Below are 61,428 nucleotides of genomic sequence, written 5' to 3'. Positions count from 1 at the left end.
ACTATAAATAAAAGCTATAGTAGAAGGTAACTGGCAGTTCTTACATTTGTTTAGTCCTTATGGTGATGTGGCAAGACGCAAAGGACAGAAAAATTACATGATTTATTTTTTTTCACCCCCCTCAGTTATTTTCGGCTTTGCTGCTGCAAAACACAGTGGAAGCACAACCACAGTTAGTAAAAGTACTTAAAAGTAGATGTTTCGATTCTTCTGGCAGTATCTGAGGCATCCTTTTCAGCCTGTTTTTCTCTCTTCCCCCTCCCAATTTTACTGAATAACCCTATTCTTTCTCATAGTGGCATAAGGACAAAATCCTCACTTTTTTACAGAAGGAGGCTTAGCCTGTATACGTTTATCTTATAGAAGAGGACTCCAGTGTTCCTTTAAAGCAGCAGACTGATGTGAAGTCATATGCCTTTCAATTAAATGTTAAACCTACCCCTTGCAAAGTGTGTTTTAAAACAATGGTAGAAACTGTAATGCCAAAACCTGTTCCACAGTGCTGTTTAGTAACATGAAATATATCATGTTCAAGTCAAGACTTGAGAGACTTGAAGAGTTGCATTGCACCACGAAGTGGGGAGGAAGGAGAGAGAAGATTGATTCATGTGCCATGTCTGGACCTTTTTTACAGCACTTCTCTGTCTGTGAGGTGAAGTTATGTTTGCTGCTTTAGACATCTGCGTTGCTACTTGTAGTTCAGACTTGAGATCAACAAAAAGATGGCACAACTCTAGTTTTGTGGTCTTGAAAAGAATTCCACAAAAGTCTAGGCATCCGACTTTAAGCCAAAATCTGTTTTTATTCATACTGATCATATAAATTACAGATGTTACCAAACTATATACACAATTGCTCTTGTTCTGGAAAATTATTTATACATGATGCTTTCTGGGAGAAGATGGCTTACTGTCTGCAGCTTGGTTTGTATCACTCAGATTAATGAACAGAGATTTGTTCGTTCATTTAAAATCTACTCCTATGTATCACAGAAGTATCTCATTATCCTCTTACTATTCACTTGCTTTCAACTAATGTCAGCAGTGAGTGGAGTGAGTAAAAAGGGAGAAATGAAAGTAAAATCCAGGTCTTACTGATTGAAAGAGGCTATGTTTTCATTCTAGATGTCTAATTTGTACCTGCTCAAGAGTATAAGAGTGTAAATCCTCAAGTGTTCATATGTATTTTAAGAACTTTGCATGCTTTAACCATACATTCTGCAGACAATAATTAGATCTTGAATGAGCCTGCATACATGAAAGGCAGTGGCCTTGGAATTGCCTGTTTATTATTCTATTAACAGAGTTTTTAGGGATAACACTGAGGGGAAAAAAACACAACAAAACCAAACAACCCAAACACAGCACGAAACTGTGCCTGAAAGAAAAAAAAGATTATTTTAAAAAGGTAATTTACCACTTATATAAAAAACTAGTTATTCTGCTTATTAAGTGAGTCTCTGACAGGCATGTAATATTTTGCCATGTAGCACAAATTTCCCAGTGGTCAGCAAGTGCTGCAGCTCTTCAGTAGCTGTTTTTAAAAACTGTGCTTCCCAGTTCACATTTACCAGGATAGTATCCAAACTGTGTCAGATCAGGATTTTTTTTCTTTGTAGACTTTCTGATAGTACTTGCTGTAGTATCTGAGTGCTTCATGCACGAATAGATTTATTTCTGCAACTATTTTATGAGAGGGGTAAGTTTTACTAACCTTTTCTTACGGTGGCAAAGTGGATACAGCCTTTTTGGCACCACAAATTTTGTGTCTGTTTCTTTTCTGGAGCTCCCTTTTCCCACAAATTCTTCATAATTCTGCCTTCCTTCCACAGATTGTGGTGTGGCGGCAGATAAAAATCTATGCTGAAGGTAGTTCATCTTTGGAAAACAAGTAAACCCTTAACACTTATGGCACATTCGAACTTAGAAGGATGTGAATCTTCGCTCTAAAATAGAAGCTAAACCACTAGTATACAAGGTGATGATTAAACAGAAAAATCTTTAATACAATAAATCCTAATTTCCCCAAACACGTTAATGTCTTCATCCTTATATGCTGTTCTCAGAAGCAAAACACTGTGTTATACTTTCATATTTACAGTAATTCTGTGGATGTTAATTCTGCAAGTAAAATTTATCCCTGCTGGGTCCCACTGAAGTGAAATGACCTCCAAGCCAGAAAGGATTTGGCCTTTTATCAGTGAGGACAGCAATTCTGACTTGCAGGAGGCTATTTTTAATCCCTAGGGAGAAGATTCCTGGTTTACATGGTATCAATAACAGAAAGAGGCCCAAGAATAACATCATAATGGTTCCCAGGAAATGCTGATTTACAAAGATGGCAGAAAAAAATTTACTTCATCTTTAACCCATGCAGTGTTCACATGATTACTGATTTTTCCAGTATGTGAACTTCAGTCAGTTGAGTAAGGAGAACTCAGCTAGAAGAAAAGAAGGAAAAGATCAGTCTTATAGCAGTTACTGCTGTTCATTCAGAAATAACTGCAGATGAAACCTTCTCTGGCTCAGAGTAACTGTAGCATCATTCTGACAAGAAACACAAACTGGTAAGGATCTGAGGATCCTGTTTCTAGTTCTTGAATGTTCATTAGAAAGTACTGTGTGGGAAACAGTTGCAATAAAAATGACATATATTTTTATATGAACTTTTGTGGTTCTTGCAGCCTATGGATACGTATAGTGGGGTTGTTACTGGAGCCCTTATTTTCCCAATGGGTCGGGGAATCTGGAGAGGGGGGACATAGAAGGGAATTCAGCAAGACTGCAGAAAGTACATCTTGCTAAGACTGACTTGTAGGATACTTTGTTTTGCTGCAGATTTCACTCTTGTTCTCAGTATCTCACATGGTGGTTTTTATTGGCATCTCATGGAGTAAAGCATTGCTTTAACAATGCAGATTGTCTGCTTGCTGTACTTAGCAGCTCTTCCCCAGGGTACATTACAATGTGTGAATTTGGGGTGATAAAGGAAAAAAAACCTCTGTATTTTCCTCATTCCCATTTAGCAAGATAAATAGAATGGAAAAAGGAAGGAAGGAATTCTTTAAAGATCTTCCGTACAAAACTATTTTCTTCCCTAATTTCTCGTAGGATTTGAAACCATTTGTAGAAAAAGCCTCCAGAAATCCACCTACCATCTAGCAGCAGTGAACCACTTCTCTAGTACCTTTTAAAACTGCAGCATGATTGTACTTAACCCTCCTAACTCATCACCAAACACATTCTTTTTGCGTGGTTGCAACCCCAAAAGATGGTGATGGTTGCAGCTGCTTTGGAAGCTCTGGACTGAGCTGGTTTGCGAATTACTGTGCATGCTAGAAGAAACTGAAAAGTTTTGGAGCCTGATTATAAACAAAAGTGAAGCCAATTATTCTTTTTTGCTGCTGAAACTTCAGGAAGTGCAAATGCCTGTGTAGTTCACAAATGCAGTTCAGAAGGTCAGAACAGTTTTCATATGTATAAACCAAACAACAAATGAGTGGGGACATGCCTCAGATCAGGTATGGGAGGTTTTAACACAGAATTTTTGTTCAGGCTAGTATTTCAATTTTAGCTGGAGAACTAGTTTGTCGTGAGCACCATCAGAGAAAAAGGTAAAGAAGCAAAAAAATATCTTTTGCTCTTGAACAGATCTTCAGCTTGGTGTGTATTAAAGAACTCCTCTGGTTTTATAGAACGTTTAACTGTGCTTCCAGTCATCGACAGTCAGGATTCTTATTTAGTTTTGTTCTGTTTCTGGGTGAGGAGGAGTGTTTACAGAGAGGCATTGGAAGGGGAGTTCCCAGGCTTTTAAATACATAACTATTTTAAGATCATAAGTCATTGAACATACAGAAAACTAAGGGCTAGGATTAAAAAGGAAGTTTTCTTTTAAAGCTGTTAAAGCCAAACCACTGCCATGTTTCCTAACAGAAATCAGCTGGACAAATCCCCAGCGGGTATACATCAGTGGTCTAAGTACTCTAAGCCACGATAATTCAGAACACAATTTATAGTCAGTAAGTAAAAGAGGAAAATATGTTTAATAGGATGTTGGTACAGGATGTTCCCAGTCTTTCTATATACTTAGTGAATATTAGTTTTATTTGCTAAAAATGTTTTAGTTGACTTTTAATTTCTCACTTTGGTACCCCTTATAGAAACTTGCCGCACCAAAAAGTTGTGCAAGTTTGCTGAATCGGAAATTTTTACGTTCCTTTTGCATCTTCCCTGAGCAAACCCAGAATCTCCAGAATTAGGGTAATCATTATGTATTTGTCAGTGTGAAGGCTTCATTTGTGCAAGGACTCTAAGATCTTTTGATTATGAAAGATTATTGATTATCTTTCGATTTGTGGCTCACTGGCCAGCGTGTCAGATGATTTCACAGTGCTTCCAAGTACGCTTGCATCATCCTGTCCCATTTAGAAGACAAAATGTCTGCACTATCGTTTCAGAATGTAATACGGCAAGTGATGAAAGCTCTAATTTTTTTCATAATTTTACAAGCAGCCTTTTTATATCCAGCTTAGTATTAACTTATGAATCAAAAAGTTTACAACATACGGCAGTTTCGATCACTGTGGGGCTCAGGTGTTCTCTCAGCACAGCATAAACACTTGGAGACATTGGAAGAAGATCTGATGGAGAATGTGGATCTCTAGAATCATTTAAGCTTTAAAAAAACAAAAACAAAAACCACAAAAATAATCTTAAAAGCAACCTAAATCCCTCTAACCTGATGCATAGCAGTGGATGTGGTGAAAGCTTAAGTTAGTTAAGCCTGTACTCAGGCTTGCTGGTGGCCCTGTAAGCACATGCCGACAACCTGGTATATGTTTAAAAATGTAGGAGATAGGACCAAGGGAAAAGAGGATAAGTCTCACTCTGTAATATCAGCTACTGGAGAGAAAAAGGAGACAGTGAAAGATAAGTAGATCAGTGTCGTAAAGTGTATTCAATTTTTGCAAATGTTTTGCCACATGGATGGGAAAGCACCGTAGAAGTGATGTTCTTTACTTCCCTTTCTTGTCTTCAGCAGTCCTTGGCCAAATAAAAACACACAATGTATTGCTATCCCAAACTATTTACATAGGGGAAGGGGGGCAGGGAAAACTTTGAAACAGTATGCATGTTTAATAAATATAACATTTGGAGTGTAATACATCTGGGAGGATACTTACATTTTGGAGACTGGGATAAATACAGAAGGAACGTAGCCTTTGCCACCTCCATCTGAGGGCTTTGAGACTAAAAGTAAATATTGGAAAAATTAAATAATGCATAGTAATTTTATTATTTGTTTGAAACTGATTATCTGCTCTAAGTGCTGCACACCATAATATATTAAAAAAGAAATGTTCCTGTTTACGCTTAAATAAGCGGCCATAAAAATGAGGGGAATTCCTGAGATTAGTCTTTGAGTTCAGGTCTTAGTCACATAATTGACTGTGCTCCCTTGATATGAATTGCCATCTCAGAATTTAATAGGGTAGCTGATAAAAGAGCCCTCAATAGGGCATCAAAACCGAACACACTGTAACTCCACAAGCTTGGTGCTTCTGAGCCTCTAGATTACAGTCTGTGTGGAGCTCTGTCTCTACAGATACAGCTTCAGCAATGTCTTTTGCATGAAATTAAGCATATACATACATTTTTAGAGGATTGGAGCATTAGGCAGAGTCCACTGAATTAAAATGAGGAAAAATATTGCTAGCCTCCAAATATTTTTGAGTAATGTAGGAATTTGAATTCAAATGGAATTGTAACCTTTTATACTGAAAGTCTGGAAGAATGTGTATTATTGATTTAAAAAATTGAGGCTTTGAGGGCGTTTTCAAGAGAGAGCAAGTTTGATCTAAAAATGGCCTGATTTGTAAGTTGGACAGGAAGGAGCATGGGCCTGAGCATGTCTGGACCCACTCTTGTCTAGCCTGTTTGTATTTTCCAGTGCAGTTGCCAGGGTTTATACTGCTGGAATAAAGCAGGTCTTCCAAGCTGTTTGGAAAATACAGAATTCCTTGAAATTAAAGAAATGGCATGTTACAATATTAAACAATTATGAAGCCAATTAGCAGGATGACTTTTCAATTTCATCTCTTCTGAACACCTGAGCGCTGAATTTTGACATGCATCAGTCAGGAAAAAAAAAAAAATCCTGTTTTTTGACTCTTTCTACCCTAAGATCTATTTTTTAGCTTCTTCTAGATATTGTTGTCATTACTTCTAATGTGACCTCTAAGACCAGGGATATATTTGCAAAATGAAGGTGTCTAAATAATAGACACATGTTGAAACAGTTCTTTTAATGATGCCAATTAAAGGAGGCATCTTAATCTGTTCCCTTTCTCCTTTCCCCACATTCTTCAAATTGCCTCTTGCCTTTGCAGCTGCTTTGCAGAAAGGGTTAATACAGAAATGGAGCCCAACCTTCGTTTGGCTGACAGCTGTAGTGTTTGCCAAAGGCCTTATCTTTGGGAATGTCTGGATACAGATACTTCAGAGGGTTTTCAGGAACGTTGTCTGCCATAATAACTTTGTAATCGCGCAGTATGTCAGCAAAAGGCAGTGCAGATAAGCGGCCTTTGTTATAGGGTTCCACTGAATGAAATGTTACATCTCCTGTAAAAATACAAAGGCACTGTCACCGCTGATAACTGGTAGATCAGCATCTGCAGATGGAATGAATTTTTGCCTTTCTTTTGCAGTTTACACTGGTGTGAGTTTTAGCTGTTTACACCAATGTTAGTATCTTTCAAGTTACACTTTCTGCACAAGTGGAAACAAATGTAAAGCCTGCAGTAAGGAGGTAGTGAACTTACATAGTTAATATAAAGGACCGACAGGTAAACTTTCAGAGCTTTGTTTGTGTTTCAGTAAATATGATACTTGTATCTTGCCCCAAACCATACGAAGATATGGTACATGTGAATTTTACTTTCAAACCAAAGAAACTGTGGCTTTTGTATTACAGGTGTATTGCAGAGTTTGAGGTTTATGTTGTGGTTTTTGTTTAGCTTTTTTTTTTTTAATTATACTTACCATTTTCTAACTGATCCACCCAAGTAAAGGTAATTCCACCCAGATTGCTTTCACTAAACCTCAATAAAAATGTTCCTGGTGTCTTGTCTTTGAGCAAAATTCGTTCCTTCTCTTTGCTTACAAATCCCATTACGTACCTAAGTGTAACAGGAAATCGTGGGTTTGCTTTTGGAAAAAAATACAGAATTCAATCTGTGCAATGCATCTGACAAACTTCATATAGGTATTCAAAGCCTGGTTACAAAAGCTTTATAAGTTCTTGAAACTATGACAAAAGCTTCATGTGATTTACATGTGGAATATATCATTGAGCTCAAAGTGAAGCAGGATGAAATTTATCACAGTACTTGACTATACACTGACAGGACTGATAAACAGATCTAAACCTGCATTTCTGAGAGATTCAACAGTGTTTCCTTCTGGCAAAAATTTCAAAAAGTTATAAATGGGAAGAGTGAGACAGAAGTATTAAACTCTTTGCAAATTCTTGTCTGCATAGCTAAAACTGAGATTAGTAAAGAAAAAAGACAAAGCAGAGAGAGATCAATATACAGGTGTTGCCTTGTTGCTCACCCATCAATCCAAAGAGGAAGAATGTGTTTTTTAATTAAGTCCAGGATAGCTTCAAGCCAAACCCAAAAGGTAAAAGACTTTCCAGGCAAATGTTCCTAATGGTTAAAAAAAAAAACCAAACGGACCATAAAACACAAACAAAAACAAAACACACAAGAGAGTTAAGAGTGTTGTTACCCAATATCCACATGACATGGCTATCTCAGTTTCTTAAGAATAATCTAGTTTGTTCAAGCGTGAATGACAAATATGAACTGCTATTTTGAGTAATGTCTCTCTTTCAGCCTGACATAACAACAGTTGATTTTTAAGATATGCATTTGAAGCGCCTCATTTTTCAAGAAAAAAAAATCACATTTGTTGTTTCTTCCTGGTTATGAAATTACATTTTGAGGGAAATGATGATGAGAAAGTTGATGTTCCTTCCAAGATTCTCTATGTCTTCAAATAATGTAGTTAACATGAATGAAATGAGTTTACCCTTCTTTCTAGTAACTTTTCTATTCCTCATCAGAGTTATTGAATTATCAACTGACTTGAAATAATTTAGGTCACAACTGAGCATATGAAAAAAATACTGTATGCTTTATGAAAACATATTGTGCTATCAAAGCTTATAATCTATTGATCATTTACAGGAAAACACAGGGCACACTATAATGACAGTTTCTGATATCTGTAGCAATATAACTAAGTAGATCTCTTAGCCCAAGCTTTAAACTTCTGCATATATTATTTTCCTAGTTAAATTTTTACAGTAAATGTGATTGCGCTGGGCTACAAGTCCCACATATGATAATTGGGAATCTTCTCAGTAGCATCAGTGAGACGGTTAGGCTCACACGTGGGAATTAAGAGAAAGGAGTCTAGTTTTACTTTTGGAACTGTACCTTGCAGAACTTTGCCCAGGATAGTTGATATTCATTGTAACTGACTTGTTGCCCTGAGAGAGGGGGGAGAAAAAAGAAAAGTGAGTCTCTTTTTCTGAAGTTTTGAAATAGATACAGCTTAACGTCTGTATAGCTGGGGGGGAAGGGGGGAGTACAGTACCTCCAGACTTGGGGAGGGATTGAGAGGGGCATGCTAAGGGGCTGCAGATCAGTTTTTCTGTATCCATTTGAAGCAGCTGATACTGGTAGTTTTGGGACTATTTGTCTAAAGTAGTCTAGGACTCTTTCTGCAACACTGTGTGCTCAGTTTCAGTTTTTAGCCCGAGTGTTAATTCTCTGGCCTTCATTCTATCTCAAGCTTCCATGTTTAAAGACAATTTATTTTTTATTTTTTATGATTTTTGCTGATTTACAATGGCACCTCTCAACTCTGCTACCTCCACTAAGAAAGAAATCTCCAAGAAACCATCAGAAAAAGTGACTGTTACCCAGGGAAACCAGTCTTTGCTTCCCAGCTTTGAAAGCAATAAAAGATTCCCCCCAGTCTTTGACAAATGCTTTTATTCTTGCCTGTCAGTAGAGGTATCGTTACACCCTCAGCTTGGAGTTTCTTACAGATCACAATATGTTTTATAATTCTTTCTTCTCCAGAAACAGATAAAGCTTTATTTTCTTCTGCCAGCTTTCCCTAGGGCCTCTCCCTTCTGGGGGACAGTCAGATCGGTGTGTTCAACAGTATATCTCGCAGAAGTTACAGGGCCTCTTTGCTATGCTGTCACCAGTGAAGGATGGGTCCCAGAACTACACAGATTCAAAAGGACGGGTACTTAAAATGAAACAGAACCCAAACCAAATCTCATAAGCAAGCAAAAAGGCTTCCTTTTGGTTTCAGATGCATGAGATAATTACTTGCTAAGGAAACAAAATAACATCGCAGTTCAGTGTGACTCTGATGCCCTCTTTCTTCAGTTTAGGAGCCTGGAAGTTCGGAAGTTGAATCACTTTGGTAAGAACAAGCTGCCGCATGCTTTTCTTTAAAGAAAAATATGTCATTGTGGCATTTTTGAAGTCAGCTCTGGAAGTGGAGGTCGTGCTTAAAGCCATTACCGGTAACTATCAAATATAAGAGCCCAGGAGCAAATAAAATCTGTATATTTCTACAATCTTACCCGTAAGTTTCTCTGCCAGCATGTTGAGCTGCTCAGAATTGAGTCCACGGCCAACATATGATGAAAATTGCCAGCTTAGTACTTCTAAGAGCTGACTTAAAGTGGCAGCAGGAGGATTGTTGAAGAAAGACAAATTCTGCAACAGAATTAGTGCTTTGTTTAGCAGTTAGCAATCATGAAATACACTACAGGCTGTAAAAGCAGGCTGCAAGTACTTGAGCAGGGTCTGGAAGTGTTAAAAATGAGGTGTGCAGGGGGGATATATTGGGGTAAACGAGTGCTGGCCTTCCCACCTGCAGCCACCTGCCAAGGTCCACGTGGGTGCCTGAGCAGAGTTGTAGGGGGAGACTCCTTAGAGAGAGCAAGAGTCCATGGGTGCATCTTGGATGATAAAATGCCTCACTATGCTTCTGCTAGCATTGTTTGTTAAAAGAGTGAAAATATGCTTAAATCCTGTCCAATAAATGCAGATATTCCCACTATGTTTTGTGCATGGAAATCTTAAACCGTTACATACTCCTATAGCAATATGTTGTCGAATTGTTTGGCTCTTTAGTTTTCATTCGGTTTCTAGACTGTACATGTAATGAACATACTGGAGACTGCAGAAACTCTTTGGAGTATTACTGTGTGATAATGAAGTCCAGGCTGCTGGTCAGCTGGCCTGCCATTGTTCTCAGGGGCACTCTGTGGTAAACTGACTTACCCTTTCACTCCTCCGAACATCTGTGTGATCACCACTAATCCCTGTCTGAAAGCTTGAGAGCTATTCTGCAATCTGCAAATGCAGTTAACAGTGAATTGAATCTAAAATACGTGCTGAGCCAGCAGGAGCCCGAGAAAGAATGGTTCTGCTTTTGCTCACAGTTAGAGCCACTAGAAGGTGCTACCTGACACGTAGGATCTTCTCCATAGAAAGCGCTAGCTCCTATAAAATGCATGAGGGAAAGCAGCACTTCAGTACCTTACAGACCCACCTGTACCCCTACTATGACAGTGTTGAATTGTACTAGTAGAATTATTTTGTACCATGTACAGTTTTGGTCAACTGCATCCAAAAAAGACAAATTCAAACTGGAAAAGTTGTGGAGAAGGGCTATAGTCTTTCCTTCATTTAAGAACTACTATTTTAGCCTACAAAGAGGAAGGCTGTGCATGCCTATGGTTTTATATCTGGGCAGGGAACAAAAGATAAAACGAACAACATTAAAGTATGATGTATGTGAAGAAAATAAGGCCCGTTTAAGAGGGAAACACAGCCGGCTTAGAATGAATATATTTGGTAACCAAATAATAGAAAAGTGAAAGTGCAGAAAGTCAGTACTTATATACTGAAGACCTACCTGAGGATCGTTGGTTGACAGATTGTACCAGATAATAGAAGCCCACGCATTGGGTAATTGGCTAACGTTGGAAATCATCACCACAGGCAAAGAGCTGGTCTGGTGGAAAGATGAATGCAGTATGTAAGTGCTGCCAAGGAAGTTGTTAGCCTGTGTTATGCTCTGTTTTTTTAGCCCCATCTTCCTTCCTGAAGCGGACACTTCTGTCCAGAAGTTCTGGGAGTCTTGCATCTGCTTACAGTTACTGCTCAAGGTGGCATCTAGGACAGATGGACCTGTGGTCTGGCCCAATGTAGTTGCTCTTCTATAAGCTGCTGGAAAACACCTTTTATTCTTGCCCCAGAAAATCTGTCTAGAATACTCACTTCCAAATTTATAGTCAATCCATACAGGCAGACCTGTGTTTCAAAGCTGATGGAGTGCAGTTCCTCGGTCACCATGTGAGGGCCCTGTGGGAGTAAGTGGGTTATAAACCTGTGAATGAATGGCTGGGATCTAACGCTGTTTTAGTGATCAGGCTGTTGAGATTACACAACTTTGAAAGAAAAAACATATCAAATATGTAAGTAGAACAGGGAAAGAAGGAAGTGAAGGAAATTGTTTGTTAAGCTCTGACATTAAATAAGTCCAGAAGTGTGGTGGGTTTTTTTCTGATTAATCTTTAAAAAAAAAAACAACAACGAAACAAAAACAAACCCCTTAACATTGTTTTAACAATACTTTTAAACTTTTAACTTTTGCTTTTAACTTGTTCTAAAATGGTGCTTTTAAGCACAGGTGTGCACACAAAAAATTTAAGGATTTTTTGTGTGTGTCTGTATCTGATAAAGATTGTCTCCAGTTTTTCTTTTCCTAAAGTTTCTTTAGTGATTGCCAATTCCAATTTAAACAGATGTTAAACTTCAAGGAGAAACAAACTAGAAACCAAAAAGCCACAGCTTTAACAAGTTCCTTCATCTGGGAACACAGGTTTGTTTTAAGTGTACTTAGATGGTACTAGTTGAAGAAGTAGAGGTCTGAATCAGTAATCCAAAGTACATCTGGTATTAAAAACTCAAGCTTTTCTTGGATGGAAAAAAAAATAAATCTCTTTGTCATAGTAGATTGAAGATTGTAGTACAAGAGTTTTGTTTTGATTACAAACCAGCATAGCTCTGTAAAGATCCAAATCTCTGCCCCTTGGGAAACAGATCTTTCAAAATACGTTTCCATCTCCAGGAGTCAAAATATAAAAATCTATTTGTCCTTTTCCTGGTGGTGATTGTTGTTGTTTTCCCCCTCCCCAACACATATTCGTTTTGTCAGACTTTAAAAAAGAAACAAAATAAAAAATCCCAAATCAAAATGCTTCCATTTAATGAAATGCTCTGCTTTCAGTCAAAGTAAAATAAAACTATTCCTTGGGAAAGTGCCTCGTGGCCTTATCTTTCCCATGGAGCACCTCCTCCATGATATGTACAGGCCACTGCAACAAAAAATACTGTATAAATGGGGGATTGAGACCACAGGAGATCCTCAGGCATCTGAATAATAAATCTGTCTTGCAAAGGGAAAATCCAGCTTGGAGCTGAAGGCTTTTACATTAAATACTCATCCATCAAATGAGCTCTTAATACAGTTTGAGTCAATCCAGCTCAACCTGTACTGCTGACACAAAGTTGAAAAGGGTTGGTGAAACTCCCCTTCTCCCTCACCCCTGTTAGGATTTTGCAAAAGCTTAAATTTTTTCTCATGGAGAAATCTAGGCAAAAAGGCGTATCTACATGAAAGGACAAATCTCAAATACAGAGAGATTCCACTTTTTTTACAAGGCAAGTCACACTTAACAACTACACTCTCGGCTTATTAAACATCCTGTAACAAACGAAGTTTTTAAATTTCAGTTGTTAATGAAAAGCCCGGCTTGTTCATGCTAATAATGACTTCACAGACTGTGATTTGACCAAGGAGAAGCTCTGTTTGAGGAAATCAGTTAGCAGTGAACCACAGCTCAGCTGTCTTAATTCTCCCCAGCCCTATTTATTATATAGTTATAAAGGTACAATGTGTGAAAGTGGGAGTAAAATGCTACAAAAAGTAGAGCACCAATATTTTTACACCTACATTTTTGCATTTGTTTGTCTTGATGCAAAAGACTTTGTAAGTAGCAAAGTAATTGGGAGGCGAACCTTGAGTTTCAGTCTTGCTAATCAGGATGCAAGTTACTACATTCAGAAGCACCGTGTGAAGCATGCACAGGTATCTTCTGGTTTAGGTTTTTGGCTAAAATTCTTGATGCTGATCATACCTTTGCTTTGTACTTAAAGACTACTTGTAATAACTTTTGTGCCTATACAACTACACCTATGTGGGCTGTGATGTGACTTCATTATTTTTTTTTATTTTGTTTTTGAAACTTGCCAATACAACTTTTTCCTTAGCACTTCTACTGTGCCAAAAAGTTACACTGATATGGAGATACTTTAAATCAGTATAGGCTATTTCCTTTCCTAGGTAAGTAGGTGACATTCATAGAAGCATCTTACGACTTCAGTTATCTTAGCAGACACTAGTTGTTCTGGTAGCATTGGCAGAGGCTGTATCATTAGCTGCAAGCTTCTGACTCTTGCTTCAGTCAGAGGTTTATCTGCAGATTTTTGCTGTTAAATAGCAATGCTAAATTTACGGTGATGGTCCGTGGCCACCCTAGAGTTTGTGTGTACTTGTGCCTTTCCCCTCTCTGCCTCCAGTTGCTGGATAAGGACATCCTGCCTTCTCCCCTGCCAGGGCAGTTCTCCTTTCCCCTCCTGCCAGCGATGCAGAAAGTGAATGAATGAAGGCAGTAGCCTTCTTGCCTGTGATTGTGATTTTGTTTGTGACACCTGGGGCACTCAGGGGAATCGCGCTTTGTAGGAAGCCAGAGCTGAGAAGAAGGAGGTAGGGTAGAGCAGCTGGGCAGGGAAAGAAGTACTGGTGGTCTGGACATGAGGGGTGCTGGAGGGTCACACAGGAATGGAAGGAGCGCTCTACAGTACAGGTGAACGCAGGAGCATGGTGTTCTGGGTGTGGATTAGCACCGTTGTTAAGATTTCTGACTTCTGTTCTGCACAAAGCAAAAATGTGGTGGGCGAGGGCGACAGAGCAGTGGCACAGGCTGCCCAGGGAGGTTGTGGAGTCTCCTTCCCTGGAGACATTCAAAACCTGCCCGGACGCATTCCTGTGCCCCCTGCTGTAGAAGGGGGGCTGGACCAGATGATCTCCAGAGGTCCCTTCCAACCCCTACCAGTCTGTGATTCTGTGAATGTACAGATTTTAAGCTCCTCTGCTAGGAAGCAAGCACTTGCAATACCTTTTCACCTTATGTGCCAGATGGCATATGCATGTCTCTGAAATCTGGGTACTGCAAAGTACCTGCTGGTTTGTTAGGTCGAACATGTCATAGTATGGTGTCACCACAAGAGGGGAACCTACGACCGGATTTGGATAAGTATTGGTAAACTAAGGACGCTTTTGGTCCTGGTTGAGGCAAGCAAAGTTCTTTGATGCAAATATTATTATACCCTTACTTCAGCTGTAAACTTGTCTAACAATATATATTTAAAGAACCATTCATATAGGAAAAATTGTTTCAGCAAAAAACTCAAAAAGCTTATTTGTTTCAAAATGTAAACGACAACAAAGGCAGCCTTAAAGAGGAATGCGTACATTCAGATGGCTGCTTCCTACTTTCTATTGTGTAACTTTTTTATACACAAATTTGAGGCGTGTAATTAAAATTCCTGAGTACTTCTCATTATACTATACTGTCATGTGATAATTGGTCCTATCTTAATATAAGGATAATATATTTCAAAAATCTAACAGCGTATGGTTGCTCTTGGATATAAATAAAATCTGATCTGAAATACTTTTGAGAGTAATCAAAAATAATATGTAAGATAAATGCACAAACCTCATTTCCTTTGCTTCCAGCACTTGATTTCATTTCTTTAGGTTGCTGTGTAAAGCAAAACAGTATTTATTTGGCAAAGAAACTACAGATAAAAGTACATATAAAGACTGTCACTTATAACCATGATGTTCTTAGTATAATAAGGTTTTGTTTACAATATACAAATGTACTCTAATGAAGGCTCTGATGCTATGCCTTGAAAAGTCTATTCAGTGAACAGTTTTTTGATATTTTAAAATAATTTTTAAAGGAACTAAGTTAATGAAAAAAAATCTTCATTAGGGTGCCTGCGAAGGACATGGCACAAAAAAAGCACTAAAGACTGTCAATCTCCATCTCGGTTTGCAAAACTGCACTGATGCACTGCATCTGTGGTTAAGCAAAAAAAAAAAAAGGCATAGGTGAGGGAATCTAGTCAGAAAGCATGATTCACTGGGATACTAGAGAAGCTACAGAAGCAGTACTATAGTCTCTCAAAAGACTAAACTTCACAGAGTAAACTTTCTGTATAAGGAAAAAGAAAATAAGCAGAGACTTGACAGTAATACAGTTCTCCCTGCATAGATTTTAATGACACTTCTATTTCTTTATGAGAGGTGCACGACAAGAAAAAAGCAAACTTACCAAATGTCGAAATTCTACTGACAGGCTTCCATTTGCGGATTCATCCATGTTCATTGCTTTCACATGTGTTCCACACAGAACGAATCTACGATTACTACAGAGGACATTACACTTACGTACTCAAATAATATTGTATTGGATAAGCTAAGAAATCTGATATTTTGTTTTCTTACCTTACAGTTGAAACATTCCTAAAATAGAAGAGGGGCAAGGGGAGGAAACAGACTGTGAATCAGTAAATGTGTAAGCCACACTCGCACCGAGAAACTTATCTTGAGACTCTACATTTTTTGCTTTGTTAATTTGTATTACCAATACAACTGTAACTTTTAAAATAAAGAAATTTGTACTGTCCAGTTAGACTTTTGCATCTGGCCAGATGGAAGTAGTGTATTTTATCTAGCCTTTTTTCTACCATTGGAATGCTATGTGGGTATCAAAGTACAAAATGCCTTAGAAAGGGCGTTATGTAGCAGTCTTAATTTCAGTCAGGGGTAAAACTCTAAGCTCCATGGTTACTAATTACAGCACCACCTTTTCAAGCACATGCTTCATGTACTACTTGGAGCAGCTGCATTGAAGGTACTGGGCCTATTAATGCAAGCAGAGATAAGTGATATTTCAAAGCTAACTATCCCATAAATGCAGTACACTTTAAATCAAAGTTTTGCTGTGTGATGTTATTATTTCAGACTGATGAATTTTATCTAAGTCTTGAAAGAAATCTTAAATGGTCTTCCTGCCTCGAATTTGAAAGTAACCATTAGAAACAGTAGCTTAAAAAAAAAAAAAAAAGACAGTCTTCCACATTAAAAAAAAAGAAAAGTTCTAACTTTTGTTGTTGGGGTTTTTTTGGGTGTGTTTTTTGTTTTTGTTTTCCCCCTTTTAAGACCAACTTCTAAGTCAGATAGAGTAGCAATTGAAAAACCTGTGTTGTCTCTGTAGGGAGAGAGAAAATAACTTCACTTTAAAGTTCCTTACTTGTCAATAGTTGCTTTCACTCTGATCTGGTAGTTTAGCTCTGGCAATTTAATTAGCAACCTTCAAAACAGAAAATGTAAAAGTGAATATTAATAGAGTAAATTTTATACCAGAAAATATTAGAGACTAGTAGCTCCATACCAAAGTATCGGAAATGGTTATAATCTGAAAACAGATTAGGCATCTAGGATAATATAATGATTTACAGGGTTATATACTCAGAAGGAGGGGCTGAGCTGTTCCAGTGGTAGGTGTACTACCCTCCCTGCAAGTATGTGGAAAAGTTAGTATGTGTTTGAGGGAATGGGAGAGGCAACAAAAAGGTAATAATTAAGAGACTGATACGAATAATCTGTGACTGTGCCATAGATGTACGTGTACTTTCCTTCATGTACTCTCTCCATCCTCCAACCCTCTATGCATTCTTTTTGCTGCAAGGGAGGGGAACTCGCATGTCATTTCCACCACCTTTGCTCTTTTCACAAAGTCAGGCAAGGAGCTAGTGGGAAAGAGGTAGCTTGTCATTGATTCACCAAGCCCCCCAAAATGCAGAAGTTTCTCTTTCCTATGTGCAAAAGTGGCTCCGAGTATTCTGATGTTGGCTTGTATGATGTGGATCATTATTTATTCAGTTTGCAAAGTCATTAAAACAGAATTCAATGCATACAGAATCCTAAAGGTGCTGACTTTTGGCCACAGCATGCCTTTCTTCCTCAGACTGATTTGCTCTTTATTGACACTTAATACAAGTGACAGATTCTGTGGCCTCTATTTCCCCATTCCAGAAAACTCTCCCTGGAGTCAAAAGGATCTCTAACAGAAGTTGGTGCACTTTGCTTTCTAGACTCTGAAACAGTCTCCTAGGATAAAATGCAGTACACAAATGAAGGAATTTATATCAGATTTCCTTCCCTTACCTTAATTTAACAGTGAACTGTATTAATGTTTTAAGAACCATCGGCCTCTGGGGATGTGTTGGCATGCAGGGCTGCCTTTCAACCACAAATGAACTGTGTGAAAAGAAGTGAAACAAGTAGATTGTTAGGGATATGCATAAACAAACAGCTGTATGGGGGGGGGGGGGGGGGAAGGTGCTGTTATATCTTAGAGCTTTCCTTCTCTCCAGATGCTGAAGTAGGAGGCATGCATTCCAACATTCAGTTGTCAAAATGATCCAGTGGTTTAACTTACACTTGAATTGTTCCCGTAAGAAATAGATATTTGGAATACATTAAAAATTGAAACAAAACAAATTCCATAGTCCTAAAATACCAGGCTGATAAAAGTCTGGCAGACCAAGACTTTTATCAGAATGATAAAATAGAGCATGAAAATACACTGAGCCTGGCTCCAATAAAATTGAACAATTGTTTTATCTTTTTTCGCTTTTTATAAAAAAAAAATCTGACCATAGTTTGCTTTCAGATAGTCACTTGTGGTGTCTCTCTCATATAGCCAGTGCGAAAGACGAGGAATTATGATATTTTGTGTATTAATAAAATGTCTTGGTGGGGAATTGGAAAGACAAGGAACAAATTAGCACCTGCCATTTTACTTTAAAACCAACCAACCAAAGAAACAAATAAAACCCCCAAACCCCAACACATTCTCAGGAGTATGTAAATGACTCCTACTGAAATAAGTGGATTTTGTGTGCTCACCTAGATTCAGAACTTGACCACAAGCCCTTGCTAGTACACATGAGAAGCTGCCTGGCACCTTCAGTTTCTAGGAATTTTGGTGACAGCTGTACATACTTTTTATATTGGAAACTTGGTCTTTAAGATCCTCAGAGACTCAACCTTTTCTTAATTTTTTTTTCTTCTTAATAATATGGTGGTCTTGTTGCCAATAAATTTGTGTCAGTTCAGGTAAAGTTATGTACATTGAAAATGGCTTACGCACTTCCGGAAAAGATTGTAGAGCAGAAAGTTGACTTTTTCCAGCAGCTGAGGTCTTTGCACGGGAATAGGGTCCCCATCATAAGTCAGTCTGGTCAACAGCTCATCCAGTTTTTCTAGTTGCCTTCTAACTTGAAAAAGACTCTCAGCCAACAGTGTAAAACTACAGCAAGACAAAAGATTAGTTTGCAATCTTTCATGTAAATGTCTACTCAGAACATAATGGCTACAGATGTTCTTGCTTGGGGAAATCAGAATCAATACCAATTGGTGCGTTCTAGCTTTATCCAAATTCATGTCCATTCATCTTTTGTCTACAGGGGTATATAAATACATCAGGCAAAATTTCCTACTTTATTTTCAAAGATAAATATTTTCACAACAGGCCTCCTCAAGAGCCATGCAATGCTGTCTGTGATAATTTAGAAGAAATAGATACACAGTTCTGACATTTTACATGCAGGACACTCATGCCAGTTTTCTGTCTTTCCTACAGCTTAGTGGTTTTGCAAAATGTACTCTTTAAAATGATAATATTTATAGAAAATTAAAAAGTTCCAAAGACTGAGGACGTGCATTTCTCAGAAATGTAAGAACAATAAGGAAAACCAAATCCAAACACGCTTGCTAACAGTTTAATAGGGTACATGTGTATAAAAATCACATCTTTTAGCTATTTTTAACACCTTCAATGGAAAAAATACTTCAGTGGAAAAAAAAAAACAAAACACAACACAAAAAAGGCAAACAATACTTTTTCTTCAAACTTAAAAAGGTTCTTGGTTGTTTTCCTTCCTTTTTCTTCTTATTCTTTACTTCACCTTCTGCAGAAGTTTGATGATGGGAGAGAAATAACCAGGACATTACATTCTCTGGCTGCGTTGTTTTTAAATATAATGCCTTTTTTTTTTTTTGTGCCTTTTTTAAAAATTTTTTTTAGTCACCCTCAGTGTGGCCACCACAGAGACTACTGCCATTCAATTCCTGTGTAGTTTGAAGTCTGGAGGAGTGAGTGATGCACCTAGTGAGTCAAAGCATAAAGTGTCTACCCGGCTCCTGCCTAGACAAAACTCCCACTGTCCTCAGTGACAAACTCAGTCAGCACGGTTCTTACTCAAGCAAAATTCCCAGGAGGGTATGTATCATGTATCTGAACAACTGTTAAACCAAAAAATGACCAACTGCCAGGGCTCAGGCCCAGCAGTTCACTGTAACATTATTAATTCTGAATAACAAACATTGTCCACCAAAACAAATTGTATTTTTGCTGTTTACTTGCTTAGCTGTTAATTAATTTGTTGCTGTTGCAAGGTAACTGATCTAAAGGAAAGATCATTTCATGTGCAGCAGACTTCCTGTGGTTTTCAGTGGAAACACAAGCTCAAGGCAAGTTTACCAGTTCTGGAGCTGATCAAGCCCACCATGGAGAGGCCCCCCAATGCAGGCAATCTGCTGCCGTCTCTTCCAGTCTAGCAGCTCTTCAGTCAGCATGTTGCTCATAAGCATATCGATTTCATGAATCACACGCCCTATTTTACTGAGTACTTCCTGTAAAATAGGAAAGGTGTCACAAACTGACCACAGGGAACGGCCACAAAACTCAGCAATTATCATAAAAGTGCTGATTACATTTCTTTCAATTACTTTTAAAGTAATCATATTTAGCCACTACCGCTTTAGTCTCTTTAATTCAGAGGTGACTGGATTTATCACCTATGGTATTTGAAATTAATCCTGAATCTCCATAAACTCTTCCTCGGTAAATGTTCCTTTTTTGGGTGTGGGAAGGAGGATAGTTGCATTCTTTGTGGGTGTAACACCTCCAAGAATTTGGCATTATAAGTACTGTCAAGGTCAAAAAGTCCTTTTGTTTTGTATTGTATCCCATGCACTTTTTTTTTTTCTTGCTTGCTTTTATCCATAAAAAGCACATGGACTCAAACAAACTGCCTAAAGATACTCTTTTTTTTGTGCCAGCAAACAAGTGGTCAGGGCAATATTTGTTATATTTGCAAGTCTCGGTTGATGAACAGAGCAATGTACATTTGGTGGGGTTTGGTTTTTTTTTGTTGTTGTATTTTCTTCGCAATTATTAGATTACATTTGCTTTGAATACTTTTTATTTACTTTAAAAGCTACAGATCGACAGCTAAGTTATCCATTTAGGGTAGTACATAAGACATCCTGTGAAGTGATACCCTCTCCTCACTTCTGAGGTGTGCGGAACCATATTCTTGGTTGAGCCATTACTTAATTGCCAATTTCTTAACTGCTAGTCAAGATCACCCATACCCACCCAAACCTTTTATGGATTTTTAACTCCTCTGTTATTAGAAGAACAGACAAAGAGGAGAATTTAAAAAGGCATGCATGCACATTCGGGTATTGGGTGTGGAAATAAGGGGAGAAAGCAAATGAACCACAAATGACAAAATATGTCACTCACCTTTCTCTTGTAGTCTAAAGTGTTGAGCATCGCCTGCAACGCCAACATTTCCTGTTTAATGAGGGCGCTGTTTTTGTCACTCTGCTCTGCAGGGGATGAAAAAAAATCAGTATAAATGTGTGTGTGGGTGTGTGTTCGTGTTTATGAGGGGAAAAAGCCACGACCAGACTGCAGCATGAACTAGTGAAAAAATAAAGTGCAGGCATCAGTAGATTATGTAATAGTCCATTCATTTGAATGGACTAAGTTTAAGGTTCTATGACTCCACTTGTTAGATGTGTATGTGGAACAGGAAAAGGTAGAAAACATACAGATGATACCTAGAAATCTGTAAATTTCTTATTCACGTGCATACTCATGCATATTATGTTCATTTGGCTTGGATCAATGATTGATCTTTACTGAAATATGCTTGTGCTGTCAGCAGTTAGACCGCTGGCTCTTTGGACTTGATGTGAATTACAGGTCTGGCTGACAGAATGGAGGTGAGGCATTTGAAAGAGAGATGAAGTGTCCATCGCTGTGGGGATTTCAGCAGCCAGGAGTACTGATCACTGGGTATTTCCCCCTCTCCATAACTTTTTTTTTCTTCTCTGGATCATGCATTAGTTTCAAGCTTCCCCAGGCTTGCCCGATGCTATTTCATATGCAGCTCTTCCCCCACCTTTTGCTCTTCTTGCATCTTTCATGCTACCTTCAAAAAAGAAATTGGTGCCGACTGTGTCTCTGCTAAGCTCTGGATTGACACCTTCCCATTACGTTAGGGTAAATGTTTCAATAGAGGCAGACAAGTAACTGATTGTCAGCTCAGCCACCGCAATTGCTCATACACGTTTTAAGTTACTGCAAGCTGGCTGTGCTGGTGTAGAGCATTTGTTGACACAGTGAAATTTTAAGCCTTGAAAGTCATTTACGTAAGCATGTTTTATTTTGCAAGCAGGGCAGGCTTCAGTCATCTGTGTGGCCAATAATTATGATTGGCCTGATGGCTAACAATCCATTAAACCATGGCAACTTGATCTCTTCTGACTGCCTGGCCGTATCGCAGCCTTAAATATATAGGATTGACATGTTTAAGAACTCGGACATTTCAAGCCCAATATCTTTGCATGCTCAAAGCTAGATAATACGAAGATATCTGAGCAGACACAAGTGGACCTCAGTTTCTTTTCTGAAAGAGATCATGCAAGGACTGTTGCCATGTGCATATCTCAAACACCATAGGCTGGTCAAACATGCATTCAGAGTGCTTACCAGCTGGTTATCACCACTGTGGTCAAAAAAGAACAGAAAACCAAGGTAGAGGCAAAAAAAATCAGTTTTGCACAACTCTATTCTGGGAAATAAGAGGCTCTTACACATCCTGCCAAGAAAGGGCAATGTCAAAAGTGAAGAAATTGAAATATAAGTTCTTTAAATTAAGAAAAATACTACTATTCATGCCATCATGCAGCTTATCTATAAAAAAACTATACTTGCTTGATGAGATCCCCTCTTAACCCCAAAAGAGTCATTATGTTCTTTGTATAAACTAAAAACCCATTTTTATGTTTACATGTAGTATCTGGGTAACGCATAAAAAAACATGATACTGGGGTCTAGCTGCAGAATCAGCCATTTCCTAGAGAATCTAAAAATTATTACAAAAACTCTTACCTAAGCTTTGTATTGTTTTATACCTGAAGTCAAATTCCTCTTGCAAGTCTTCCAAGTATTTGACATCTTGGTCAGTCATCTTTCCCAGGGAAAAGAATGTAAAATTATTTGGGTGTTCATGGTGACAGGAATTTGTTTTGTAATAGACAAACGCATAATGTAGTATTTTTCTTTTTCTACCATTTGAAAATCCCTAAGCAGTTTGGAAACGCTGGTTTACTATCTTGTAAACTTTAAAAAAGATTATTGAATTATAAATGTTCATTTATAACTACACATTTATTTTACTTGTTCAGAAAGCCAACTATTATCCTCTCTCCTACAGTCAGACAGTACTTGGTACAGCTTAACCACTTCTTTACTTTACTAATTCAATGCCATAGTGGAAAGTAGGAATGATTACATTTGGCCTGAGCTAAATTGAAATTATTATGCCAATAATGTAACTCTTCTTGGAACTTTAAAGCAGGGCAAATGGATAATTTTGCATTGACTTCAATGGCAATTGGAATGGGGTGTGCAAAGCCAAGAAAGGTGGAGACAGAGAGAGGAGCAGAGCTCAGAGACTTTATTTTGAGAATTACTTAAGAATTTGGGTAAAGGGGTGAAACATATTTTTATTGTTTCGGCTTTTTGCAAGGGTTTGTTTTCATATGTACTGCCAAAAGTTTAGAAGGTGTCTTCTAGTAACCAAACAATGAAAATTTAAAAAAAACGACACATCAAAAGAAGGAAAATAAAACTGTGAGTAGGAAATCATCTGGTTTACTTCGAAGGCCTGTTCCTGTGCTGTTTATAGGAAGGCTTGATTCTGCCAGCAAATCATAAACAACCCTCTTTAGTCCCCTGAGATACTCACATTAAGTGTCCGTAAAAATACAAAACCTCATTTGCTAAATTAGGATGCACAGAATTAGCCTTTTTGGTTTCCTCTTTATTTTGGAAACTAAACTTCTAAATTATAAGTGTAAGGTATGAAATAACGTACACAAGGAGCTGGCTGATTTCTGTATTCAGCTTAATTACCTACTAAAAAGAACCTTTTTCACTGGTCTTTCAGGGATGGCTGCACTTCCCCACACAGGCAGAAGGAGCAGCTTTGTCTGCTTTTGCTCTGCAACTCTTACGTTCTAACTGTATACATAGATAGAGATCTAGTATCTCATTTTTCTAAAGCTAGCTTTATCCTTTTAAGGGTTTAATCTCTCTAACCCTTAGGGAGGCACTGATGAGAAAATGCTACTGGGACTTCTTTCTAGTATACCAGAAATGTTGCTCTTGAACAGCATATGGACAGGTATTTCAAATATAACTTCTATGTTGGGACTGCTGCAAAGCTGGAAGTGGGGCTGGGATAGCAAAAAGACTGTAGCTAACCTGAATCCTTATTCTGCCTTGAACTGAACAGGCAGGTCTTCTCTGAGCTTTCGATGTCTCTATGGGACATAGCTACAGGTTTGGCTCAGCTCAGCTCTGCCCTGCAATGGTATGGGAAACTCCTGGAGAATTGTTACCATTAGCTCCCAGTGTTCTGCCCTCATGTCTCCAAAACATGTAATTATGTTATGTAGCCTTCAGCTTTACAAAGATCTTGGTATGTGACTCAGAGGTCACAAAGGCTAGCTACTCCTGACCCAACTACAAGAGGTGAAGTCACAGAAACATGTTTACTGAACGTCACATCTTTTTAAAGACAGTAGATGTGTTCTTACTGCACTCAGTGGTCTGCCTGCAACTCCTAGAGGGATAAGTGTGATAGCTTTAAAATAGGTAGTTCTCACACTGAACCCAGAGCAGCTGTAAAAACCTGAGGATCCAGGTATGTCCTGAGTTAGTCTGAGCTGAGGTCCTCAGAATAATGGAAAATGGTTGGCAGAGCTTGTTAGCAGAAGTATTTGTGCTACTCAGCTTGAAGATAGTTCAGGTATGTCTGTATGAAAATCATGGCTGCGTAAGCAGCAAACAGGACCAAAAAAATACCTGAGCGCTGTTCTTGATGGCTGACACTTTGTGTTCTACATTTCGTTGTCGTTCTGAAACCACGGAGTTCTGCAGAGACTTTTCCAGTGGCCCCTAGGATAAGTAATAATAACGAGTCATAGTAACTGTATGGCAAATTGTAGCATAGAGAGGGAATTCAGAAGCTGGTCTTCAACCAGCTGGAGACTGTTTAGTTCCACAGATAGAAAATCATGCTGCTTTAACTTTAGAAAACTGAAAGGTGAAAGGGTGTGGGTATACTGCAAACATTAAACATCTAGTAAATTAAAGAAACCGAAACACAGATTATTAGGTTTCTGAAAAAGACTCATGCCACAATAGTCATACAAGGATAGGTATTATATTCACAGGTGATAAAAACCAGAACACGTTTGACTTAAAAATTGTATATGGGTTTTAACCATGTAACGATTTCCCCAAAGTAGGTTTTATCTCTAGTTTTAAAGTTTCTTTCTTCAAACAACATCAAAACTATCAATGCCTTCACAACATATCAGATGGAATGTCTTTTGCATTGCATAATTAATATGAATTAATGCATTGCATTATTTGAAATATATACATCTGTTTTGCAGAGAGTAAGCTCTTTATAGCCTTTCCCACAGATTAAATTCTTTGAAGATTACCTGTGACACAGTAAACAATTGTAGCAATGTTTGCAGCAGTAGAGCCACTAACGAGGTATAAATGTGAGTTTAAAGGGCAACATTTGGCAACCCCTAGTGCACAGAAATCACTAGTGGACTGAGAGGACAGGATTAGGTCCTAAAAGCGTGTGAGCAGGTTAACGTGGAGCAGATTAATGAAATGTAATCCATTACCTGTACAGGCATGCTAGCTGCAGCCAATATTCTTCTTTCTTCTCTTAAACAGTTTGAGATAATCACTGCTATATGCATGGGATTACCATGATATTTGCCCTGCAAGCACAAGTAAACACAACTTTTAAAAATTCAGAATTCAGGGTGTCCCTCTGGAAATCACAATCAATGTGCTTGGTGTCTATGAGCTACAGCTTGATGCAGGTAGAAAAGACTCCCCTACTGTTCTTGACCTTTGTTAGTGCTGGTTCAGCCTTGTAGTGCAGCATCACTTAGTGCTATTGCCATAAAATATTCTTAACAATGTTCTGCAGAGATTATAAAGATACAACTCCGAGATGTACATCATTTGAAGATCAAATTGCTCTACTGCTAACACAGCTGTTTTGAAAGGGCTTTCCTGTCAGCCTATTCTGTGCACGATTTTATCATGTCTTCCATTTTCAACAGGATGTTGCTGTTAGCATGTAGCATTTCTGCCAACAGAAAATTGTAAGCGTATCCATACGGTAATGATACAAGCAGAAAAGCCTCCTCAGCATAAAGCAGAATACTTAAATTTTAATGTCTAGGAACAATTTTTCTCCTTCAACAAATAATGTGCCTAAGATGAAGGAAGAAGCAACTCTTGACCCAGGCCAAAGAACCAAAAAATTTCTCTGTTTTTACACCACCATAAATAAGGTGCAGAATTGCTGATGCGCGAGTGAGGACTGGGTACAATTTGACCAAATATTGGCTTGTGCTGTATTTATCAAATTGGAATGATCAAGGACTCTCAAGCAGCATCTTTCATAGTGATGTATTTGTTCAATGTTTCCCAATATCCTTCATGCCTTTTATTCAGTGTTCATGTATCATTCATTCAGATGCCCTTTATCCAGTGCTCATACAGTTTTCAGCCATTCGTTAGAATTAATCCAGTTCATTTATTTTCCTGTGCAGTTTCCACTTTTGGACTAGTTCTATTTTTCCCTCTTTCTGATCAGTTTTTATTTTCACAATATTTTGCTGCCTTCATTTATTCTTGCTTTCTCTGAATGTGGCACAATAAGTTTATACCTACGTAAAGTGATGCTATATTTTCCTTTGTTATCTTATACTAATTGGTGTATTAAAAACAAGGGTGTGGACACATATGATAGAAATGTGAACATACTGCTTCTATATTCCAAATAGTATTATGATGGTGAACATACCTCTAACACTTTTTAATAGACAGACAAAACGGAATAATTTTTTGCATGAAATCTAAGTAATTTGAAAGATTTTTTTCATAGTCTGTTTTGAGTTCAATTACAAGATAAAGAAATATTCTATTTAAAATGGTAATTTTAATCATGGAGACCTGGTTTGAGCTGCTTGGTATTAAATACCAAGCTGTTGGTTATACTTTGATTCCAAGTAGAGACTAAGGTGAAAGACACAGGACTCTTAAAACTGAATAACTGATGTACAAAATGTTCTCTTCTAGAGAAGCTTTGACTGCCATGGTATTGTTGGCAATAAAACCAGGGTTTCTAAGGTTTCTGCAGCCAGGACATATAAAGTACATGCCCCACAGTGCAACCAGTGCACATCCAAAGTAGTCCCAGTGCTGTGCCTCCTTTGACCTCTTTAAAAGCAGTTCAGGGTGGTGCTTTCCTCCAGCAATCATCTGTATCAATTACCCTGAGGAAAAGGAGTTATGGTCTAGACTCTGATTTTAGGAGTTTCTCTGGAAAAAAAGAAGTGGTGAGTAATACTACCCCAAGACACGCTATGTCTTAGATGAAACACTAAGCTTTCCCTTCCCGCCTGCCTCTTGCTGGGTGGCGACAGGGGATTTAACATTAAGGATATACTGCTGATTTCCATGTCAAACGACAATGCTAAATATCTGCCGTTACTCATTTCTCCCTGCCAGCTTCTTGGCTAGAAGGGTAGTAACTATGTTCTTCCTGCACACTTCCTTCAGCACAACTGAACTTCAGGTCCAGGTGAATATCCGTGGTCCCCTTTATTAAGCATATTCCTAAACTGTCTCTGTGTAGTGTCAGGATGTAACTTTGGGAGGGGAATACGGGAAATGGCTGTGATTTTCCTGCAAACCATGGAAAGTGGAGTGGAGCTTCATGTGGAAGGAAGGTAAAGGTAGGGTCCGACCGCAACAGCCAGAGCAAATTAATTCCTGCAAAGAATGGTTGTGCTCCTGTCTGCGTGGTGCCAGCCCTTGTCTCATGCCAGTCTGACCCCTTAGTGAGTTAATCCAGATTGTTAACTGGGATGGAAACCACTTGCACTTTTTGCTGAATGGGTTTTCTGCTCCTCAGTGGACTGAAACTGCTCAGCAAAGGATGAGTTTATTGTTATGACTAGTGCACATGAAGTCAGGAGAGGTTGGTTGGGAGAGGGGAGAACAGGCGTGCCTTGTTTCAGCTGCTAAGCCTGTCACATCTATCTGCGCCTTGATGAGAGGGGGAAAAAATAAAAGTCCTGTTTTTAATGAGGCTTAGGATTAAAGCTGTGGTGAGAAATCTGTGACTGGTGTAAATCCACCGATGCGCATATTAATTCCTCAGTTAATGCCTGTTGGTTTCTGTTTGCTGCTGTTATTTTTTTGCTCATAAAACAGGGTCCCACCTTCCACATATACGGCTAGTATATAAGGACCATAACACATTGGTATCTGCAGGCTACCTGAAGCTTGAGGGGTGTTTAGTCCTGGCTTACCACTGCCCAACAGAATTCAAGCATTCTAAGAGCTGGTGGTTGCCTTTTGTCTTTGCCCTGTGACAAAAAGGAGTCAAACAAAAGCTTTTTAATAAAGTCAAGAAGAAATAAAAATTCTTTCTTGGGCCTGGAATATGCATTTATGTAGAAGAGGCACTTCAAAAAAATCTTCTGACAGTGGGATGTTTTAAAATCCCCCACAAAAAATGCCAGGTATCGGGGACTTTCCTAGCATTTCTAGATACTATTCATATGCAAAACCTGTTGAAATTCTTTCTCTCTCTCTTTTTCTTTGTTTCATTAAGATAAAACCATCTGAATCAAGAGATGAGGTGGAAATTCACTTCCCCCCCCCCCCCCCTTTCTTCTCTAACTCATAAAGCTCTAGTAATAAGCTGTGTCCGTAGTGATTCCCGTACTTGTGTCTGTCTGGTGCCTGTTCAGCTCTACTTGAATCATTTTGAGCAGACACCAAGCAGGTCAACAGAGAACTGCCACCTGCCCTCCCAGAGCAGCAACCCTTGGACAAAAGCTGGAATAATGGTGGATCTGCAGTACGAACGCTTGCAAAGGCTAGGAACAGGCCTTGCCTTTGCGATAGACAGACGCTTTGAATGTTGGACAGCTGGCACAGGAGCTGAGCTGTGTGCTACAGCCTGAGCAGTCATCCCCTTCCATTGGTCTTGAGCTCCCTTCTCCTAAACCAGCTATATTAGTACAATATATACTATATTGATAGTCTCTTTTGCAGTAATCTATCAGATAGATTGCAACTCAACAGGTTGATAAATAATAAGTCATAACGTTAAGTATCTCAATAAACTTATTAAATAAATAAATAATAAATTAAATAAACTTATTAAATAAATTAAATAAATTAAATTATTAAATAACAATAATTACTAAAAGTCACAATAACCAATGTATTTGATTCTGTTAGAATAACAACACTGAATTTTTTTCTCCCCATGTTTTTATGCTTCTCAGAGGTAAATATGCTTCAGAGTGTGCGACTCGGTGTTCCCTTATTATACATCTAGTGACGACTCTTGCTGTTCTGCACTTCCATTTTGTCTTTGGTTCAGGGCAGAATTTGCTCAAGATGACCTTTGGTTCTGAATGACTAATTGAATGACTAATTGAAAATTATTTTCTATTGTTGAAAGAGTAGTATTATTTGGAAAATTAAAGGAAATTTAACCAAAAAAAAAGGCTTGAGACGGGGGAACCCTAACTTAGTGTGACATGAGGATTGGCAGCCAGGAAAGGAGGAAGGGTGTGGATTCTGTAGTTATGCAAAATTGTATTATTATGTGTAGATATTTATAGGGAAAACTTACAATTGTCTTTTGATAAGTACCAACAAAGAGAAATTGAGGATCCTTTTTTAATCTGAAGTTTCAAAATTATTCTTATCTGCTAATATTACTGTAATTCTATTGTTCTTAGAAATTTTCTTCCCCCTCTTTTCCATTTTGATGAGGTCTTCCGTATTATGATTTACAACAAACAACAAATAGTCTTATTTGGACTGGCTTCCTCTCAATAACTACCAGCATGATGCTAAATTTAAGCAAACAAGGGAAATTAAACTTTCATTTTGAACAGGTGAAAATTTTCTCTGAAGGCTGATGACACTTCCTTGGGAGAAAACCTTCCTACCACTGCCCAGCTTGTGCTGTCTCTACTCCAGAGACATCTGTTGTGATAGTATCTTACTAGAGCATGAAAAAAAACCAGAGGCATTTGTGCAAAAACAATTTATGCATTATAGTGTGCAGAGTTTAGACCCTTTAGCTAAATTTTTAACCAGATTGAACTATTTGGGATATACTAAGATGCATGGAACAGTGGCTGGGGAAATGCAAGATTTGATTCTGTAAGTTGTAAGATCATGAAGAAACTTTAAAATACCTATTATGACACTTCAAAATACATGTACTTTTAGAAAGAACACCAAACTACTGCCAATTTTAGTATCTGAAGTTTATTGCTTTTCCTGAGATGAACAAAGAAAACTATGCCAGAGACTCATTCTCTTACTCTTCCCCTTTTTTTAATTTTCCCAAACTTAGCTTATTTCCTGTGGGCAGCTCCATCACTGCCAAGTGGATCACTCCCAACCACAGTTATATTGGAAAGCTTTCATTTCATGTGTCAAAGGTCTCCATATACTGCATACATCTATAGATGAATACTATATATGCACTGCTTGAGCATCTTGAGTCTGTTTTCACTGCTTAAGGTAGAGGATTAGGTATTAATGACTGTTGGTCTGTACTTGTAACATAGAAAGACGTGCTGTGCAACCTTTACAAAGTCAGTCAGGGATTCACCTGGTTATCTCCTGGTTTTCAAGGTGACCTATAGAGGACTTGAGTAGGTTTTAGTGCTTTCTAATTCTGAAAAAGTGTTTCAGAATTTGTTTGGGTTTCCCCTGCTTTTTCTCTTTTTTTCTCCCCCCCAAACAATCCAAAAATCAGCTGTATTTTTTTCTTAGTTCTGCTAGAATAACCGTGCCTGAACTGAACCTTTTAACTGTTATACTGTAAGAGCTTTACTGGAGGCATGGAACATTAACTAGTATGACTGTTGATGTATTTGCTGAAGTTGAATGAATATTTAAAGAAGCTGAAGGAAGAGAGGTGGGACACAGACAGAGAGGAAACAGGATTATAAAGTCAAACAAAAATACATTTCCTTCCCTGTTGCTCACTTGTGATATGCTTATTTTACTGGCTGATGCTCAGCATCCTTCTAGATAAGCAAATATCTCTTCTTTCAAGTAATTAAAAAACGGGGACAAAAGAACACTTTTGTCTATCATTTTTTTGAAAGAAAAAAACCTTTGATATAGTTGTGTATCTCACAGAAATGTGTGGGTGGTTAGGCATAACCATACACACTTGTTTCCTGTTTTCACCTTCAAATATGACAAACAACATTTTGCCTTGATTTGTTTTCTACCTTTGTTTGTGCATCCAGACAGAAAGTCGAATGAAGGCAGTACTAGAATACAAAGAAAGAGTCGGTCCTTGTGGTACCCTGATAAAGGTAAAGTGCTTGGGAGTTTTTTGAAAGCCTGTATTTAAACAGGTGGCATTCTTCCTGAAAAATCGTTTTCTAGTAGAAAAATGGCTCTGCTTTATGTAGGTCTTTAAGAGGAAGTACCTGTGACACTATCTATTTAGGCTGCTCTTGTTAGACTTTTATTTTTAGATTTCCCCTTCCCCCTCTCAAAATACATGAGAGAACTTAAAGGCAACCTCATTGTTTTAGACAACTCCTATGATGTGTGGGAAATCCTAATGCATAAGTCTGCAACGTTGTAGTTGTGCTTTTCTCGTATTGTATAATGCATAACCTCCAAAAGATTGTACGCTCTTTTTAGGGCACGTGCAAACAAATTGCAATAGGCACAGCTATAAACACAGTGAATAAGCTGTGAGGACAGAGGTCTTTTCTTCTCTCCCCCAACCTGCCCCCAAATTCCACTGCTGAATCCAGCCCAACAGATGCTAAGACTAGTCAAAGGAACAGTCTATAGAAACAGCAGATTTCTAAGCAGGTAGGGGGAGAGACAGCTACAGAAAATATATGGCTGTAGATCTCATCACCAGGTAGTAGAGCTGTGCTGCTATGGGAGATGAATAATGCAGCAATGCTTCTTATTTAAATGAGATTTATTTCAGAATAAATAAAAGTACAGTGTTCCCTAGGAAAAAGGGTAAAGCAGCAGAGGAGAGACTGGACTGATCTTTTTTTTTTTTTTTCTTTTTTTTCCCTCCATCTTCTGGACACAGAAACCTGAGTACTATTAACTAATCTCAGGCAGATGTTTGACTCAAACTGGACCCTTAATACTACAGAAAGAACAAAGCCTAGATGATGTTGTTTAGTTTGTTTGCTTGGGTTTTTTTTACTTCTTTTTGTAAGCTAACTCTTTCATTGCTTCTACAAAACACAATTAAAATGTTTATAAATTGTTAGTTACATTCCTCAAATAAAATATTTTTTGATTTCCTAGTTATTATCTAATAAGTAACCTTTTTTCGTTTTGTGCCAACCATTTTTAAAAATCTTTATTAGCTGATGTGCAGTCACTCTCACTAAGAGTAGAGAGCTAGATGCTTTAGTGTACAGACTTCTACGTGGGGTTCCCTATTTGTAAGCCAAATTTTTTTGTAAACAGCTTTAATGGTTGAACTGGAAAACTCACTGGAGGCAAGATACTAATATGAAAAACCAATCTGAATTGTATTACGCAGCAGGACACATTAGTTTGAAACACATTTCCTACTATAATTTGTTGCTTTGTTGATCTGGCAGGTTACATGAGTGCAAAATATGTGTAAATAACATTTTAAAATAGATATTCTGTGGTGTATTAGAAACTTTCTCTGTTTTGTTCCGTTCTCACCCTGTTGTAAGTTTTAACAGGAAACTGCAACTTAAACATCAATGGCTATGTTTCCATTATTCGCAACTTGTTTCCCAACACAGTGCTCATTAGAAATATTTGTTAAGTACAACTGGAATGTCCTATTTCATATCTAATGCTATTTTCAGCATTTTCTTTGATGCACTGAAATAAATAATTTTAGGATTCCTCATGGAGATCAAGGCCAAACCTTTCTGGTGCTGCGACTTGCGTGAACAGTCACCTGAACTAAAATAAAAACCTTTATATGTTCACTTTAGTTCTATCTGGAGAAGCACAAAGGTGTTCAGTTCTCATTACAGATGGAAATAGGCTGCGCAGTATAACTCAAAACCTGAAACAGAATCAGGAATGCACTACTGTGTTACTGTTGTAAGTAGCGTCATGTGAAGTAAGATGCTATTTTTTTGCACTACTTAGAAACGGTGGATTTTATATGGAACAAAGTGCCATAATGTTAATATACATCGATTAGGCTGACAGAAGATACTTTCAGATGCTATGCCAGATCCTTCCATAAAGAAGTAGGGCTATGTAGGAGGAAGAAATAGAACTAAAGTATTATTTCCCAACTTCACAGTATAACCATAGTGCTTCCGAAGTTAGTTGGTATGAATGGCAAATCTGGTGATTCTGCCTTACTTGTCCCTTTGTAAGCATGTCCCAAGATGTTCCTGGTGTGCACAAAGACCTGCTTATTCGGGCAGAATCCCCACTACCTGCCCTCCCCTCATCTTAGGCTTTAGCAGGGCTGGTGAGTGGGTAAAGTTCACCGATACCTGAGAATCTGCCGTGAGTATTAAATGAATATATATCATTTACAGCAAAATGTTTCATGGAGCACACAGTATACTCATTAACTCAGGCTTTAATGGTAAATGAGCAAAGTAGCCCCTCCTTCTATTCCTGAAGTCTGTTATTTCACTTTTATAAAGGAAGCTTTGTGTAATCAGATTTTCCCCTGAATACTGTAAACAGCGATGTGAGACAGATGCATGTTGCCATTAATGAGAAGGGTTTGGTTTCAAAAGTTATCTTGACTCTAGAGGATAAATGAGAGCTTCAATTATGGGTAGGACGATTCCGGGAATTTCTGCTTTTTCCTGATGCAGTTGTCGTGCACCCATCACAGTGTGCAGAACAGCCAGCGGCTCTTCAGTTCCTGGGAGCTCACCTGAACCCACACACAGGCCCGGCTGCATCCCACGGAGCTATACCTCAGCCAAGTGCTCCAAATTTCCAGCTTGGATTTGGCAGGGAAGAACATCCCTGAGGTGAACAGCACTGTGTTACTCAGAGACCCGCAGGCAATCGCCCGCCAGTGCCATTCCTAAATGGAGTGGTGGGACACTGGGGTACGGTGGCCATCCCTGACTCCCAGGCTACTCTGAGCCTCTGCTGCCTTGGCTCCCCTGGTGCACTGCAGCCCGGCTGCTCTCCCCTAGCCAAAGATTTTGGCATGTGAGTCAGGAACCTAGATTTTGTTTGTCTTACATGAGTATCTCTATATTTTAGCAGTAGTCTTTGTGTACTAAATCTAATGTATTGCACAGGAGCTTACATCAGGGACAGGTATGCTGTCATTTAAAAACATTCCTCCTGAAAACTAAGATGTAATTGTTCATGGGCTAAGGTCATGTAGACTGTTGCATCTGCAATTTCATGCCTAAAAGTTCTAGGCAGCTCTCTGAGCTTAACATCTGCCCTTTATGTTTTGTTGTCGTGGCAACAGCACAAACCACCTCCTTGTTACTCATCTGCTTTGCTTTTCTCCATCTAGGTTTTAAGCAGGAGAAAGAACCACAGACATAGTTTCCCCCCTCCTTCCCCTACTGCCTCCAAACACTTTTCTCTCTTCATCCCTTTCCAGAACTGCTGTGGGGGGAGCAGGAGCTCTGTAGGAAGATGAACAGAGAATTTAACCTTAGCAAGTGACTGCGCTGTAGTCTCCCACCGAGGAGCACTGCAAAAAAAGGCTGTTCTTCTACCATAATGAAACCGATTTACTGACTAGAGAAGTTATAATAACATAAGAAGAAAATATGAAGGATTTTAATCTAAAACACTGACCCTGATTTTAGTATATGTGCACTTATACCAGATTACTGTCAAAAAGCAATGTTTCAATGAAAGCAAGAAATAGAGAAACAAATTACTGAGAGCTAGCAGTAAACTCAGCTGCTTAGCTAAGTTTCTCAGCACTTTTTCAAGTGCTTATAACTTTGTCAAATTGCACATTTCCTGGTCAATATTTCTTTTTGCCCTAAGATAATTTTGGAAATGTCAGCAGCCTGAGCAAAAATACCACATTCCATAGTTACTTTCCTAATGGTGAGAGAATAGGGATGGTCCCTGTGGCCTCAAAAGCAAGACTGCCAGGCAGATCCGTATTCCTGATACGACTTCTACACTTTGCCTTTTACAATGCCTAAGATTGCCCAAAGCTTTGTATTGCAAGTATGAGGCAGGCAATTTCTCACTTCTTCCACTGCTTCCATCATTATTTTCATAGAGCAACTCAGATGCTTTTGTAAAAATGTTACAGGTGAAGCTCAGAATAGAATGTTTTCTCTATTTTATAACAAAAATTAATCCCATTCATCTGAGTTCCTTCAGATGGGGTGTGCTTCGCTGCAGCGCTCGTAACTTTCAGGCATAATTGTCTCTAGATTCAGTAGCAGCATGAGGAATCTTGATCCTAATGAGTTCTTTGCTATCTAGCAAACAGCTGCACAAGCCATTTGTAAAGTGTGCATTGCTTCCTCTTCTAAGGCTGCTCTTCATTAAAGATCTAGTTGTATTTCTAATTAAATATTAGTCTCTCATTTTGCCTTTTGTCAAGAACTACAGATCACTTTTGAATGGCTTTTGTGTGTTCTCTAATTTTAATTACTTTATTATTGCCATTGTCATAGTCTTTAGGAACCTATACCATAGCTCAATGTACTACTCTGCATACTTAGTGATAAATGCTGGTTTCCAGCATAATCTAGTTTGACAAGTATTACTTAATATTGTAACACAATTTGGCTCAAAATAATGAGCAAACATTGCACTCAGATCATGTATTGACGTTGAACAGCTTCATATGTGTGCATGCTGTACATGTCTGTACATCTGTGTGTGTGGTATAGAGGGGAAGGAAGAGGAGTGAACTGTGAAATTTCAAAGAAGTGCTTGTGTTAGAGAGCAAAGCAGAGATAAAGGTGGGCTCATGGTAACTAACATTCAGAGAAAAATCAAACCAGTGCTGTTCGTGGAGTCACCAGAAATGAAAAGATGCAGCTTCCTCTCCTATTTAGGAACCCAGCCTTTCCTTCATCAAAGTTGGTGAAAAAGCTCACTAGTTTTACAGCATACCCTGCCAGTCTCCTTATCTCTAGGTGGTATGTTGGGACAAAAGGGGCCATGGCACTGTACTGTGTATATCAGTCACATTTTCCTGGTGGTGTCTCGTGAAACTGTCACAAACTAGCTCAAATTGCAAGAGTTAGATATCTGCAAGTGGACCCAGCTGGTGGGTGGTGGAGAGCCAAAAGCCCAGTTCCAAACTTCTCATATATTCAGCAACAAAATATAGCCAGAGATTCATTAAAAAATGTAGACCCATAATTACATGCATACTGAAATTTAAAGACATTACAGCAGATACCATCCGTACTGTGTGTCACATACAGTTCATAGTCCATTAATAATAACTGACAGTTAATAACAAGGATAGGATGTCAGCCGACTACAACTACTATAGCATTTTTTTGTGATGTACTTACCTAACCAATAAAGAAATAATTTTAACAGCTGAAGCTCAGGAGACTGCCTGTGCAGCTTTATAGAACATGCAGCCCATACTTTGGCTGAAAATGCATTTATCACCTATGTTCTAAATACAGAACTTGTAACATAATATTTTATGCAAAAATCTAAAATACCTCTGTCAGATTTCTTAAGACATAGTTTAAGTTATTTGCCTTACCCATAATAATAATAATAGTAACCCCATTGCAAGGGTCTGGTCCTGTAGAAATTATTTTGGAAATCAGAACAGACTGTTGGGTGATAGTGTGAAAGGTCATAAGAAATCAGGAAAAGACTCTAATAGTGAAAGGTGCCGTGCAGTATCTTGTGGTTCGCATGTGTATTTTGAAACTGAATGAGTAGCTTTTTATCTAACTACAGGTTATGTGCCATCTTGATATAACGGAGAAAGGCCAACATTTTCAGTGATGGAGAGAGATGATGTATTTTTTGCTCAGCTGGAAACATTTTACTGCAAAGCTCAAGACTGGGATCCTATTTAATAAGTGGTATAATTCCAGCATCCCACATATCCTCTCAAGAAGTTCATAATGCTTTAGACTGCAAGCCTACAGACCTTTGCAACCCAAGGGAGCAGAGAGACCTCGCTGCTTGCTTAAGTCAGGGCCTTACAGTGCTACAGGGTGATAGAGAAACCATGTTGGTGCACATTGCAACTTGTGCAGCATTTCTTTTTAGAGCCAGCACTCAGGTGAAATGACGGGTTAGGCTACTCCACGTGGACCTTTACTATTGCTTTATCTAGAGAAGGAAAAAAACAGCTCTGGTGCTGGCGCTGCTGCTGTACCTAATATATGGTGACTGTAACTAACCTAGCTGTACAGTGGTAATGGGGACACCTGTGAGTTTTGGCTTGTTCTGCAATCGTGACTCAGATCCTTGCCACCTGAGAAACCACTTAATCAGAAATCACTTAAAACTCCCCTTCTCTTGCTTTTCTGGAATAAGCCTCTTTTGCATTGTGCTTTTTGGGAAAGCACATCACAATATAACTTCCAAACACAACAGGACTTAATGGAGATGGCTTTCATTCTGGCCATTTTCACACTGGCTATTATGTAAACTTGTATGTGTGTGTGTGTGTGACCAAAGCCTGATTGCTTGTCTCAGTACACCAAATTTCACAGAGCACGCAGAGCTGCTGCTTCAAGTCTTGGTAAAAATTTTAGAGTAAAATAAGTGGTGTGAAGAGAAGAAGGAACAGTGAGAGACTTTAATTTTGTAGCGCCTCCATGTACTTACATGCCAGTCCTTCTGCATGTGCACATTGTGCTGGTATAATCATAAATGCACGGTCTGTTAAACCAGGAATACACCAATGCAACCGCTTGTTTCAGGGCCCTGAAATCCTCTTTCCATGTGTATGCTACTGTGGGAGAATATCTTTACTAAGGTGATACAGCTCTACCTCAGACCTACTGTGGTAAAGTGTGCCAAGACCATGACAGAAGGAAAAGGATTAACCTTTCTGCCGTTAACTCCAAAAGCAGTTAAGTAAGTTTGCTGTTTGAGCAGTACTGAAATTTTGGATAGTGCTGCTACACAAACCAGAAAAGAAATAAAAAGCAACTTTAGTTTCAAGTTATATGAAACTGCTTGCATAATGCCGGTAGCAATGGAAATATTGTCACATTTTTAAGAGGCCACCATTAGGGATAAAGAATAGAAAGACACAGAACCATAAAAAGAACAAAATAATTGGCAAGGTCATGCTAAGATTTTCCAGACCATTGTGTGTGTGTATAAATATACATGCACATATATATATATCTCTATCTCAAATAAAGAAAATTTTTTGCTAGCAATATAACTGTCATTTAAGTACTTATGGAAAATACCATCAAAGAAGAGAAAAAACCCCAAACTTTCATTAAACTCAGATGCATATCTGATTTATGGAGAAGACAGATAGATGTCAGGAAGTAGGTGACTAACGAAGTGGAACTCTGAGAATCCTTGCCTTAGATAAACATTTATTAGAGAAACATTCAGCCAATCAGAATAAAAATAATTTTGCAGAACCCTAGCGGAAAATCCTTTAAGCCATTCATAACAAATTATCCCAGCTAAGCATAAAATAGCAAACATGCTAATGATTTATAGGGGTTCCTTTTTCAGGGTGCTGCTTTAAGCCCAAACTACGCATTTTTATTTCTGAGATAACCACAGCTAATCACAGTTAAAAATCTGTATGCGTCAGAAAGGTGGTAATTACATTTGTAATGAACATGAACATCCATAAGCACTACACAGTCTTATTTTTAAGAGCTGAGTGGGATACAGATACACACAAAGATAAAAAGTCACAGCATTGTTGTATCTGAGCAGGGTGCATTAAAATATGAATTATTGTTCCACAAATTAACAGACACTGAAATTCTTATTTTGAATTATCTCATTGAAGGCTTGGTCTTCCTATAGCTGCTTGGAGTCTCTAGCAATCAGGACAGCTGTGAGCTGTGCACAGGAACAAACCACGTTCAACAGAGATCAGGCACTACCTTTAGAAACCAGTAAGTATGCAATTTGTCATGTGAACGACCTACCTGCAGCAGCTTTCTGATTCTTTTCAGGTTGTGTATCAAGAGAAGATTCTTCTCCTGTGAAACTCGGTCTAGCTGTTCATCCACTTGTATTAGCAAATTCTGCAAAAGGATCGTTGCCATTGCTTCATTGTTAGATGCAGCCTCCCTAAAGAAACAATGAAGGAGAACCACACACGTTTAAAATGTAAGAAGTATCAATCTATCTGTAAAGAAAATTATAATCCATTCGGAAATCTAGGCAGCAAGAAAAGGCTTTAAATATATGGTGACTTGCATATAGTTAGAGGTTTGTGAATAATTGATTTTATGATGCTTTTATTTATACTCACGCAGATTGCAGCTATAAAGACAGGGTGAGGATGTTCTTAGCACAGGCTATAGAGTCAGCCAGAGGGGAGACAAGCAGGGTTTTCTACTCTCTAGTCCAGGGAATACTTAAATATTTTTAGCCCACTTCCCAGAGGGAATGAGGCTTATTCATGCTGTCCCTCTCACTCTGTCAGCTGTACAAATATAATTTCTGCATTTGCTGCTCAGTTTCAGACAAAGTTGACAGTGGATTCAAACTCCAAAAGATAGTATGTTCTTACAAATTTCACAGAAAACTGGCAGGTTGGTAGAAGAGAGGAATCCAAATTAGAGCCTCCACCGAGGAAAATGGCAGTAATGACTTGCTCCAGGAGGCAACAGCCAGATGGCCAGTCAGCAGATATGTATCTTCACACCAGGCACCAGATGAGCCTTCGCCCGGCCAAACTATTTGGGGATACAGGAACACTCTGAAGCTACTGGTGAAGGGTATGTAGGGGACAAAGGACAGGAACACACACAGAAACAGCCTGTACTGGTTCTGCTGTTTATGGAACAGCTTGGTACGTGAAGGGCAGTAACGCTGGCGAGCAAAACAGAGGAAGATAGACTTTGGACTGCACGGCAACCTTGTCCTTGGGATATTCTCTCTCCTTGACCCCCAAATGGCTGGCGTCTGTTTGAGATATGCCTGCTAAATCTGGTGAAAAGGAGACTTGAACCTTTCCCATGTTCCTACAGCTCCATAAACACTGAGCTGTAAACCGTAAGGAAAGATTATATTCCTTAGCAGATGGTGGTTGTTTTTTTGCAATAGTCCTGGAATAGTCATGTGGCTTTAGCTTGAAAAATTGACGCCTCTTTCTGGTATGACTAATAAACTTTTTTTGGCATCTAGGTCTGAATTTTCTTAAGATAACTATCCAGTGAATTTGATCCAAATTTGTGCATAAATTCACCTTCTAGACAACAGTTCCTGAAAATAGCTGGCTTGTTCCTCAAAATTATATATCCAGCTTTAAGTGCGGTTTTGGACAAGTAAATACTTTTACGCTGCAAGAGGTAAATGTATAACATTTCCATTGAAAACTAACTTGCATTGTTTTTTTCTCTGAAAAACTTGTAATATCATTAATTTGTTAGACCATTTTTATTGGATTTTTTGTTTAGGAATAGGTTCAAATGAAACCTCACCTCCTTAAATTTAAACTTTGACATTTCAATGGGCTAAATCCACAACTAGTGTAATACTATTCTTGGAGCGCAGATGCCTGCAAAGTTTACAAAAAGCACCCTAAAATCTGCCAGATAAAGAAAGAATTGCTTTGGACTGACATAGAAAGAGAGGAAATAAATTTAATCCTACCAATCTTGGCTTTCTATCCATTGTGCTAGTAGGTGCCGGATTTCCATGGGGAAGTTATCATCATAGAACTGGTCTACCTGCTCCAAAAACTTTATTTCCAGTTGTTGAACTTGACTCCATTGGGACATACTGCAAAAGAAAAGATTAAACTTGTTTGGCTTTGAAAGGTGAATATGAATTAATAATCCAATGTGAATAAATCACTTATTTTCGTTGTAGTTCTTATTATATACTTCAATGTTCCTGTTTATTCCGTCCTTCAAAACGGACAGTACGTGACTAAAATTAGTCCGTTAAAGGGAAGAGGGAGAAAAGCGAGCATGACGGTTAAAAGAAGTTCTAGCTCTTACACTTGAATGGACACTTCTGCCAATTTTCTTCCTTAATGCAAATGTTTTGGGGTACTGTATGATGCTTATAAAGCAGGGAGATTCACAGGGCATCTCTCATCAAGAGAAGTAGCTTAGGATTGTACTCCTCAAATCCAGGTAAACCTATTCTTATGAAAGAGTAGTAGAAAGCAATGAATTTGCTCTCCTCTTAGTGAATTCATACTACTCATTTTTTTCCTAAAGCCATAATGGTTGTACGTTATGTATCTTCTGTTTGGAGAGTACTGTTTGTTTTACAACCTAAACTGCTTATCTAGTACATCCTTTCCATTTTTAATTGCCATAGGATTCATGTTACAGAAAGAAAAGAAAAAAAATTGGGAAATGTAAAGTCATATGAGAACTGTAAGACAAGCAAGAGTAGCATCACCCAACGGCAGGCTCTGAAAATCTTACTCAAAAAAAAAAACTATCCCAGGTAAGTTTTGGTCATTTACTGAGATACTGGAGTTAGAAGCTTGGTTGTTCCAGATTTTAGGTGGGCTGAATTTAATATCTGCTCCTCTCCATGGACTAAACAAATTGTTTTGGGTGAGCAGGCTGTCCACGTAGACACCTCAGCCTGCGTGACTCTCTATCCACTCAGAACATTACCCTTTGGATACCCGCGCTCCAGGGTTGCACCACGTCACCATTAATCCCACTGGTGAAAACACCATTTTCAGTGTGATTTTTTCAGTTTGGGGAAAGACTAGAGATAAAATCTTGTCTCAGGACAGGCTATGCCAGGCTGTAATTCTAGATGTGACATGCAGATAAAAAGTCAGTGGTACAGTTGAGAACATGCCATCGTGGATGAGCTGGGAAGAGGGATGCCCTGGGGCCTGTGCCCAGGACCCTGCTCCTTGGGTGGGCTCTGCCCCCACACCATGATCCCATACTAGAGTTTGTCTTCCCTTTTGTTAGGATGTTTGTTCATGTTAACAAACTACACAAAATCCAGTAGTGGACTAAAGATTATGCTGCAGTATGTCAACATATTACATCTGTTTGAACGTTTCTGATAGAACTTTTTTTCCTGAAAAAGCAGATGATATTTCATCAAAATGGACATTTTTATAGAAAGTTCACCTTTTTATAAACAGCTTATTTCAAATTCTGAATCGTAGTTTCAGAACGTCAACATTTTGAAGTAGAGAATGCATCATATTTTTAATGTTGTGGTCTTTAATTTTGCATTTTCTTAAGTTGGAGATTAAAAAAAAAAAAAAAAAAGATGATGAAGTATCTCAAGGTGTAGCAGAGTCCTGAGTACTTGCTCACGCAAAAGTAAAAGTGACAAGTTTTAGTTTCTCCTCAGCAAAGGCTGGATGGGATGATTCTGTGTGTGGTATGAGGGACACCGTGTAACGTCAGTGGAAATGTGCCTGGTGGCATTTCCCTTCTCTGTAGTACTTTCATTCAGAAGAGGAAAAAATACTGCTCGGAAGTTTACTTTGTTTCTTTAAATTGCTGAGAAGGAGTAACTATAGCATGTTTCGCTGTTTTTGTTGCTATGCTGATAGTTAGAAAGAATCACAGACCTTGTTTCTTGAGATACATACAAGGAACCAAATAATGATATATTAATAGCTCCCGTTCAGAAAAACAAAGATTTTGTAAGCCTGTTCGCTTTCACTGTGGGACATTTATTGCAATTTCTGGTGATTATGATATATTGAAAAGATTAGCAAGAAAACTTATTATTATCTAAAGGAAAAAAAAAAAAAAAAAAAAGATAAAAAGGCAAGGTTTTGCCCAGGCTGCAGCCCCCTTAGGCCTTCTACGTAACGCGCAGGGACGCTCACGTGCCCAAACGCTTGCAAGGCACACGGGTACGGTTTGCAAATGGGGTTTCTGTAACGTGCTCGGCCAGGGGCGTCCCGGCCCGCGTTTTCCCTTCGCGCAAAAAGGGTTCGAGCAGGAGCTCACGGGCCCCCGAAGGCGGGCGGCGGGTGCCTCGAGCAGCCGGCGGGCGGCGGCGGCGGCGGCGCGGCTGCTTCGCGTCCCGCTTTTCGGGCGGCCGAGCGCTCGCTTAGATGCCGCCGGGTTCTCCTGCGAGCCTCCCGCAAAGGGCAGCCCCTCTCGGCACGGCTCCCGGGCTGTCCCCCGCCCCTCCGCCCCGCCTGCCCCAGCGCATCGCCACGGGACGGGACGCCCCCGCCGCGGGCGTGGGGATGAGTAGGTACGGTACGGTACGGCCCGGCCCGCCCCGGCCACCCGCCCACCCCACCCCACCCGGCCCCGGGGCGCCCCACTTGCCTGCGCCCAGCGCTGCTGCCGGCGGCGGCTGCCTCCCTGCCTGGCTGCCTCCCGCCGCCGCACCGCGCTTTATGCCGCGCCCGCCCCCGGGCCTGCCGGCGGCGGCCTTCCTGTGCGTCAGCCCGGCCCGAGGGCCTGCGCCGGTACCGGGGCTCTGCCGGCTCTGTACCGGGCCGCCGGGTTTGCGCCGAGCCCTTGGAGCCCCGCAAACGGATGCCCGACACCCCCGAGCCCCGCCCCGGTGCCTCAGCACGGCTGTGGTGTAAAACGCGCGGGGCAGGTATCGAAGGGAAAAAAAGCCATGGTAATTGTCTAAGAAAAGCTCAGAAGAAGAAGGGTCTTCAGGAGGCTTAACGAACATTAAAATCTCTCTAATTCTGTCTGCGATTTCTAATTGCAGATGACACACCAGAAGGATGGGATGTCATCCAGAGAGACCTGGACAAGCTGGAGAGGTGGGCCTGTGAGAACCTCCTGAGGTTCAACAAGGCCTAATGCAAGGTCCTGTATCTGGGTCGGGGCAACCCCCAATACCAATATGGGCTTGGGGGGTGGAGGGATTCAGAGCAGCCCTGTGGAGAAAAACTTGGCTGTGCTGGTGGATGAAAAGCTGGACATGAGCCAGCAACGTGCACTTGCAGCCCGGAAGGATGACCATATCCTGGGCTGCATCAAAAGCAGCATGGCCAGCAGGTCAAGGGAGGTGGTTCTGCCCCTCTACTCTGCTCTGGTGAGACCCCACCTGGAGTGCAGCGTCCAGCGCTGGAGCCCTCCGCACAGGAAAAGCATGGACCTGCTGGAGCAGGTCCAGAGGAGGGCCACAAAAATGATCCTGGGGCTGGAGCAACTCTCCTGTGAGGACAGGCTGAGACAGTTGGGGTGGTTCATCCTGGAGAGGAAAAGGCTGCGGGGAGACCTTATTGCAGCTTTCCATTACTTAGAGGGTGATAGGATAAGGGGTAATGGTTTTAAATGAAAGAAGAGTAGATTTAGATGGGATGCAAAGAAAAAATTTTTTACTATGAGGCTGGTGAAACACTGGAACTGGTTCCCCAGAGAGGTGGTGGACGCCCCATCCCTAGAAACATCCAAGGCCAGGTTGGACGGGGCTCTGAGCAACCTCATGTAGCTGAGGATGTCCCTGCTCACTGCAGGGGGGTTGGACTAGATGACCTTTAGAGGTCCCTTCCAACCCAAACCATTCTTTGATTTTATGATAATTCACAGGGCCATCCCCTCGGGCACCAGGCTTCTGCTGCTATGGTGAGATGCATGGGGCCACCATGGGGCCACTGGCCACCCCATGCATGCACTTGCCATCCCACCTCCGTGCCACAAACACCGATTAAAAGGCAAAGGGGAGCTCTTTGAGGATTTTGGTGGTAGAACATGGAAATTACATGGGCTGTAGCTTCCTACAACATTCCTCATTTCGGGTAGTACCTGGGACACGGGAGCTTCTCTCCATGATAAAAGATTTGGTCCCTGTCCTGAGGAGTTAACGATCTAATGTTGTACCTATTTTTAATATACTTACAGCAAGGGTTATGGCAGCAGAGACAAGCTCTAAGTATTTTTTTCCTAGAGAAGTACATTATCAGAAAGAGGTTTTCTATAATAGCAGGTGTAATACTGCTAAAACCAAAGTAAGTGGAAGATGCTAAATTCTGACCATTTCAAATCTATCTTACCTCGGCACAGAACCTGAATGGTAGGATCGTGGCTCTGGTGTGATGCGAAGCAGCTGCAGTCTGCCCTAGGGAGGATCATTTTGAGCGACTATTGTTTTAGCTGTCGTATTTTGTCTTACCAGAAACCCCAGTCATGAGCAAGGCTTTTCTGTGCGAGGCTGTGCAAACCTAGAGGAAGAGGCACGCTCACAGAACCTGCCGGGGAGCTGACCAAGTGGTATTAACACATTTTGTGCGCTGGGAGGAACACGAAACATTGTTCAAGTGAAAAAGCCTGGTGCTGGAGATGCAGTTAAGGGGAAAGTGTGTGTCCCTATTGATGTGTAATTACGTTTTTCCAAATAGAGCAGAGGGAACATTGAAAGTGAGGTGAGAAGCTTTGATACCTAGGCAACTTTTCTAGAAGATTATATACACTTAGCAGCAGCCGACCTGTGCCTGAGGATTGGCTAGGTAGGTATTGTATTCACTGTAAATGTGCTTGAAATGAGATTTGGCATTATTTTTAATAGCGTTTAGGATTTTTTCAGGTGCATTTGTATGTAGAGAGCCAGGATCACAACAGAAGCCTGCAAAATCCTGATTTATATAATTGTGTGGTCCAGTGCATGTTCCTGTTATTCTTTTATGTTGTATCGTTGCATATTTGTTCATTACCTTTTTCAAGTGAGATGAGGTTATAATGTACTAGAGGACTTTCTTCAGCCTCTTATTTTTTTGCTAAATAACCAGAGTGCAAAATCATGTCAGCTTTACAACTCAGAAATGAAAGCTAGGCATACAAGGCTGGAAGAATGCTTCCATTGCTGTTCATGGCCAGACACACATCTAGTCCCAAACTACATTTTGAGTTCTGTAAGCGGCTGTTCTTGATTCCGACTTAACTCAGCTGCCACTGGCTTAAAAGAGCTGTTGCTAGAGCAGAATGAAAACATTTTCACTGCCTTTTCTTGGGAACTGGGGACAAGACTGAATGTCAGACTTGCTTGTTGTCCAAAGAGGTCGGTCCCCAAATACAGGCAGAATTTGGCAAGTCTCTGCTCAGGCCTGCCATCTGCCCTTTTAGATTTCAGCAAGCATAGGAAGCTATATAGCTGCACTTTACTTACGTTTCTGGTTTTGCTGATGAATATCCTGGCATTTCATTCAGAATACATACACACACATTTTATAATCTTTCCATAGGACTGCATACTGCTATTTTGTATACGTGATAGTCTTAGGGATCAGCTGGAGTTTTGTCAAATTTTGCTCTCTACCATTTGGTGAATCTTTATAATTTTCTAAGGTAGCTGATTTTCACGTGTTTTACTGTGTGCTAGTAAGCTTGTGTAGGTACCACACTGGGACATTGAATTAGTAATCTGAGGACCACCCAGGAAATAACAACGATTAATAACTTTATTTCGTGCTGTCAGTAGGGGGAACTATTGCACTGTACTTTTTTCTTTAGCCTTTAAATAAATATTGGTAACTATTTATTTTTCTTTTCAGATTAAGTACTTGTTCTCTGAGCATCCTTACGTAACTGCTATCCATAATGATAAGAAGACAGGGAGCTCGTACCGTCCCAATAAAATAAGACAGTAACAGGTCTCCAATACCCTTTTGGCTTGTTGTTTCTCCACTTAACCTAGAAAAGAAGCTATATGGTGGAGCAGTTACTATTAACAGGATACTACACTTCCTATTAACTCATGCAAATATCTGTTCAGGCTTGCTTCAAGTGGCTGTGAGAAAAAAATTCAGTTAGGTGTTGTTCTCAGAACCTAGGATAGTCAGAGGTCATTCCTCATCTGAGGTTCAGAGATCAGCTTTCTGGGAAGATGGTTCCTATTCCCCTCTTCCCTACTTCCTCCCCCCACTTTCTGGCAGGTATGGCAGTGAAGGCAGGTCAGTTGCTGGGATGGAGGGCAGCTGTGAAACCAGCTGTTGGGGGTGCAGGATGCTGGATATGAGCCATAGCTGTGGAGGCAGGAGAACAGGGGTGTGATCCTCATAGCAAGGGGTGCAGGAAAATGAATGGAGTCACTTGTGATGGAGAGTCAGGGGGAACCCTGGGGCTTTACAGAAGCTCACTGAAGATTGTGGAAGGGAAGGGTGCTTTATTTGGAGGAGGGGAATAAAGAGGCTTGTAGGCTGTTAGAGTTGGATGGTCAAAAGGGTTGAGGTATGGTCGAGCATGAAAAGGCCTGAGGTGTGCATGGGAAGATAAGGCAGCCTGAGTGGGGAGGGCTGTTTGAGGAGCACAGGTGGGAGAGATGAGGGTGTAGAGCAGCAGAGCATGCTGTCAGTGCTGAGGGCTAAGAGGTTCCCTTCTGAGGCTGGTGGAAGAAGGGCCAGTGAGGTGTGTTAGGTGAAGTATGCGATGATGCTTGGACATGTGAGGGAAACTGCTGTAGAGCAGGACTGAGATGAGAAGAAAGAGATGGTCTAGGTCAGTTCAAGAAAGCTCTGGAGGAGAGCTACGTGGGCAGGATCCTGGAGGAGATGGCTCAAGGCATGCAATAATTACTGCTGAACTAACAACATACGAGGAGGGTGTGAAGGAGGCAGCTGCGTGGGCTGAAAGGAGAAGCTCAGGGGCAAAGAGTTGTGGCTCACACTCAGTGGAAGAATTCAGTGAGGCACACTGGCAAGGCAGGACATGCTGAAACGATGCTGTGAAGTGGGGGGCAAGGAAGTAAAGAGCCTAGGGCAGCCCATGGAGAGGAAGGAGTTTCTTCAGCTGCGCTGAGTCACAGTAGTATGGTGAGGGTGCAGGCTGCAGCCCTGGAGAGTACAGATAGGTACAGGCCAGGAAAGGTTCAAGCCACTGTTGGGTTCAGCAGGTCAAGGTTAAATCTTCACAGTGTAACATTTCATTCTGCTTCACCAGTGTTTCAGCGCTGGTCAAAGCAGGAGAATAAGAAGCAAGTGTCTAAATTGTGCGGGCTATTTAAAGGGAAGAAAAAGTCTTAAGTGATGGAGAAGGAATTCAGGACATGGTAATCTTCTCATCAAAAGTTCACAAAGTTGTTTCTAGGAACACTGAGCCAATTTATTACTTTGATCTGTCTGACCAACCTGTAATCAAGATTATAATCTCTTATGTTTGGCCTCTAGTCATTATACTCCTTGACTAACCTTTAATTAGACTATGTGTCATCTATCTTTTACATAAAGGAGAGATTTAGCTTGTACATGTTCTACATGCATTATGCCTTGTGTCTGAACCGTTCATAGCTTTTCTTCTTACATTCAGCACATAGACTTCTGGTCTCAATGAGACTAGTAAACATGGTAATCATGAGAAATTGTCTTTCTGACAGTGTAGTTCCTCCTAGTCAGCACAGCATAAATCAGCAGTTGTGCGTGCAGGTCACATTCCTTACTGTCCTCTGTTTGGAGAAAAAGACAGGAACAGCAATGTTGTCCTCAACTTACACGTTGTAACAAGCTGGTTATGAATACTGGAAAGAACTCTTAGCTCTGTGTTTGTGTATAGCTAAAAGAATGATTGTTACACTTAGAAAATATGGGGGGTTTTGGGTGTTTCATTGTGTTCAATTACTGAAAAACTTGCTGTTTTCCCCCTTCCAGTAATGAATGAACCATCTGTGCAGATGTATAAATCGATATGAAGCGAAGATACATATCTCACCCAAATTCAAGATGATATTAGCTAGAAACAACTGATCAACTTGACATGCAGAGAATAATGAGAAATCAGGAATTATAGAAAATGAAGTTTTCTCCCACTGACTTGGGCTCAGGTCTCTGCTTTCGTGGCAGTATGGCCTTTGGGTACTGCAGTCTCTAGCTTTGTTTTTTTGGCAGGTGCAGGTAGAGCGACCACTCAGCAACACAGGAACGCGTCCGAACTAGTGCCCTGTAGGTAGAGAACTTCCCTTCTGAGGCTTTTTTCTGTGGCATGTGCCTGTGCTCAGACCTCTTGAGCCCTAATGGAGGCTCCATGCCCATCCCTGTCGCTGGGGAGAGGATCTTCTACACCGGTTCACTGTAAGATCAAAGAGAGAAGTTCTTCTGTCAAGTTGGGACATCAAGAATTCTCTTCTTTTATTGTTATCTGTGAACAATAGGTATGTTGCTTTGATGCATGCCTTATTTATCATTTTACCTCTTGATGTCATATTTGCAATTTCACACTGGGTGGTTTAATGTGTGTCCTGGGAAGACTTGGAGATATTGGCTCTCAAGAAGAAAGATTTGGATATTCTCGTTTTTTCTAGGAAGGAGGTACTCCTTTAAGGAGAAGGAAGCCTGTGCATCTCACTTGTAGAAGTTAAGGCCAATGCCACGTGGGGTCCTACAGTCACCATGAAAACTTATGCACTGACAAAATTAAGGGAGGAAGAAATTATCTGAAAGGTCTCAATTCCACCTGAATGGCAATCTGTCATTGTTTATGGAAAGGGCACATGTGGGGAAATGGAGGAGGCATGGAAAGAAGTGAGGGCAAAGAAAATGGTTTAGAAGAGTAAGGAGAAGGAGAGTAACTCTGGGGGCCTTGTATTAATTACCTTCTAGTATAAATGAGATTCTCTTCTGATAATGAAGAACTGCATATGTGGAATATCATCACAAATCTACTTTGCCTTGTATCCCTCCTCCAGTAACTACTTTTTCAGGATTTTCATCGCTGATATATATACGATTGCCTTAACCCTTCCGCTTCCTAAATGTTATTGTGCAAATTTAAGTTTTACTTTTCCTGAATTACTTTAGAGTCAGGTTTCCTTTTTTTGTGTGTTTGTAGTTATGTAGATTGTTAGGAATGCTAGTAGTGCTATTTTAATAGGCTCCACTCAGTGTAGTCTGTGGGTGCTCAGGAAGCTTTTTTTCTTATTTTATACAACAGCTTTTCTGTCAATTGGTAATGATTGCTCTTTGTTTGCTCAGAAGCTGAAGACTTTGTGATTAGTGGTTTCCAAAGTAGAGTGTGAGAAAAGAATACAAAGTCAGTGTGATCTGGGGAATGCTGTGGTTTTGTGTATATGTTCATGTGAGGTACAGCTTGGAGGGCAAAATGGTGACCCTTGGTGATGCAACTTGATTAGTATGTAAGCCAATGTTGGCTGGACGAGAGAAAAGATAAATTTTTCATAGTACGCTCACTTGGGATTTGTGCTGTCAATAGTTACTTAAGTTCTTACTGCCTTCCTTGCCTGGGATCAAGATGACTATGCATAATGGTAATTTCTGAGCATACTTAGGAATATTTTCATTTTGCAGTCTCTTAGGTCCTTAGAGGAGTCCTTGAGTTTTAAGCTTGCTAGTATATGCTAATTGCAAAAAACAGTTTGATGCTGAACAATGACTTCCAAATGAAAAGATCAATAATTTTAGAATTAGTAATGGATCGTGCTCTGAGAAGATAACTTGGTTAATTAATTTAATAAAGTCTTTTCACAGAGGGAGCAATTAAACCAAAGTCTGATTATCTCTGCTTGATAATACTTGAAATATTCTATATTAAAGTTACAGGTTTTAACTCTGAAGGTACCAAAAGAACCTCTTGATTTATGTAACTGTCTGAAAAATCTTTTTTTATTATCTGTATAACAAAGCACACATTCAGAAATAATGTCAGCTTTTTCCTTGGTTAGGTAATAAGATATCAACAAATCTGAAGCAGTTGTACAGTTGACTGTAATTGTATTGTTGGATATGACAAGGAGGATGTCAATCTCATGCCTGTTATGGACTCGTTGTCTTCCTTCTAGGATGTATGAAAGTGGTATTTGCTTGGGTCCTTCTATTCCTCTCCAGCCTCCTATAACAAATCCCAGATGTAATAAAGTCAGATGGGATTTTATTTTTGCTCTGTAAACCTGCTTTTTCCTGGGTCTCAGCCCCTCAGCATGCTGTAGGTAACGGCCCTTGTGATGGGGAGGCTAGCTGCAAAGTGGCATATCCCTCACTCAGTGTGATTCCCATGGCAGCAGGGAAGGAGGAGCAGTATGGATGAGTATAATGATCCTGTATTTATTTTGAAAATCATGATTGTTTCTGAATTTTCCAGGCGGCTTTTTATAGTATGTTTCCAAATTTGTTCTCTTGTCTTCACAAGAAGGAAAAAGTGATTCTAGAGCTGGCTAACACAGTGATATGCCAGTAGGAAAGAAAGCAGCTTGTGGCTACAAAAGGCTACATTAGGTAAAACCAAAGCTCAATTCTTTTGTTGGCCTGTGGTCATTTGAGCTCACATCTTGTGCTGTACCCGAAGCTGCTCTGGTTATGAGCATCCTCTAGGGTGGGAGTGGGTGTTCTCTTATTTCCCCTGGAGAAACAGATTTGAGATTCAAGGAAAGAGCTTGCTGATTCATTGTAGCCTGGTCATTCAGGCAGTCCAGCATCACGGGCCAAGGACTTTGTGCTTCATATGAAGAAGTTATGATGTCTGGAGTACATGCAGTGGGAATCAAAGCCCAGCCGCCTTCTCAGTAAAAGCTTGAGGGCTTTTGTGGTTGGGTATAATGATGCTTTCATTCCTGGTCTGGATGAAGTGGCACAGCTTCAGCTGTGGGAGAAAGTACTCCTCATCCTCCCTCTGTAACACTCTGAAACAGCCTGCAGTTTCAGGATTGCAGGAGTCTGTTGGGAGGGGAAAAGAGAAGGTATGCCTGTGTTCCCTCAGCCTGGTAAGGAAGTGACACCAGGTTTTTAAAGCATTCACCAGAACTCAAATACTGACTTACAGATTTATTTGCAGAACAGTGCATGGATTTGAAGGGGAGGGTGATGTTTGCAGCAGGAATTCCTCCCTGAGACTGGTGCGTGTCGTGTGTTGTTTGAGCTTGTGCTCTGGGTTAGAGCATGCTGAGGCTCTTGCCAAATCAGAGAGTCCTGAATCAGAACTGGGTTAGGGCTGAAGTGGGCAGGAAGCTGTTGAACAAATCTGGGTATGGGCGGCACAACTTCAACGGCATCACTCAGACACCCACAAATTCTAGGTGTGTAAAAGACTGGGCACCAATTCTGAGGATCGCATTTCTCAGCTCAGCTCCTAAATGCCACCCAGATTTCATTTTAAGTGCATTTAGGATCTTGTCTTTAATTAAAAATGAGGCTAAGGTTTGCTTTGATATGCGGCCTTGTGTTAGACAACAAACTGCTGTTTTGTTGCTGTTCCGTGCATGTGGCCAAGTTGGGTGGATGGGCCACAGTAAAGAACTAGTGTGTATCTGCATGTGTCCTTGTCGGGCCTTTGTGTGCTGGGGGAGCATCTCAGCAAGCAGTGTTGTGATAGACTCACGCTGATTAACAGGAATTAAGCAAGGGCTTTTTCTCTTCTGTCCTAAGTGTCTAGTAATGTAAATGTTGCCAAGACATGAAAATGGTAGGTACTATGAAAGTACTTTTTAAAAATACAAGCCATAACTCACCTTTTTTCCCTGATGTTCTTTGACTTATTTATCACTTCTAATATTTAATGATATGTATTTCTCACAACTCTAAATACTTTAAATATAGAATAGAGAGTTCCTCTTTGTACAGTTTGTATCATTGATCTTAAAACCAACATGAGTGGAAATCTATGATCTCAATTTTCCTCTTCTCTCCTCTAGTTCAGGATCCCTAGCATCTGCCTGGTGAGAATCTGCAACTCTTAGATTTTCAGACAGGGAATGCTGATGGTGAGGCCATCTAGACCAGCGTTTTTCAAGGTTTTTTATTCATATGGCCTCCTAAACTTATTGGAAAAAAAAATCTGAGAATTGCCTAACTTCTTTGGGGGAAAAAATAACTCACAAATGCATTGTGGAGTGCTGCCATAGTAATTATCATTTGCAGCCAAAAAAATGAGGCAAAGCTTTTGAATTATTACCATTTTTCCAGTGCTGATTTTGTTTAGTTCTTTCCATACTTAGGAATGTATGCATATCTTTCACAAAAATCTTACTTTGTGTGGCGTTGTTTTGCAGACTGCTGCATGAAGGTTTGTGACCTACTTGTGACCCAGAGACTGAGAAGTGCTGCTCCAATAGGTACAGTGGTGCAGATAACCTACAACACTATCTTTTGTTAAAAAAGAAACCGCTGAGTTCTCTGAACTCCTGAGAACTGAGCGAGAGGTTCTCAGTTAAACTGATGTTAATGTCTCTTGTGGTTTAGGGTTTTTTTTCAACTTTGTTTTACAAGCCATATGTTGTTGTTTTTAAAAGTGCTTTTACTGGGAAGGAAGTAACATAACACTGTATTTGAAGGCACAGAGAGGCCACAGCACTGGGAGGTGCAGAGCACTGAGTGATGCCAAAAGGTGTGATATTATTGGAGGTTGTAATGTTTTGTAGTATATGGCCCAATTTGTAACTTCTTTCCTTGAAGCCTTAGAAAGAAAATGGGCAGCCGAGGGGTTTTGACCAACCTGCTTGTCATGTCTCCCTTTGCTGGGAGAGATAGCTGTGCAGTGGCTTGATGACTGGCACAACCGTGGGGGGCTGAGCCCCAGGGGCACCTCAGAAGGGGCCTGCAAAAACGCTTGAGGGAAGAAGGTACAGCCGGAGTCTGTATGCTGTATGGTTTGAAGATTACATCTTGTAAAGTGCCATTCCCTTGTACACAAACTTCTTTATTGTTCTTAAGATTGTTGGAGCCAGGTGTGTAAGTGCACATCTGGGAGGAGAGGACTGCCCTGTCTGAGGAAGCAAGTGATATCCACCCCTTGGCAGCTCCTATGTCATCAGCTATGACTACAAGCCATACATATGAAAATATAAAAATACGTTTCTTAATATTAAGAGAATATTTAGCAATAGGAATTAGCTATCTATGCAAACTTAAATGGCCATACTCATCAGCTAATGAGAAGAGTGATCTTGATGCGCTGAGTTAAATTTTGCATACTTCTATAGCTAGATTTTAATCTTGTCTTGAACTCACTACCAGCATTGTGTAAATCATACCATATGTTAGGCATCTTCAAAAGAAAACTGACCAAACCACACTTTAATTGAAGTGGGTTTTTTTGAAAATACTTTTTTTTTGCTTATTTGAAGATTTATTATTTTGCAGTTCTGTTGAGAACAAGTATCTTTATATTGCTTTGTGAACTGCATATTTTTTTTCTCAAACAGAGGATTCAAATTCTGAATAAATGCATGAATCTATAGTTTTTGTGCCATTTCCTTTAGGATTAAGAGGGGAAACAACTGTGAAGGGAATTCCCAAATTCAGCAGATTATAGCTAGGGGACAGCAAACCTACCACTGTCTAAAAACCTTTTCTGTTTCATCACTCTGAAGAGATACAAGTGTTGATAGGTTTAATGAGGTTGTGAAATGAAAGGAGGTTGTGCGCTGATGTGGTAGTTGTGTGGTGCCTCAGAGGTGGCCACATTTGAGTTGCATGAATGCTTTTGTTTTCAAGCAATGTGGTTATATTGCCTGAGTTCACCAAGGTAAAGACTGTGTTTTCCATGTGCCTTTCTTTACCAAAAGCTAATGTTGTGCTAGGTAGTGAGTAATTAGCAAGAAGGAGGCTATAAGGAGATATCCTGATGAAACTACCAAAATGAAAAGTAAAAGGATTGCATTGCCATTCAAAAAGATCCTGTTGAGAAAGTACATAAAACTGATCTCTACCTCATGTTACAGAAAGATAATATTGGTAGGATATAGAATCACAAAACGGTTTGGGTTGGAAGGGACCTTAAAGATCATCTAGTTCCAACCCCACTGCCATGGGCAGTGAGACCTTCCACTAGATCCACAACCAACCTGACCTTGAACACTTCCAGGGGAGGGGCATCCACAACTCCTCTGGGCAACCTGTTCCGGTGTCTCACCACCTTTGCAGTAAAGAACTTCTTCCTAATATCTAATCTAAATATACCATCTTACAGTTTAAAACCTTTACCTCTCATCCTGTCACCACATTCCCCGGTAAAGGTTCCACCCCCATCTTTCCTGTAGGCCCTCTTTAGGTACTGGAAGTCTGCTATAAGGTCTCCCCGTAGCCTCCTCTTCTCCAGGTTAAACAACCACAACTCCCTCAGCCTGCCCTCATAAGGGAGATGCTCCAACCCGCTGATCATCTTCATGGCCTTCCTCTGGACCTGCTTGATATAGCTTGTTTCAAAACCAGATCTTGCTCCCATAGCTACCTTTACTCGCCTAAACATTGGCTTGGCTTCCTAGTCTGCCAGCTGGGTGGGACAGGGAATGTCTTGAAACCAAGCCAAAGTAATGGGTGTTCTGAGGCTTGTTTAATTCCAGTATATTGGAAAGCAAGTAATGCCTCACGCTGAAATTCAGACTGTCCAAGGAGCTGTTATCCATTAAAACGTAAGATCAGTATTTTCTTCCATGAGCTGTAAATATTCTTTCTGAATACAGAAAATAGACTAAAGAGAGTGCTGGTTGGAAAAAGCACTTCAAGCAATCAGAAGCAAAGTTCAGATTCAAACTGTAGAAGCCCATTTGGCCTTCCATCAACGTTCAGGTTAGTGTATGTCATGTTATCTGCCAGGCTACAGCAGTAAGCATGTAATAAAACGTTTCACTTGTTCTAGAATCTGCTTTACTATTTTGGTATTGCCTTCAGAGAGGTTTTCCTAATTATGGTTCCTTTATTGTTCCTTCTTTTTTAGTGTTTATGTCTTAATCACTAATAGATATGCTTGTTTGACCTGGAGGAACAAAAGCATGATGATGAACACACAGATGCTTCAGACTGGTGAGGTTGTGCATCATTTATACAAAATAGAAGTATCAGATTAATGTGTAATGAGCTTTATTACAATAAAAATTCCCTCTTGCAATCATTCCTTCGCATCTAGCCTATAGCCAGGCTTTGGACTGTTGTGTCTCAGATTGTGTGTGCTGTGATGGTGCTTAGAGGTCCTGACTCGATTTTGCTAAACATTGCATGCATCTCTCGCCCAAAGTGCTTATCAGTGTTGTCCTGCTTGTGAAGTTCTTGTTGTTTTTGCACGTGAATGCTATTGTGATGGCACGGGCATTAGTTTTGTTAATAGGGGCTTGTGGTACAATTAGAACTGCATTACCTAACTTTTTTCAAGTAGATAGTGTTACTAAAATCATCATGATATAGATAAATAAGGATATTCAAGTACAGTACAGGTCACTTTAAAGATCACCTCAGTCATTATCTGTCAACTTTTGTTGTTTCCTTCTTAACTTTGTTGTTTGTTTCCCTGTTACTCTTTTTTGGGAGCAGCTGTGCAACTAGGTATGAGGGTCCCATGATGCATGGATCCCAAACAGCCAGTGTTTCTGCTGAAATTCACACGTTAGGGATGTGATATGTAACAAACCAAGGAAATACTGGTGAGATCACACCAAGAAGTGACTGTTAGGTGTAATTTGACAGGTTTAGTACTAGAAATGTTTGCAGGCCTCTTGTTAACTTAATTAGGGGAAAACATTCCAGATTATTTATTATTGTTTTAGTGTTCACACTGTAGTTTCTACTCTGTTATTCTGTCTCTCATGGATTCCAAGATTTGAAGCCTTAAAAAAGTAAAACATTTAAAAATATGGATTTGAATCCTGCTAAAATTAGCATTGAAACAAACTCTTTTCTTGTACATAACTTTCTTAATCCTTCTGTGAAATTTTAACAATTCAGTTTTTCCTGCTTCCTTCACATTGACCGTGACTGTATGGAAAGTATCTTTGGAACATACATCTAAAACAGGAGTTCAGAGTCATGAGCAGACACCCACATATACTCATCACCTGGAATTAAGTACTTTAATGACAAAACAGGGTGTAGCATAAATCTGTTTGGATGTATCATTTTAATTGAGCAAGAGTTGCTTGTAGAAACACCGGTCAAGTTGTGTTGGTTTTTTTTTTTAATAAGGGAAAAGATGATGCAAGTGCAAATTGTTGTAATGCTGAAATACTGTAGGTGTAGTTTCAGTGGAAGAATAATACAGCCTCATCCTGCCAGTTATTTGAAGGTAGTAAAATACCATTTCAGTGCACATGCTAAAACTTGCCACTATATTGTTTAAATACTATCATATCAATATTTAATAAAGGAAATATTAAAAAACCAGAGACTTATTTTTCAGAACTTCGTCAAAATATGCTCATCTACAAATGGTGCCTGTTGAAGTTAAATAACAGAAAGCTTGTCAGGATTTTGAGGATTGCTATGCATTTAGACAGTTCAGCTCCTAATTCTCTGGCTTTGAGACATTCTGAAGTCCATTACCTATCTTTGTTTTGTTCCTTAGGAAAAACTGATCTAGCCTGATACACTGGCAAAGCAAAACTTTAATTGTCTTTCAGTACCACACTTGAATGTACATGCCCTTTTATGAGAAGGTAGACTTACTTGCACTAAAATCACTTCTTCTTACAAAGCTGTGTAGTGAACTAATGATAATGTCACAAATCTGCAGGAATGTCTAAATAAGAGTAGTACTCAGGTCTCTACTGTAGGCATGTTTCCTGTATAATATTGAACTTACCAGTGCGGAATTCTAATTTGGGAAAACCGACACATACAGTACTGTATTTATAAATCTAGGTGATGTAAAACTTTCTGTTGGGGAAGGGTAAGGGTCAGATTTACTAAACCATGTTATTTCTGTGAAGCTTGCTAATCTCTTTTTCTTGTTTCTTTTCTTTCATCACAACACTAAATGCCCTGAGCTAGCTGTGTAATGATTTCAGGCAGCAACCCACATTGTTAGTTTATTTCCACAAGGTATATTTGGTGTATTTTTGAAAGTCGATTTAAAAATTGCATGGATCCATTTGAAAGGAATGCAGCAGTTTCCATTCAATTTTGCCTTACAAGTGCCTCTAGCAGGCTGAACTACCAGAGGCACACAACTTCTTGGAAATGTACTATGGAATGGTAGAGCGCAGCTCAACAGGAAAGGTGGTGTTAACACATCATGGCTCTGGTATTTGATGCTCTGGGTGAAGACTTGCAAGACCAGGAAAAGAAAATCAAGTGTAAGTAATATCTGCACTTAGTCACCAAGTCTGTATAGGCAGATACTGCTGCTTCCACATAATGCATTTGCAGGTAATTGAGCAAGGCAATGAACGTGGCTAGCTTTAGTCACATATTTTCAGTTCCACCTTGAACTTTGAATGGCTGAACTTACCGAAACCTTAATTGAGGCTGAACCTCTGATTCTTCTCGCCATTTGATAAAACATCCTGGAGATTAACAAACTGGGTAAAAGCAAATTTACTAATTTTGTATTTTCCAAACCAGAGCTGATTAAAATGTTCAGCTCAAATCTGCAAGGATCAAGGCTGCTCAAGACGCTGAGCTCTGCAAATGGCAACTAAATGGCAGTGACAACTGGTGAGCGCCCTCCTGGACCTAGCTGTCCCTTTGCAGCATGACCACTCTTTCTGCTGAGCAGTCAGCGTGACTTCTGGCCACAAAGATGATCTTGTGTATTGCGTCTGAACCGATATGCTGTGCCCAGTGGCTTGCGTCACAGCAGCGCAGCCCTCTGATCATATCTCACCCAAAGGCTTGGAGAGCAATCTGCTAAACCCTGTGAGCACTTGCATTCAGCCCTGCTGACTCTTACAGCTGCTGAGCTCAGTGATGGCTGAGCTGCTTCCCCCCCATCCTCCCTTCTTCCTTCCCCAGCTAAGCAGCTGTGACCTTTGAATCCAAAAACATGGCAGCCTTAGAGATGGTCCTGCCAGTGTTACTGTCACTTGAAGCTGTGCCATCTGTCAAGACAAGTCCTGTGCTGCACAGGATTCAGAGACAGGAGTCCTCTGAAAAGCTGGCTTCAGCTAACCCATCCCCAAACATTTGCCCCAGCATTAACTGCTTACCTGAAAGCCTCACCCCAGCCCCAGATGCTGTTGTATGCATTTTCCATGTCAAATTGCTGTTCCTTGGTGCTTTGTGCTTGTGTCTCCTGTCACACCTTGCTAGTGGACATGTGCTGGTTTCTTTCTTACCTCTCAGTTCCACGGATGCTTATGCTTAAAAGCCACCACAGTGGTACCGTTCACATGCCCTCTTCTGCCCTAAATGTCGCTACAGCTTGTGGATGATCTGCTTTTTCATATCTGGATTTCTAAAAGATTTTGCATATCTGCTTTGCCATAGCCTACATATTTAGTTTGGGTCTTACTCCATACTAAAGCCAGAGGTACTTTTTGATATCTACCAGGGAAAAGTGATTGAATATCAGACTTTTCATTTGTTAATTACTCTTCTTGTAATAGCTGTGGAAATGCTGTTACAACTGAGCAGAAAAAGTAGATAAATAGGTTTGCAGTCCAGGGGTGTGTGCTCTGCTGTTCTGCTGTTAGTTTTAGAAGACTTGTTCTTATTTTAATTAAGTTCCTTTTTCAATTTTAGAAGAAAATATTTTACTGTGGTCTGCAAGACAGTTGTTAAAATAAGAAATTGCCTCACTCAGTAGGCAAGAAGGAGAATTCCAGGTGCTCAGCCCACCATGTGTGTTGCAATATGCTAAATGCAAGGACTTTTTTGTTCTCTTTACTGGGTTTTTGTTTCCTGCAGAGCCATAAAGTACAAACCAGGTCAACAGTTTATGAAATCAAGGGTAAAGCTGAAGTATCACTTGCCTTGCCTAAGGAAAAAGATAATAATTATGAGACTGTACTTTAAAAAAAGGTGGTGATCAATTAATCTTATAAAATAATATAAATGAGCCTCCTGCTGGCCAGGTGCAACGAACCCTACAGAAATGTTGGATTTGTTCACGTGTGTGTGTAAAAGGTGTTTCTGCTAAAACAGACCTCCAGCTTTCTGCTAAGTTCTTGAGCAGTTCTGGAAAAAGCTGCGCGTACAGAGAGCTAATGGATTTTACAATTAAAGACTTTTGCTGACTTACAGGACTCTAACTCTTGATCAAGATGCATGACATCTCAGTTAATGCCATATGGCTTACCAATTGACAGTTGGATAAACATAGACTTCATAAGGCTTATTGCCTGCTTTTCATAGTGTCTTGTTTGTTTGACAAGCATGCAATCTATGAAACTTAGGATGCTTTTGAAATTTGTCTCTTTAGTGGCCTGGGTTGATTTTGAGCTTCACAGAAAGAAGGTTTCCTTTGTGTTCAGGTAGTGTAAAGATTTCACTGTTTGGTCCACTCACAGGCTTGTATGTTTAATGAAAATATAAGTTCTTCAATTTTACGAGGACATCTATTTTTAAGCCATTGCACAAAATCAAGAGAAAATTCGTGGGAAATTTAGTTTAATGGCAGTGGCCATGTTGAGGATGGACTGACTCGCGAGTGATAAAATTTTGGATGTGTTTGATGAAGCATAATTCAGATGGAGTTGTAATCCTATTGGGACAGAGGTGATGCAATTTCTCCTAGTAAATGAGACGTCTAAATGGAGTCCCTTTTTAAGGAGTACATAGCACCAGAGGATACTGCAGGTGTGCAGCATGCTCTCTTGCAGCTCATGCCAAGTAATGCTTCTTCAATGATACACTAGGGCACTATTTTATGCAATTTGCCATCAGATGACATAAATTCTCTGACAACTCTTAGCTATACTGAAGCAAGCATTCTTGGAATAGGTTGTAGTACTGGAGCCAAGCAGTTAATCAGGTGTAACATGAGGCTTTGACATGATTTACTGCCTGCTGGTAGCTTGTACTGGGACTGTATTGTCCTTCTGTATGTACTGTGTAATAGTTTTAAGCTGTCCTTGGACAGGGCCCTATTGTAAACAAGCTGCCTGGCTTAACTGGGATATCCTGTAAAAATATGTTGTTAAAAACTGAAGTCATTGTAAAGGATCCTACTCCTACTATTTCTGCTTCCCAAACTATTCCCACCAGTGAAGTACAGCACATGCTCTTAACTCTTGCTGTGCTGATGCTTTGCTGATGCCTGCTAGAGTGGTAATACTTGTTTCAAAATGGATCAGTCTTCGCATGCCATCTCAGCTGGCTGCTGGTGTGCACGAATCGTCTCCTGCCTGAGTTTACAGAACACAGAAATTACCACAAAAATAAAGCTTATTCTCAAGGGGTCACATAATTTTATTAGCACTTATTTTATTTCATGTCCCTTCGTGTCTCAGCTTAGTCACTTATGGAGTGAGTTCTGAGGTTGTTATTTAAGTTAAAGGAATTTACAACAGTAAAGCCTGACATGGGGTGTAATTTTCAGAAGGAAATTCTGAGAGACATCATCAGACATCACTGACTGAGGGCAATGTCTATTAGACTTTCTGGCTAGGGACAGATGCTGAAAATGTGGGTTCTTGCAAAATGATGTGTTGTTCCTTTAAATGGAGAGGTGTGCTCCAGTGGGTTTAGACATGCAGAATTCTTGAGGAAACAGATGCTGAAAAGTGCATGCTGAGAGCCTGCTCACAGAAATCACTGAAGTTTATAGGCAGGGTGAGATGTAGAGGAGACAGTGACCTGCATGAAGGGCCCTTGTTTTACTAACCTGCTTGTGATTCCTGGAGGAATGATGCTTCTGTTAGAGGGACTGGCCTCAGTCTGCAAAGAGTAGAACTAAGCGGTAAGCAGAGTGATGCTTTGGAGAGGTTTCTGGTTCCTCCCTCTATTCTGCT

General features: G+C 39.9%; 1 protein-coding gene across 1 annotated transcript; it reads right to left on the bottom strand.

The window, feature by feature from the left end:
* Window positions 1–778: 778 nt before the first annotated feature.
* Window positions 779–43,402, bottom strand: STAT4 (signal transducer and activator of transcription 4). Its single transcript, XM_075093924.1, has 24 exons — window positions 43,200–43,402; window positions 40,567–40,695; window positions 38,892–39,036; window positions 25,377–25,475; window positions 24,535–24,627; window positions 22,555–22,633; window positions 20,899–20,984; window positions 19,849–20,000; window positions 18,457–18,615; window positions 17,469–17,561; window positions 16,552–16,611; window positions 15,744–15,761; window positions 15,571–15,664; window positions 14,947–14,991; window positions 11,381–11,464; window positions 11,016–11,114; window positions 9,673–9,808; window positions 8,504–8,556; window positions 7,614–7,708; window positions 7,041–7,177; window positions 6,429–6,620; window positions 5,183–5,249; window positions 4,566–4,674; window positions 779–2,440 (listed from the first exon to the last, which is right to left on the bottom strand). Exons 2-24 carry the CDS (start codon window positions 40,692–40,694, stop codon window positions 2,414–2,416), a joined length of 2,250 nt encoding a protein of 749 aa, XP_074950025.1. The 5' UTR covers window position 40,695; window positions 43,200–43,402; the 3' UTR covers window positions 779–2,413.
* Window positions 43,403–61,428: the final 18,026 nt, after the last annotated feature.

Source organism: Phalacrocorax aristotelis, chromosome 5 (assembly GCF_949628215.1).
Source record: "Phalacrocorax aristotelis chromosome 5, bGulAri2.1, whole genome shotgun sequence".
Taxonomy (NCBI): Eukaryota; Metazoa; Chordata; class Aves; order Suliformes; family Phalacrocoracidae; genus Phalacrocorax; species Phalacrocorax aristotelis.
This window is presented reverse-complemented; position numbering and strand designations above follow the sequence as displayed.

Coding starts and splice junctions, on each gene's coding strand:
- STAT4 (XM_075093924.1), bottom strand. CDS start 40,694: ATGTCCCAATGGAGTCAAGTTCAACAACTGGAAATAAAGTTTTTGGAG. Junction 18,616..19,848: donor CTTGATCAGCTCCAGAACTG/GTAAACTTGCCT, acceptor GTCTTGCTGTAG/TTTTACACTGTTGGCTGAGA. Junction 16,612..17,468: donor CAGTTCACTGTTAAATTAAG/GTAAGGGAAGGA, acceptor TCTGTTTTGAAG/GTTGCTAATTAAATTGCCAG.